Genomic DNA, 72,089 nt, shown 5'->3' on the forward strand with positions numbered 1-72,089 from the left:
TGCTATTATATTATCCATCTTAGATGTTTTATATGCATTTATATGCTATTTTATATGATTTTTGGGACTAACCTATTAACCTAGAGCCCAGTGCCAGTTTCTGTTTTTTTCTTGTTTTTGAGTTTTACAGAAAAGGAATACCAAACGGAGTCCAATTGACGTGCCAATTTTTGATGATTTTTTCTGGACCAAAAGAAGCCCCCGGAGTAAAAGAGTTGGGCCAGGAGAGTCCCAGGCTGCTCACGAGGGTGGGGGCGCGCCCACCCCCTGGGCATGGGCCCCTGCCTCGTGGACAACCCGGAGACCCCCCTGACGTGAGACCTACGCCAAAAAATCCTATAAATACTGAAACCTCCAGAAAATAACCTAGATCGGGAGTTCCGCCGCCGCAAGCCTCTGTAGCCACCAAAACCCAATCGGGGCCCTGTTCCGGCACCCTGCCGGAGGGGGGGATCAATCACCAATGGCCATCTTCATCATCCCGGCGCTCTCCATGACGAGGAGGGAGTAGTTCACCCTCGGGGCTGAGGGTATGTACCAGTAGCTATGTGTTTGATCTCTCTCTCTCTCTCTCGTGTTCTTGATTTGGCACGACCTTGATGTATCGCGAGCTTTGCTATTATAGTTGGATCTTATGATGTTTCTCCCCCTCTACTCTCTTGTAATGGATTGAGTTTTCCCTTTGAAGTTATCTTACCAGATTGAGTCTTTAAGGATTTGAGAACACTTGATGTATGTCTTGCATGTGCTTATCTGTGGTGAGAATGGGATATCACGTGATCACTTGATGTATGTTTTGGTGATCAACTTGCGGGTTCCGCCCATGAACCTATGCATAGGGGTTGGCACACGTTTTCGTCTTGACTCTCCGGTAGAAACTTTGGGGCACTCTTTGAAGTAGTTTGTGTTGGTTTGAATAGATGAATCTGAGATTGTGTGATGCATATCGTATAATCATACCCACGGATACTTGAGGTGACATTGGAGTATCTAGGTGACATTAGGGTTTTGGTTGATTTGTATCTTAAGGTGTTATTCTAGTATGAACTCTATAATAGATCGAACGGAAAGAATAGCTTCGTGTTATTTTACTACGGACTCTTGAATAGATCGATCAGAAAGGATAACTTTGAGGTGGTTTCGTACCCTACAATAATCTCTTCGTTTGTTCTCCTCTATTAGTGACTTTGGAGTGACTCTTTGTTGCATGTTGAGGGATAGTATATGATCCAATTATGTTATTATTGTTGAGAGAACTTGCACTAGTTAAAGTATGAACCCTAGGCCTTGTTTCCTAGCATTGTAATACCGTTTACGCTCACTTTTATCGCTTGCTACCTTGCTGTTTTTATATTTTCATATTACAAAAACCTATATCTACCATCCATATTGCACTTGTATCACCATCTCTTCGCCGAACTAGTGCACCTATACAATTTACCATTGTATTGGGTGTGTTGGGGACACAAGAGACTCTTTGTTATTTGGTTGCAGGGTTGCTTGAGAGAGACCATGTTCATCCTACACCTCCCACGGATTGATAAACCTTAGGTCATCCACTTGAGGGAAATTTGCTACTGTCCTACAAACCTCTGCACATGGAGGCCCAACAACATCTACAAGAAGAAGGTTGTGTAGTAGACATCAGGCGACGTCGACGCCCAGGATGACAAGCTCAAGATCACCACCACCAGGATCCTCCGCCTCACCCTTGCCGGGCTTACCTGGAGATGATTGGGGCGGATTTCCTCCGCCGCCGAATTGGTCCTCTGCACAAGGGGAGGCCAGCCTGGCTCTTCCAGAACGCGGTTGACATCATGAGGCTTCGCCCTGGCCTCAACCACAACTTCACGGTGATGGGGCACGCCCACTTCTGCCAGCTGATCTTTTAGCTCGACGTGAACCGTGAAGGCAGGGCCAAGAGGTCCGGCAAGGTTGCGAAGGCCGACGCGAAGGCCGGCAAGGTCGCCAAGGGGCCCTTGTTCGGGTTGCCGGCGGGGGTGGTCCCGCTGAGCAACAACTCGTGCCATACCGACATCATCGCCATGATGCCGGACTGCAACGCGCACGGTCACGTCCCGACTTGGGCCACGCCGCCGGAGGAGCAGGTGCAGGAGTTCTTCGACAACTTGGCGGAGGTGTATGTTCGCAATGAGCCGCTGCTCATCCAGGACACCACCCAGGCCGAGCTGGATTAAATCGCCGCCAGGGCGGCGGAGGTGGAGCTCGCCAGGCAGGCCGACAGTGCTGGCGGTGTGGAGGACGAGGCCGCAGCAGCCGCAGAGGAGAAGGAGCTCGCCCAGTGGGCGGAATCTGCTGGGGAGGTCAGCAGCGCCAGCACCGGGGCCCCTCTCATCGAGGACGTGCATGACGAGTCTTCGGAGGAGGAGGTCGAGGCCGTCGACCCTCCGGCCACGGGAAGGGGGCGAGTCCTGCAGCGGGCCACCTCTGGCGAGCCGGTCCGGCCCGGCAGGGCCGTACAGCCACAGCAAGCCTAGGAGATGTCCGCGCGCCAAATATGGGCCGCGGCGGCGAAGAAATTGGTGAAGGTCGCGGTGGCGAGGAAGAAAGCATCTGCCTCTTCTTCGTCTAAGCGCGCTCACACTCCACCTTCTTCCCCTCCTCCGGCAGACGTTGATGCGGAGGTCGTTTTTGACTTCGGGTCCCTCAGCCCAAGGAGGAAGAGGAAGGCGGTAGAGGAGGAGGTGGAGGACGAGTAAGTATCTCGTCCCTTTCAGTTATCTCCATCCCCTCAGTCCATGCCACTTATCTTGATTCGTTTTCGTCTTGGCAGGGATGTGGAGACGCTGGCCCAGAGGGTGAAAAGGGCCAGGTCCTCGGCAGGCGGCCAGCCCCCGATGAGTACTTCGAGGGTGCCATTGGTGGTGGTGAGCAGCCCGGACAGCAGCCCCCGGAGCAGCCCCCAGCATAAGTCCGCCACTTGCCCCTCGTCGACGTGTGTCGAGGGTATGATCCATTGGCGCTGACCTTGCCAAGATCGCCAGAGGGGGACAACAGGAGGAGAAGCCACGGAGGGCCACCCCCGACGCGCCACCCCCATCGACCACGCCGCCCCGAGGGGCGTCCCCGGCAAGGGCGCCGAGCACCGAACCCATGCACACGGAGGATGGGGAGGCAAACTTGGGTGCTGGAGGCTCCACCTCGGCGCCAGATGTTGGCGATGGAGGGGCTACTTCTTTCCAGCCCGGCACGGGTACGTCTCTGGCCTTCCGTCCCTGTCCTTTTTCTTCTTTTTGGATCTTGGTCTTGGCTTCACTTTACCCCCTTCTCGATATCCAGATCCTCCCTTGGAAGGCTAGGAAGACATAGACACCGTTACCGAGGATGTCACCAAGGCCGTCGAGGCGGAGGCCGAGAAGATCGCCGCCGATGAGGCCACCAAGGGCGCTGCTGTGGACGCTGCCAAGGGGCCTGCCGGGGAGCCCGGCAAGGCTACTGCCGAGGAGGCCGGCAAGGGGCCTGCCGGGGAGGCCGGCAAGTCCGCTGCCGAGGAGGAGGTGGTTGATGACCAGCCTTCCTCCTCCGCTGCCTCTAGCTCCGGCAGGTAGCTGAAGGTGGGCGACAACCTTTTCGTCCACCTTCCAGGGACGTCGAGCTCTAGGGCGCCCATCGAGGGAGAGGTGTTCGACGAGGAGGTGCTTGCCGCCGTCGGGCTCGAGGTGGTTGATGAGCCGAGCACCGGTGGCGACGGTTCGCAGGAGGAGCGGCTTCTCCAGGCCATGGGCGCTAGTTTTCGAAAGCTCCAGGCGCTCCACCACGCACGCCTGGACAAGGACAAGTCCAGGACGGCAACGGTGAACAAGGCGGAGGCGGATCTCAAGGGATGCGTCGCTGAGGCACGAACCTGGTTCCGCCAAGATTGTGAGGAGCTGAAGGCCGCCAAGGGCAAGCTGGCCAAGCGTGAGGTGGAGCTCACCATGCAGCGGGCCGACATCGAGTAGGCCCAGGAGACGGCGGAGAACTTGGCCGCTACGGCCGAGGCCGCTCGAACCCAGCATCAGGCCGCGCTGAACTCCCAGGAGGAGGACCTTGCCGCGCGTGAGGAGAAGCTTGATGCAACGCTCCGCGGCAAGGATGAGGAGGTGGAGAAGCTCATCGCGCAGCGGACCCGGGAGCTAGAGCAGAGGCACAAAGAGGCACTCGATGCCCAGGCTCTGTTTCATGCCGGCAGGGTGAAGGATCGGGAGGTGGAGCGGGATGAGTTGAAGGACCAGGCCTTGAAGCTGTCCAATGAGAAGGACACGCTTAACGGCGCTCTGACGGGGGCGCAGGGCGCAGCCGTCAGCAGGGCCGGGCAGCTTTCCGAGGCCAACAACTCCATTAAAGACCTCAAGCTGAAGCTGGAAGGTCTCGAGGGGATGTTTTCGGAGGCCCAGGCCCGGGAGGGGACCCTGGCCAAGGACCTGGAGGCCGAGAAGCAGCTGCGGAAGAACGAGACCGCTAGCAACAAAGACTTTGTGGAGGGTGAGAATCGCTGGATCGGGCGCCTCGAAGGTGTCGCCGGCAGGATCACCACGCAGCTGGCTACCATGGGGATGCCAAATGTGAGGTATACCCCGGAGCGCAACGTGTGCCCCAATGCCAAGCTAACCATCTTCTTCGAGGGTGTCCTTGGGGCCCTGGAGCAGTTCCACTCTAATCGGGCGGCCTCGCTGGCGGACGAGGCCCGGAGGCTTTGCGAGGGTGCCATGACCAAGGTCCTCACCAAGATGGCGTACTGGAACCCCGACCTTGACTTCAACGCCGCGCTGGACAGCTTGCCGGAGGGTGTGGACCTCGCGCTGCTCAAGGAGCGTATCAAGCCCGTCATCAGCCGTATCGGCGGAATCCAGAGGATAGAGGGCCAGCACCGGGATTAGGCACCCCGTCTCGCACTGCCGCTGCAGGTTCATGACCAAGACAATTTTTATCTTTAGTTAGAACCGCAACAACAATTGATGTAATATAACTCTGCAGGACTTTTGATATGATGCATGTTATCCTCCTGTTCGATCTTTCCTTTGTATGTTCACCCTACGTTAACCGGGTAGGCTTGCTGGCGCGTAAACCCAGGGCGGCACCTTGAGGACGGATCCCCAATGGCCTACCGGGTGTGCGTGCTGCCGAGCGAACCACCTTGCCGCTCTCAACGCAGCCGCTCGAACTGTCGAGCTTGACTCGAGTCAGAATCGAGAGCGTTGCCAATTGCGGAAGGCTACCCTGCCACTCTCGACGCGCCCGCTTGAGCTGTTGAGCGGACTCAAAACAGAACAAGGGCGTTACCAATTGCAGAAGGGCCCCTTTGCGTGCAGGCTTTCATACATAGGGCAGGACCTTCGAGGACAAAAACCTCATATATAAAAAGGAAATTGCTTAAAGTTTCACATGACTTAGCTTTTCTGTCGTCGCACGGGCGCCCACCGCATGCGCAGATGGTGCCGTCAAGCTCGGTCGTCTTCTTCCTTGGGACGAAGGCCGCCATGAAGCCGCTGCTTCGATCAGACCAGATTTTCACAACTGCGCCCCCCCTACCTGGCGCGCCAAAGATGTCGGTGGGAACGACACCTATGGGATCACTGGAATCCCTTCTACGGTCGACGGGCGCGAGGTCGTAAGAAGAGCAAGTCTGACAGGAAGCACACGGGTCGTTTACCCAGGTTAGGGCCGCGAGGATGCGTAAAACCCTAGTCCTGCTTTGGTGGATGTATTTGAGTGTTCTTGTGTTCTTGAGCTAGCTACGGGGTGCGACTTGCCCAAAAGAACCTGAATCCCCCTCCTGGTCGCCTTGGGCCTCCTTTTATAGGCAAAAGGGGTTGCCACAGTGGCACACAGGAGGTGGAAAGGTCTAGAGTGCGCGAGCTTATCGGACGGCATTACGGGACAAAGCGCATTAAATGCGCTACTTAGGTGTCCATTAGCTTTATCGGGGACGGGAACGAGGCCCGTCCCGTCCGTCGCCGCTTCGCCTCGCTTCGACACGCGCCTGGGCCAGCGATTGGCGCGGTGCCATGTAGGCAGGCAGGCAGCTGAGGTGGCGCGGTGGCAGGGCCTTCACGAAGATCTGCATGCCACCACGCAGGTGCTTGCTAAGTTGGTGTAGAGGCCGCCCGTCGCCATGCAGGTGCCTGCCCAGCTGGTTGAGCTAGCAGCTGCTTGGGGATGGCGGTGGAGTCTTGGCTGGCGTGGGCCTGGCAGTGGCTCCGCTGATGCCTTCGGCAAGGGTCTTGCTGGGGGCCCGGCAAGGGTCTTGCCGTGGCGTTGCAGTCGTCCCCGGCAAGGCGCTTGCCGGGGGTCTTGTGGATTTCCTCCGCCAGGATCCTGACGAGGGTCGCCGTCTTCTGGTCCTCATCTGATCTCACATGTGTATGATCTTGACGAAGATCTGCATGCCACCTCAGAGGCGCCTCCCGAACCTTGGTTCCAATGTAGTTGGTGGTGGCGTTTGGAACTCCTGGGCTCAAGGGTGGCGCGCTCTGTTGGTGTTGGGCAAGCTGCCCCGGCAAGGCTCTTGCCGGGGCCGCGGAGGTCACCCCGGCAAGGGTCTTGTCGGCGGAGTCCACCTCGCCCCTCTGCTCTTTGCGTCTCTGGTTTTGGCGTTGCTTTGGTTTCTCTCCGGCTTCCCTCCTCTGCCCTGCTAAGTGTGGCCGCGGCGCGTGGTTCTGACTGCCCGTGCACAAGTAAAGGGGTCAAAAGGAGAGCCCCTACTTTTGTACACCGACACAATGAAGGCTAATTTATTTCATCCAGACTAAAATGAGCATCGAGAAGTCCTAATGAAGACAGTGAAGGATGGACGGGCAGCCATCACAAGGGGTTGGCCTAGAGTCGTGCGCGCCTTGCGCATGGAGGAGGGCACAATATGGGCATTCCGCTTCACCTTCTCCAGCAACCAGAATGTCTTTCGCCTCTCTCTTTACAGTCTTTAGTACAACTATGGTTCATCATTCTTTACTTGGTGCTTCTGTAGTTCTTCAGTACATGTACCTGTGCATCGAATTATGGATTCGTGGTTGAACCTATGTTTGTAATAAACATGGTTGGATATGAAATAAGTGATTGCCTACTTTCAAATTCAAAACATGTGATTTTTAAATTAGGGATTAATTGGATTAATTAGGGATTACACTGCACACGGTTTGCGAAAGCGAAACGTCTGCGATATACGTGGAGATCAGAAAAGTTTCGAGGATCCACTACGTGTGCGATCAATCTCCACTGCACACACGACTTTCTCTTGAAAACTGTTTGCGTTAGGCCACCTTGCGCAAACGTTTACCACGTAAAAAGTGTGTGTGATGGACAGCCTTTGCCAAACAGTTTCTTCTACGCACCGTGTGTGATGCATTCAATAACGCAAACGGTAAAATTATTAATATCGTGTGCAATGGCAACGCTATCACAAACGATTTAACGGGAAAAATTGTGTGTGATGTACCTGTGAACAGAAACATTTTCCTTGGAGTGACTGTGTGGGATGTACATACGAATGGAAACGTTTAGCGAGGACTGACTATGTGGGATGTACTTGCGACTGGAAACAATTTTGCCGTATAATTGTATTTTTAGCTCTACTGTACGTATTGCCGTATTTGAGCGCTCGCCGGTCGCACACGAATTCATTTTGCCGAGCGTGTGTGCCAGGAGGGCATATCCCCGACAGTTTCTGGGTCGTGTGGGAAGGACCCCCCTATCGCCCACATTCACTTGGCGACGGTTCCAATGCCGTCGCGGAAAGGGGTTAAAAACCGTTTGTTTAGGACCGACGCGCACCAGTTGTGTCAAAAGAGGATCAAGGGAAAACCACTTTTACTTGTCCTTTCGGTACCTTTGCTTATAGATGTATGCCTTTTGGTTTATGTAATGCACCTGCTACCTTTCAAAGATGTATGACTGCTATATTCTCTGACTTTTGTGAAAAGATTGTTGAGGTGTTCATGGATGATTTCTCCGTTTACGGAACTTGTTTTGATGATTGCTTAAGCAACCTTGACCGATTTTTGCAGAGATGTGAAGAAACTAATCTTGTCTTGAATTGGGAGAAGTGCCACTTTATGGTTAATTAAGGTATTGTCTTGGGACATAAAATTTCTGAAAGAGGTATTGAAGTTGATAAAGCTAAAGTAGATGCTATTGAAAAGATGTGGTGTCCTAAAGATATCAAAGGTATAAGAAGTTTCCTTGGTCATGCTGGTTTCTATAGGAGGTTTATTAAAGATTTCTCTAAGATTTCTAGGCCTCTCACTAATCTCTTACAAAAAGATGTTCCTTTTGTTTTTCATGATGATTGTGTACAAGCATTTGAAATACTTAAGAAAGCCTTTATTTCTGCACCTATTATTCAGCCACCCGATTGAAATTTACCCTTTGAAATTATGTTGAACATGCTGCTATTAAATATCTTATGGAAAAGAAAGATGCTAAACCTAGACTTATTAGATGGGTTCTCTTGCTACAAGAATTTGATTTGCATATTATCGATCGAAAGGGAGCTGAGAACCCCAATGCAGGCAACTTGTCTAGGTTAGAGAATGTTATTGATGACCCACTGCCTATTAATGATAGCTTTCCTGATGAACAATTAAATGTCATAAATGCCTCTCATAATACTCTATGGTATGCTGATTATGCTAATTACATTGCTGCTAAATTTATACCACCTAGTTTCACATACCAGCAAAAGAAAAAGTTTTTCTATGATTTAAGACATTACTTTTGGGATGACCCACACCTTTATAAAGAAGGAGTAGATGGTGTTATTAGACGTTGTGTACCTGAGCATGAACAGGAATAGATCCTACGCAAGTGCATCTTCGAGTCTTATGGAGGACACCACGCTGGAGATAGAACTGCACATAAGGTATTGCAATCCGGTTTCTATTGGCCCACTCTCTTTAAAGATGCTCGTAAGTTTGTCTTGTGTTGGGATCAATGCCAGAGAATTGGTAATATTAGTAGACGTCAGGAAATGCCTATGAACTATTAACTTGTTATTGAACCATTTGATGTTTGGGCCTTTGATTATATGGGACCTTTTCCTTCTTCTAATGGGTATACACATATTTTAGTTGCTACTGATTACGTTACTAAGTGGGTAGAAGCTATTCCAACTAGTAGTGTTGATCATAACACTTCTATTAAGATGCTTAAAGAAGTTATTTTTCCGAGGTTTGGAGTCCCTAGATATTAAATGACAGATGGTGGTTCATATTTTATTCATGGTGATTTTCGTGAAATGCTTGCTAAGTATGATGTTAATCATAGAATTGCATCTCCTTATCATCCTCGGTCTAGTGGTCAAGTAGAATTGAGAAATAGAGAGATTAAATTAATTTTGCAAAAGACTGTTAATAGATCTAGAAAGAATTGGTCTAAGAAACTTGATGATGCATTATGGGCTTATAGAATTGCTTATAAGAACCCTATGGGTATGTCTCCGCATAAAATGGTTTATGGAAAAGCATGTCACATACCTCTTGAACTAGAACATAAGGCATATTCAGCTATTAAAGAGCTCAATTATGATTTCAAACTTGCTGGTGAGAAGATGTTATTTGACATTAGCTCACTTGATGAATGGAGAATGCCAAGTTGTTTAAAGAAAAAGTTAAAAGATGGCATGATAAAAGGATACAAAAGCGTGAGTTTAATGTAGGTTATCATGTTTTGCTATACAACTCTCGTTTAAGATTTTTTCCAGGAAAGCTTCTTTCTAAATGGGAAGGCCCTTACATCATCGAGGAGGTCTATCGCTCCGGTGCGATAAAAAATAACAATGCCGAAGGCAAAAATCCGAAGGTGGTAAATGGTCAAAGACTCAAACATTATATCTCTGGTACTCCCATAAATGTTGGGACCAATATAATTGATACCGTAACCCTGAAGGAGTACATAAGGGACACTTTATAGATGTTTCAAACTCCGAAAAGGAAGAGGTATGTGGTACGGTAAGTAAACCAAGTCCAAAACGTTTCCAATGATAAGTTTTCTCCGTTTTGGAATATTTAAAAAATAGGAAAATTAAAAGTAGTCTGAAAGATACACGAGGCCACCACAAGGGCGGAGGGGGCGCCCCCCCCCCCCCCCCCCCCCGTCCTTGTGGCCACCTCGTGTGCCTTCCGGACTCCGTTTTCTTGCACGATACTTCTTTTGGTCGGTAAAAATTCATTATATAATCTCCCAAAGGTTTTTACCACTGTACCACGCAAATATCTCATATTTTTTGTTTCGAGCTGTTTTCTGCCAGAGTTTTCAAGGCCAGGCATCATGTCGCCCCCTCCTCCAACAACGCGAACGGTGATGCTTGGTTGTTGCGGATGGAATTTCGGAGGGAGGATGCCGAGGGAGACATGGTGGATGAGGATGAAGGGGGTTCGCTTGAGGAACAACCTCCGGCAATGGAGAGGGTTACTCTAGCGGGCATCTCCGCTATTCCAAGTCCCCATCAAGCCATAGGAACGACAAACAACCATGAAGACCAAGAGGAGGGGAAGCCCTTACACAGGTTACATCGGAACAACTTTCATAATTTGGTTCATAATTACGGAGTGGAGAACACCCCTCGTACACATATACCCTCCAATTGGGACATATCCCGTCCCAGTGAAAGCAATGTAGGGAAGAGTTCTTGGGGGCCTGAAAATAAGCATCTTATGGAGGAAATTCCGAAGCATGCAAATATGTTGCAATGTGTGCTCCAAGAACTGCAAGTTCTGAAGGGTGCATCAATGAAGCTAACAGACTCATCAACAACTCCATTATCACCACCTCCGAAGAAAGAGATCTAAATACATGGTTATGGGAACTCCTTTTGGCAACTGCCAAGCTTGGGGGAGTGCCCTGGTATCGTATCACCATCACACCTTTATCTTTACCGCTTTTCTTAGTTTGATCCTTTTGGTTATATCATCTAGTAGAATAAAGTTTTAGTATGATCTAGCCTTGCGTTTTGCTTTATGTTCACTCTATGTAATCGAGTCCGCGAGATATATAATAAAGAGTAGTTTTGAGTTAAGGGCTTTGCTTTCTTGCTATGATCTTGAGGGAATTAAATAAAATAAAGAATAAAAAGAAATAAAAAGATCATATATTGATCTTATGGAGAGTAATGACTTCACATATATAAAGACAAAGCAGCACTGAAAATGGCTCCCCTTCTCCTCCCCCTCCCACCTGCTCTCCACCTACAATGGCGATCTCTAGTATAATCAACCATGGAAAGCTTACTGCATTAGGACTTTGCTCCGGGCTCAGCCCTTGCAGATCATGTGAGAAGGAAATTTGGGTCTACAGTTCATTTCTCCCCCTCAAGAGACACCAAAGAGTTCTTTTTGGTCGTTTCTTTCTCCTCGGCTTTGTTCCCTCTCTCTGTGGAATCAGTGGGTATTGCGTTGCAATATTGTCTTGGAGGGGGTTTCTTCTGGTTTCAAGGTGGTGCCGATCACTACACATTCTTTTCGTTTCTCGGTTGCCAATAACAAAGTGGGGCATTTCGTCTATGGTCTCAAAGACCGCATTTGGCCAAATTTTGTGTGTCACCTTCATCTGTTCAATGGCCGTTTTGCCAATGCTCTTTCTTTCGATCATCATTGGCATGTTGATATGGAGTTGGTTAAAATTGCGGATCGTCGCACCATAGTTCTCAATTCTTCACTCAAGTTTCTGGCTCCAAAGGGACAATTGGATCAATCATCATCGAGGGAGCTTAGTAAGTTTTGGCTTATTCAGCTGGACAACTGGATTTTTTCGAAAAAGAATGCCCATGAAGCTTATTCGTCATCGGATCATAGGCAACATTTCCCTATTCAATTTGTTTCAATTCCTACGGACAAAAATTTGGGCGTGGTTTCGGCACGAGGCACTAATCACATTGATTTAATGCACCATTACTTGTCGCATGCTCAATCTGAGGAAAATCAAGTCATTGAATGCCTTGCTTTGGGCGGTTTTGAATGACCTTTGAATTTTCCTTATGCCCCGCTGCCCCTGTGCTTTTTTAACTCGGCGTTCAAATATGCCCCTCCTCACGATATTTGGCCACCTCTGCTCAAGGTGCAACACAAGGCTGATTTAGCTCAAGCGCAATACTCGCAGCAGGAAATTGAGAATCTTGCCACTAATTGGGCTTCCTTATGTTCCAAATGTCTACAATGGGGGCACACCCGGATCAATTGCGAGGCGAGGCTAATTTGCATTAACTGCTCCGGTACTGATCACAAAGCCATTAACTGCCCCAAGCGTGCCACTGCTTCACAAATTAATGGGCAAGTTTCATCAATTAGCAATTCCACAATCAATCCAACCAGATCTTATGGAGCACCCATTTATGCTCACCAGCCTGCTCGTGCATCCAAACCATCCATCCGCTGTGCTGCTTGTGGCTTCTACGGACACGTGGCGAGCTCTTGCAGAAGGCTGAAATTTCAGAAGAAGTGGAGGTGGCTAGTCAAAGATTCACAGCCCCCCCTCATGCTACGTCTTCCACCTTGAAATCCCAAAAGTCCTCGCTCTGCCCTGTCCCGTCAACACTGCAGTCACTTCATCCCCCTCCCACCTCGACCATGGCCAACTACCCACTGAATCTCGTCCCCTTCCTCCCGCCAGGGTTCGCCGTCGAGCCCGGCCCGGCGGATCGGCTTGTGCATAGTGGCATGGTGGTTAGCCCCATTGCTCCTCTGAATCACGACTATCTGGACATCGCGGAATCCAACCACTATGTGCCTCTGCACCGCAGAGCTATCATCCGCAACCAGATCGTCGTGGCGCTCCATGAATTCCAGCTGTTCACCACAGAGGTCAGTGATCACCCGTTCGGGATTGGGATTTTTGGTTTTGCGGATTCGTTCATAAGGGATACGGCAGTGGCCACGCCTATTCAGTTAGAGGAGGAGGATTTGTTGATCTCGTTTGTCCCTCACAATGAGGCGCTCAACAGGCGTACTACCTCATTTGGCCTAGAAGTTTGGTTGATGTTCTTTGGCTTTCCGTATGATTATCAAACTGACTATTACATCACCAAAGCTCTAGGGGGCTACGGATATTTGGTTTCTTGGTATAATCCGCGGCAGGACGGTGGGTTTGTGCTGCTCAAAGCTTGAGTTATCCGCCTCCGTTTAATCCATAAGAGTTTCATCGTGTGGCAACTTGGAGGTGCTTGGGATTGCTGGACGGTGCAGGTCACCATCTTGCACAGCAACGACTGGAACGGGCTGTTACCCGAAGTGCTACCTGCGGGGGAGGAGCCCCACCTCCAGATGGAAATCCTCACACCCAGTTCGGACCTGAGCTCACTGCAGAACAGTTGTACTAGCAACTGGTTCATAACTGGTTGGTTTAGAATGGTGCGCCACCGGCGGGCAACAATGCTGGACACGGCGCAACTCAGGATGCCCAAGATAATGGAGGTTGGGGCCACTAGCAGGCCCCTCAACCTGTGCAGCTGCCTCCAATGCCCCCTCATCTAGTTACTATCAAGCCTGGCTGGTTTCTCAGGGTTTGAATGTCCAACATGGACTGGTGCCTGAAGATAATATCATCAACAACACTTTCCAGGCCTGGAATGACTCTATAACAGTTTCTGGCAACTCTAGCTCTACCCAGTCTGATTTGGGAATATTGCCCTCTATGGATGTTGCTATTTTGGATGATGCAGTGATCTTTGAATCTATGTCTGTCACAGTGGATGTTCACTCCCAGGGGATTCGATTTGGGCTATCTGCACATGGAGATGAGCTCCTGGACATACTTCTGAATGATCCTATACCTAGGCAGCATCTCAACAGTTTTATCATCCATGCTTTGTGCCCTGTCATTGCTGCATTTGGCCCATGGAGAGAGGGTTATGGTCTGAGGAATACTACTGCTGCTATTGATGTCAGAATTTCTCATATGCTGCAGGTCTACACTTCTCCCAAATGCAATCTGACAGTACCACCCTGCCCATTGTTTCATCTGTGGTCATTACTGAATCTACTGAAGGGACAAACACTGGTGAAACTGAGCTCGATTCTGCTTCCTTGCAACCTGACATGGTGGTTCCACCAACCCAAAATGCGACTCGTGCCAGACATGCCCGTGCAGTAGCTCCCATCTCTACCTCTGAAGTCAGGCGTAGCCAGTGCTCCAACAAGTTCAATGGCTTCAAAACCCATGCTCCCAAGGATACACGCGCGACCTCCTCCAAGGTAAAGCCTCGTATTATGCCCATGATTAGTTCCTCAAGCAATGTGCCTAGGATTGATGATGCAGTTCCTCCTCCAACCCCAATCCCCATACTGCAAGATATTGGTGTTAATAGTTGTGCCATTCCTAAAGATGAACTGACCTCTAAAGCCCTGCTTGCTACTCTTCGGCTACTAGTCCTTCTGTTGAAGTGCAAGGACAGGTGGCCTCTCCTTCCTTGGAGTAATTTCTGCTTCTGCCATGCCGCCAATGAGATGCTGGAATGTGCTATCTTGGAACAGCAGAGGTATCAACTCAAAGAAGAAGCAGTTGGCCCTTTATAATGCTATCATCGCCAGTGGTTGCACGGTTGTTTGCTTGCAGGAAACCAAAATGTTTGATGTTTCTTTTGCTTTCCTTAAAACCTGCTTCCCTCCACAATTCGATAGTCTTGCTTTTGTTCCTTCCCGTGGATCGTCTGGTGGCATTCTTACTGTGTGGAAAAGCGCTTTATTTGTGGGCACTGTTGTGTTTTCTGACGTCTTCGCGTTAGTCGTCAGTTTCGTCAGCACTCAATCCTCGCAGTCTTGGACGCTCGCTAATGTTTATGGCCCTTGTGCGGGAGATGATCGTATTGCGTTTACCTCCTGGCTTTATGATGTCCAGATTCCTAATGATCATAATTGGTTGTTGATTGGCGATTTCAATTATATGCGAGCTCCCGACAACCGTAACAAACCAGGGGGAACCTGAATAACATGATCACCTTTAATGACATTATTTGCAAGCAACAACTCATCGAGCTTCCGGTCCAAGGTAGATCCTATACGTGGAGTAACATGCAACTTGATCCCCTTCTTCAGCAAATTGACTGGTTTCTTACCTCCCTACATTGGACTAATACGTACCCAAAAACCCTAGTTAAACCCCTCGGCAAACCTATTTCAGATCATATACCCTGCGTGGTAACCATTGAAACCACAATCCCTCGTAGCAAGCTTTTCCGTTTTGAATCATATTGGATTCTTCATCCTGGGTTTATGGACGTGGTGCAACAAGTTTGGGACAAGCCAGTCTACAACAAAATGCTATAGCTATGCTTTGTCATAAGTTTAAAGCCCTCCGACATGCCTTAAAGATTTGGAGTAAACATTTTTCACGGCTATCTATTGCGATCACCAATTATAATGAGGTCCTTGCTGAGTTAGATGAATTGGAAAACAAGCAATGTCTTAGGACTCTTGAAACAAATTTCATTAACATCCTCAAAGCACATCTTATCAGGCTGCTCAAATACCAGAAGCTCTACTGGAAACAGCGTTGCACCATTCGTTGGATCAAGTTCGGGGATGAGAACACCAAGTTCTTTCAAGATATTGCCACAGAAAGATTTTGTAAGGACAACATTGCCTCATTCCACACTGATGATGATCAATTGGTTAATGATCACCCTGGTAAAGAAGCACTCTTACACTCCACATACAAAACCAGATTGGGGACCACTGTGCGGTGTGATATGAAGTTTGACTTACCTTCTATAATCCAGCGCACAAGCAACCTTGATCTTCTCACTGAGCCATTCACTCCGGAAGAAATTGATGGATTTGTCAAGGAAATGCCACCTGATCGTGCCCCTGGACCTGATGGTTTCAGTGGAGCTTTTCTCAAAGCCTGTTGGCCGATTATCAAGCATGATTTCTACTCTCTTTGCTCGCAATTCTATGAAGGGAATCTTGACATCACCAGCATCAATGATGGTCTCATTACCCTGATCCCCAAAGTAAACTCGCCTGAATCAGTCAATGACTACAGACCAATCACCCTGGTTAATTGCTGTCAGAAACTGCTGACGAAGCTACTAGCCAATCGACTACAACGCATCATATTACAGCTGGTGCACCGTAAGCAATACGGCTTCCTCAAGAGGAGAACCATTTAGGACTGCCTTGCATGGGCTTACCACTATATTCATCAATGCCATGCTTCTTGTCGGGAGATCATTCTTCTCAAGTTCGACTTCGCCAAAGCATTCGATACAGTTGCGCATGATCCCATGATTAATATCATGCGTCACATGGGCTTTAACGATCGTTGGATTTCCTGGATTAATTGCCTCTTCTCTTCTGGCCTATCATCTGTTCTCCTTAATGGCGTGCCTGGCCGACAATTTCCAAGCAGATGCGGGGTTAGGCAAGGGGACCCGCTTTCGCTGCTAATCTTTGTCCTCGCAGCGAATTTACTTCAGGCAGCAATTTATGACACTTTTCGACATGGAGGACTTGACCTCCCATTTCCTTGCATTGGACAGACTGATTATCCGGTCCTTCAATACACTGACGACACACTCATTGTCCTATGCTTCCTCCATTGGTCTCAAGATTAATTTCGACAAATCCACGATGATCCCGATCAATCTTGACGTGACCGCCACGACCAATCTTGCTAGTCTTTGGGTGTGCAGTTGGCTCGATGCCGTTAACTTACCTTCGCCTCCTGCTGGGCACTACCCGACCCTCGATCCAAGAGTTTATGCCTCTGGTTTGCAGATTGGAAAGGCAACTTACAACCACCATCGCAATGATGTCATACGGTGGCACGCTCTCTTGGTTGAATGCCTCGGTCACGTCTCTCCTGGTGTTTGCCATGTGCACACTCAAATTCCCACCCAAGCTCATCGAGATCCTTGATAAGATTAGATGTAGATGCCTCTGGACCAAGAAAACTGAACAGGGTGACAAATGTAACTCCTTGGCTGCTTGGGATATGGTCTGTAGACCCAAGAAAAAAAGGAGGTTTAGGGGTGATTAACTTGAAAATCCACAATGGGGCCTTGTTATTAAAATTATTACACAAGTTCTTTAACAGATAAGATGTGCGTTGGGTTAATCTTATCTAGGAGAATCATTTTGTTGGCAAGATTCCACTCGTTGTTGATCCGGTTGGTTCGTTTTGGTGGAAAGAATATCCTAAAGCTAACTCCCATTTATCGAGGAATCTCTCGAGTTCACCTGGTTGATGGAACATCAACCCTCTTTCGGAAAGATGTTTTGGAGGGAGTAGATTTTGCAGATCTCGCACCCTCGTGCTTTCTCGTTTGCCATGCAAGAGGATCGGTCTGTAGTAGATGCAATGGCCACTACAGACCTGCATGAAACCTTTCACCTTCCCATCTCACCCCAGGCTCTTGTTGAGATCCATGATATTCAGTCACAACCAACGTGGATTTCTCCATCGACATCACTGCATGATGGTTGGCACTATTCTTGGGGATCCACGCTTTACATACCAAAGGACTATTACAACAACTACTTTAGAGATGGGGAGATGCATCCTGCATGCGATCAACTTTGGAAGTCCAAGTGCACTATGAAAATCAAAGTGTTTCGTTGGCTCTTGTTTCATGACAGGCTCAACACGCGCAACATGCTGAAGAGGAGACACTATAATATTGGAAACAACTTCAACTACATCCTCTGCGGCCAACACATTAACGAGATAGTGGACCACATGATCTTTACCTGTCCTTTTAGTCAGAGCTGTTGGGCTAGGCTACACATTGACCGGCGGCCTTTCAATGCCGCCTCACTCTCCTTCAAGCCACAAAATACACGTGGCCGAACCCCTTCTTCTATGAAACATTCTTGACTGCGGCTTGGAGCATATGGAAGGGGAGAAACAACAAACACTTCAGAGCACTGGCTCCGAGTGTGGACTCTTGGCTCAAACGCTTCAAAGAAGATCTGATTTTACTCCAACATAGGGTTAAGGCAGCACATAGAGCTGCTCTGATCACTTATGTACCTCTATTGTATAGCCTTCTCTCTAATTCTAGCTTAGTTGTGCAACCACACCATGTGTGTGGTTTTTGCAAAAAAGATGTAAAGTAGCTGATATGTCTATGTAAACCTCCCATTTATATAGATATACAGTAGGGGTTTTCCCCCTACTGTCATTTTGTCAAAAAATGACTTTGCATATAAATAGTATGATGAATAAAAGTTGTGGAAAGTTGACAAACTTAGTTTTGGTCATTGTTGCAATTAATAGGAAGTAATAAAGAAATAGAGGCTTCAAATATAAATATACTATCTTGGACATATTTTGTAATTGTGAGCACTCATTACAATATGACATGCTAAAAAGTTGATGTTGGACAAGGAAGACAACATAATGGGTTATGTTTTCTTATATCCAAATAGAAGTTATATTGTTTTGGATCATCCAACATGTTGAGCTTGCCTTTCCCTCTCATGATAGCCAAAGTCTTTGCACCAAGTAGAGGTACTACTTGTGCTTCCAAACATTCCTAAACCCAGTTTTGCCATGAGAGTCCACCATACCTACCTATGGGTTGAGTAAGATCCTTCAAGGAAGTTGTCATCGGTGCAAGCAATAAAAATTGCTTTCTAAAATATGTATGACCTATCAGTGTGAAGAAAATAAGCTTTATATGAACTTGTGATATGGAAGAAATAAAAGCGACGGACTGCATAATAAAGGTCCTTATCACAAGCGGCAATATAAAGTGATGTTCTATTGCACTGATTTTGTACATGCAACCATAAAAGCGCATGACAACCTCTGCTCCCTCTGTGAAGGGACTATATTTTACTTTTATCTTCTACCCTCATACAAGAGTCATGGTGATCGTCACCTTTCCTTTTTATACTTTTTACTTTGGCAAGCTCTATGTGTTGGAGAGATCCGGATATATATACCCACTAGGATGTAGGTTTTCATAAAGTAGTATTGTTAACATTACCCTTGAGGTAAAAGGTTGGGAGGCGAAACTATAAGCCCCTATATTTCTCTGTGTCCGATTGAAACTTTGAACCCATAAGTATCGCATGAGTGTTAGCTATTGTGAAAGATTATATGATATTTGAGTATGTGGACTTGCTAAAAAGCTCTTGAATTGAATCTTTCTGATGTTATGGTAAATTGCAATTGCCTCAATGACTGAGATCATAGTTTGTTAGTTTTCAATAAAGTTTCTAATTCATACTTTACCTTGTGAACGAATTGTTACTTTAGCATAAGAAATTATATGGCATTATATGTTGTTGTTCTGAAGATAATCATGATGCCCTCATGTCTGTATTTTATTTTATCGACACCTCTACCTCTAAACATGTGGACATATTTATCGATATCGGCTTTCGCTTGAGGACAAGCGATGTCTAAGCTTGGGGGAGTTGATACGTCCATTTGCATCATTCTTTTATATTGTTATTTATTGCATTATGGGTTGTTATTACACAATATATCACAATACTTATGCCTATTCTCTCTTATTTTATAAGGTTTACATGAAGAGGGAGAATGCCGGCAGCTGGAATTCTGGACTGGAAAAGGAGCAAATATTAGAGACCTATTCTGCACAACTCCGAAACTCCTGAATCTTCACGGAGCATGTTTTTGAAATATATAAAAAATATTGGGCGAAGAAAGTACCAGAGGGGGGCCACCAGCCGACCACAAGGGTGGAGGGAACGCCCTACCCCCTGGGGGCGCCCCCGACCTTGTGGACCCCATGGCAGGCCTCCGGTGCCCATCTTTGGCTGTATGGTGTGTTCTGACCTGGAAAAACTAAGAAGAAAACTTTCAGGACGAAGCGCCGCCGTCTCGAGGCGGAACTTGGGCAGAACCAATCTTGGGCTCCGGCTGAGGTGTTCTGCTGGGGGAACATCCCTCTGCGAGGGGGAAATCGTCACCATCGATCCTCTCATCGAGAGGGGATCAATCTCCATCAACATCTTCACCAGCACCATCTCCTCTCAAACCCTAGTCATCTCTTGTATTCGATCTTGGTCCCAAAACCTCAGATTGGTACCTGTGGGTTGCTAGTAGTGTTGATTACTCCTTGTAGTTGATGCTAGCTGGTTTATCCGGTGGAAGATTGTATTTTCAGATCCTTAATGATAATTAATACTCCTATGATCTTGATCATTAATATGTTTTATGAGTAGTTACGTTTGTTCCTAAGGACATGGGCGAAGTCTTGTTATAAGTAATCATGTGAATTTGGTATTCGTTCAATATTTTGATGAGATGTATGTTGTCTCTCCTCTAGTGGTGTTATGTGAACGTCGACTACATGACACTTCACCATTATTTGGGCCTAGGGGAAGCATTGGGAAGTAATAAGTAGATGATGGGTTACAAGAGTGACAGAAGCTTAAACCCTAGTTTATGCGTTGCTTCGTAAGGGGCTGATTTGGATCCATATGTTTCATGCTATGGTTAGGTTTGCCTTAATACTTTTTTCGTAGTTGCGGATGCTTGCGAGAGGGGTTAATCATAAGTGGGAGGCTTGTCCAAGGAAGGGCAGCACCCAAGCACCAGTCCACCCACATATCAAATTATCAAAGTAACGAACGCGAATCATATGAGCATGATCAAAACTAACTTGACAACAATTCCCATGTGTCCTCGGGAGCGCTTTGCTTTATATAAGAGTTTGTCCAGGCTTGTCCTTTGCTACAAAAAGGATTGGGCCACCTTGCTGCACCTTAGTTACTTTATTTACTTGTTACCCATTATGATTTACCTTATCACCAAACTATCTGTTACCGATAATTTTAGTGCTTGCAGAGAATACCTTGCTATAAACCACTTGTCATTTCCTTTTGCTCCTCTCTCGGTTCGACACTGTCACTTATCGAAAGGACTACGATAGATCCATTATACTTGTGGGTCATCAGGCAGCACACGACGCGTCTTGAACCTCGCTCAGTGCGGGGACTTTACGGTTTCTGAGGCAGGTGCCACACTAACGTTGTGAATTGGGTATTCAAATATTAGACAACACCTCCATACATATGTTCGGGACAGATGCATGCGATGGTTGTCTTCGGACACTCTCCCTTTTGTGCTTACCGGCGGCAAGCCCATGCATGGGCCCGGATGGATGTCCATCACTTCGACCAACAACGAGAGAGGTTACCAAGGTAGATTCTTCTTGGTTCATTTTACTGTAGGTCATGGTGAGATGATTCCAGACCAAAGTTTAATTTAAGCGCACGTGTATACATGCATGAATTAATAATCCTTCTCACAGGATCGAAGGGGGCGTGGGGGATATAATACGTACGTTTTGTGAACCCTCGCTCGGTATGGGGACTTTTCGGTTCCAAATTAACATGTGTCACATCAAAGTTGTGCATTGGGTGTGTTTCGGCCACATGCATGTGGTTGTTTGTCTTCAGACACTCCCTCGCGTATTCATCGGCGGAAGCCCATTCATGGGTACGCGTGGACTGTAACGCCCACGATGCGGCTATATCTCCCACGTGTCGAGGCACGACTTGGAGGCATAACCGCATAGTGGTTTTGTCGCAAGAAGGGTCATCTTCACACAATCCCATGCAATGAACAAGAATGGGATAAAGAGTTGGCTTACAATCGCCACTTCACTCAATACATAAATTAAACATGCATCATTCAGAGTACACACAAGGTCCGACTACGGAACCAAAATAAAAGAAGACAACCCCAAATGCTAGATCCCCGATCGTCCCAACCGGGCTCCACTACTGATCATCAGGAAACGAAACATAGTAATGACCAAGGTCCTCGTCAAACTCCCACTTGAGTTCGGTAGCATCACTGCACTGGTATCCTCGGCACCTGCAACTGTTTTGGTAGAATCTGTGAGTCACGAGGACTCATCAATCTCACGCCGGCGAGATCAAGACTATTTAAGCTTATGGGTAGGAAAGGGGTAATGTGGTGGAGCTGCAGCAAGCACTAAGCATATATGGTGGCTAACATACGCAAAATGAGAGCGAGAAGAGAAGGAACGCACAGTCGAGAAGCTAGAAATGACCAAGAAGTGATCCTGAAGCTACTCACGTTCAAGCATAACTCAAGACCGTGTTCACTTCCCGGACTCCGCCGAAAAGAGACCATCACGGCTACACACGCGGTTGATGTATTTTACTTAAGTCAAGTGTCAAGTTCTCTACAACCAGACATTAACAAATTCCCATCTGCCACATAACCGCGGGCACGGCTCTTGAATGTTTATACACTGCAGGGGTGTCCCAACTTAGCCCATCACAAGCTCTCATGGTCAAGAAGGATATTCCTTCTCCCGGGAAGACCCGATCAGGCTCGGAATCCCGGTTACAAGACGTTTCGACAATGGTAAAACAAGACCACCCGACTGTGCCAACAAGTCCCGATAGGAGCTGCACATATCTCGTTCTCAGGGCACACCGGATGAGACATCCTATGAGTAAAACCAAGCCTCAAGTTTCCCCGAGGTGGCCCCTCAGTCTACTCGGTTCGGACCAACACTCAGAGGAGCACTGGCAAAAACCCAAGGGAAAAGGCTTAGGTAGGCAAATGTAAAACCAAGGTTGGGCCATGCTGGAGGAGTTTTATTCAAAGCGAACTGTCAAGGGGGTCCCATAAATCCCCAACCGCGTAAGGAACGCAAAATCAAGGAACATAACACCGGTATGACGGAAACTAGGGCGGCAAGAGTGGAACAAAACACCAGGCATAAGGCCGAGCCTTCCACCCTTTACCAAGTATATAGATGCATTAATTAAATAAGAGATATTGTGATATCCCAGAATATCGATGTTTCAACATGGAACCAACTTCATCTTCACCTGCAACTAGCAACGCTATAAGAAGGGCTGAGCAAAATTGGTAACTTAGCCAAACAACGGTTTGCTAGGAAAGGATGGTTAGTGGCTTGACATGGCAATATGGGAGGCCTGATATAGCAAGTGGTAGGTAGCACGGCATAGCAATAGAGCGAACAACTAGCAAGCAAAGATAGAAGTGATTTTGAGGGTATAGTCATCTTGCCTGAAATCCCGCTAGGAAGAAGAGCAAGCATGAAGAAGACAAACGGACGTAGTCGAACGAATCCTCACAATCGCAACATAACCGGAACTATCAAGAAGAAGCAACACCGGAAATAAGCAAACAACATGGTAAACACACAAGCATAAATATGGCATGATGCACAAACAAGTATGATGCATGTCCGCTTTGAAGAGGCATGGCATGGCAAAGTGCAACAAACAACACTACAAGTTAAGTGGAGCTCGATATGCAACGAGTTGCATATTGACGAAACACCACATGACTTATTTAGTTCTCTCCCGTTTATGTACTCAACAATATTAAATGTTGGTCAACGTGGCAAGAGGTGGGGCATAAGTAAAATAACTATTTAGGCAAGTTTAAATGATGCCGGAAATAACAAACAACAATTCCGGAAAATCCTCATATGCATATTTCGAATTTGCTAATGTTCTGCCCTAAACACAATTTTAATGTTGTTAAACAGCAAAATAAAGTGCACCATGGTAATCTATGCATTTTTCTACCCCATTTACATATAAAGTTTATTAAATTCCGAGTTACGGTTAATTAGTTATGAAATAAATCATTTTAACATGGCATTATGCAAAATAAACACAAACAACATGTTAAACATTTTAAAGATAGATGAAAGTAGCAGATTATGAAACTAGATGAAAAACTAAGCATTTTGCATATATAAGTTGTTTTAATCCGATGCATGGTTTGTGAGATTTTAAATGCATGAACATGAGGGTTTTTCAGCAAATCTGTCATCTCTGGAAAATTAGACAAATTCGCAGGACTTGAAAAAAGCAGGAACTGGGCCGCATCTCGGGCGGACTAGGCTCAGGACTGTGGGTGGCTCACCATGGGCCAAACCCAGATCAATGGAGAGGCCAAGGCAGGCCGGCCTGGCGGGCGAGCGGGTGAAGAGGCCGACTTGGGGTCGCGGTCGATGCAGTGGGACACGGTCAACGCACGCGGGCGAGCGCTCGTCCTGGACGACGCAGAGGAAGCAGTTTGGCGGCGCCGGGCTTGAGGAGGCCGAGGTCAACGAGCGAAGGGAGTTAGGCCTGCGCGGCTGCGTCCGGGTCGTTGACTCGACCAGATCGAGCGAGGACCAGCAACCGGCGAAGAGGGACTTGGCGCTGGGGTCGTCCAACGCAAGAGGCAGAGGGTGAGCAGGAGAGTCCGGTGTTGGGCGCTTGGGGAGGTCGATCCGGGCCGGATCCGGTCGCCTCCGAGGCTTGGGCGCACCGGAGCTTCGAGCTGGAGGCGGCGGACGGCATCCATGGTAATGGCGGCTCCCTGTTGCAGCGGTACAGAGAGAAAGAGAGACGCGTGAGAGAGAGAAGTCGGGAGAGAGAGAAGAGAAGAGGGGAACGGGCATGCGCAGCTCACCGTGGTTCTTACCATGCACGCGAGGCATGACGGACGGAGCGACTCCAGCGGCGCTCGAACGAGGAGGCAGAAGCGGGGCGGTGCTCCAGTGGCTCAGGGACAGGAGCAGCGGCGGCATCCGGATGGGCTCAGCAGCTGGACGCGGGGAGGAGGCGATGGAGAGGACAGGGAGGCGCTGGATCGAGCGAGGTGGAGGGCGAGGGGATCTGGAGGCTGTAGGTGGCAAGCGATGGTTGGGGAGGGATGGATACCAAGGGGGATTTGGTGAGTGGGTGGCGGCGGCTGATCCGAGGAGGGGGAAGGGTGTAGATGGCGGCGGTAGGGGGGACAAATGTCCTAGGATTTAGGGTTTGGTCTAAAAATGGATGAGGAGGTCTATATATATGAAAGAGTGGAGTTTGGATCATCCGATCGAAATCAGACGGTCGAGATAAAATGCTAGGAGAGTTCAACAAAGAAAACATAGATGTTTTATAGATGTTTGGGGATGATCCGGACCCAACGGTAACGATAGTCCGGTTTGGATTCGGGGAAGTTTCGAACACGGGCAAGGGGTCGATGCACTATGCAAAGAGACTCTGGTTTAGGCAAGAGGGAAATCGAAGAACAAGGTTGGTCTCGAAACGGTTAACGGAAGCAAGGGGGGACGCGGCAACTACGAGGGGATGCAAGTTTTAAAACATGACAGCAACGGAGTGCCGATGCAATGCGAATGATGCGATGATGAAATGCAACAAGCAAATAAAACACACGACGACAACGAAAAACATGGAAGGCTTCTGGCGCACCGGTCTTGGGGCGTCACAACACTCCTCCACTTACAAGAGATCTTGTCCCGAGATCTAGGGATGGCACCGGAGAGAAACAGAAGAGGAAGAGGTAAAACAAAGTTACTTCTTTGACAAACGAGTGAAACCAAAGAACCTTGAAAGGTCGCAAAGCTTGAAGAAATGACACGACGGAGGTGAACAAAATTTAAAACACTCCGTTCAGCAAGAGGAACAAGGAACATTGCGAGAACCTTGTAGGTTGAAGGACATGAAACAAGAGCTTAACGGACCAAAAAGAATATGAAAGCACACCGGTAGAAAAAAAGAAGCAAGGAACAAGAATGACATAATTTGGATAGCACTCCGGTAGAAAACAGAAGGAAAACTTGATAAGATGGAAAGAACTTGAAAAGAGAACACCACACTCCGGTTAAATGGATTAGCAAGGAAAAGAACATGATCTTGGCAAAACAAGATGATGAGTCGAAGAGAGTAACATCACAATACCTCCGAAACGAAAGAATGGAAGTTAGATGGTTGGAAGAAAAGAACGGAGAAGATAATGACAACTTTAATCGCAGTTGAATTTGGAAAGCATACTTGCAAGAAGGTTAGAGCGGAATTGTTGGAAAACCAAAAACGAAAGGATATGATCCTCGTGGGCTTATGGAGACATCTCAAAACTTGAGGTGAAATTCTGCCACTAACGAAAACAATTGATTGCTTGAGATCAATGAAGAGATGAAAACTTCTTCCACCAAGAGGATAGGAGAAAACTTGGATCATTGATAAGCACCATAATAGCAACATTCCTTAGGGAATGCTTTAGGTGAAACATGACACAAGATAACTCCAACGAAGAGATTGGTGGATTAAAAATATCTCATTCTTGACAACATGTGGATCATGAAACATGAACTCAAATTGTCAAGAATGACATAACACCACCTCAAATGATAAGGTAGAACAAATTGTACTTCAGAATGCAAGATGAATAATACTTGGACTCCACAAAACAAAACATGTGTTGAACACCATGTTTATTTTAGAGTATAGCTTGGCGGATCTTCACTCCAAGAGAAATCTTGACGAACAATTGAAGATTGAAAGGAATCCTTGACGAACAGTCATGTAGAGCCTCCATGAAGAACTCCGTTAATAAAAGAATGATAGAAAGAAAGAGAAGATGACAACACAAGGTGAAGCCTTGCAATGATTTAGATGGAGCTTTGAAATGATATAACCGAGAAAACTTGGAACTCCGGAAAGAAAGATGAACAAATGAAATCAAGAATTTTGATGAACCTCTGGAATAAGGAATTGAATTTACTCGATGAAACAAGAATAAGAATTACATTATGCTCATCCTTCACCAATTAAATTGATGACAAGCAATGGATTTGGCATACTACTTATTCTCGTAGAAAGGATTAAGATAGATACGGCGCAAACTTGGGAAGGTCTTCAACGAACCACCGGTAGGGTTGGAAAGAACGAATGAATCTATATGATAACGAAGGAAGAGAACTCTTGAACGAACCACCGTAAGAATTGAAAATAAACGAAGAAAAGATAAAGAAACACCAGGAAGAGTTATAAAAAGAACAAAGATACTTCAGAGAATTTAGATACATGAGAACGAAGAGATCACGAACTGATTAGTGGATATTTGAATGATGCACCGGTAAGATTTGGAGAATGAGATCTGAAAGCTGAGAATGAATAATACTGAGATGATGGGCTCCGGAGAATCAGAATGAAAAGACTCCTGAATTGCTCCGAATGGGTGAAAAGAATTCTCGCAATCGAAAACAATTATGAGAGGATGGCATCAAGCTAGAACCATGAATCTTCAAGAGAATGGACAAGATTTAAGGGAAACTCTTCTTCGGTCTTCAAAATCCGAGAATGACGACGAGAAACCACCATGAATTGTTGAGATACTCCGGGATGAAAATTAGAAAAGTTGAACCAACGATGAAAAGAATTTGAAAGTGATCTTGGAGAAGGAATATGACTGATGATACTTCATTCTTATGTCAAACTTCGAAAATAATTTGGGAATAGCCCCGGGAAAATTAGAAGAGTCAGGTAAGATCCTGGGAAAAGACATGTGGGTTAGGGCCCACTCAAAAGATACACTGTTGAATGATTAAAAGAAAGATTTCGCCGGTTGAATTAAATGGCTCAAAAGAGATAACAACCTCGAGATAGCTTGAACGGATTGGGAATGGAAATGCGAATCTTCGGAGATATCTTCAGCACTCCAGATAACATGAATAGCAAGAGGTGGATGATTAAGAGATGCACCGACATGAGACAACATTTGAAACGAGGAAAAGAATACGATCAACACTGAAATCTTGACTTGAGTCCACCGGAGAAGAAAAGAACAAAGAATAATAGACTTGAAGCTTCCTTAGCATCTTCATGAGAATCACCAGGTAAGAACATGGAGGAAAAGAATGAAGAGACTTCACATCAATAAAAAGGATACTTGATTAAGAAATCTGAGTCCTTGAAGAAAAGGGTGGGAGGGTGGGAAAACAAAGGCAACTTGGGTCGGATGAAATGAACACCGTTGAGAAAAAGCTTAGAATTGATCTTGCGAATGTTGGAATGATCAGATTTACTTGGAGAGAAGCACACCAGTTGGAAAGGATTGAAAAGACAACCTTGATGAACAAGAAGGATTAGCTCCACATAGAAATATGAGAACACCGCTTAGAATAAGGTATGCAATCAACACTTGGCATTGAAGCAACTCGAATACCACAAAACAAAACAAGAACAAAGGATTTGGATTGCAGAATAAGCCGGAAACAAACATATGATAGATCCCATATCCTATCATGTGTGTGTTGGAAAGATATCCTACGAAATACTTGAATTACCACTTATAAACTCCCAAAACTTTCTGGTTATGCAATCTGGTGTTGGGGATACAGGGGACGCAATATATCTCACCCAAACTAACAATCCCTAGATCCAGCTGTATCCATCCGTCAACACATAACCAAGAAAACTCCGGAAATCATGTACCTCAACCTTCGAAAAGCATCTGTTATACGAGTTATGGAAATAATCCTGAACTCCCGCCCCAGTACTGGGTGGCGTCGAGGTGATCTCACCAACAAATGCATAAAAGAGATTTTCGATGTCGGCGAAACTCAGGTATTCCAGAACTGCAACGATAAAATTGTGACAACAACACCTCGGAGCTCAACTCCCCGGGACACTGCGACAACCCCTAAATGTCAGGAGGCACCCAGAACAATGTTCTCGTCACAAAACAATCGAAAAGATTCCAAGATACCCGCGTGATCCTAAAAAAAATTAGTGAAATTTGAGGAGAGGAAAGTCAAAACTTCTACGTCAGGGGGCCTCACCGGAGCGACGAAGGGACTGAGGAGTAAAAAGAATCCTACTCTCCGATATATATAATCCTAAGAGTCAAACATTTTTTTCTAGACTAAAAATGTCAGCGATTCGATCAAGCAGGGGGCTCCTAAGTCAGGGATGGCTCTGATTACCAACTTGTAACGCCCACGATGCGGCTATATCTCCCACGTGTCGAGGCACGACTTGGAGGCATAACTGCATGGTGGTTTTGTCGCAAGAAGGGTCATCTTCACACAATCCCATGTAATGAACAAGAATGGGATAAAGAGTTGGCTTACAATCGCCACTTCACACAATACATAAATAAATCATACATCAATCAGAGTACACACATAGGCCCGACTACGGAACCAAAAGAAAAGAAGACAACCCAACTGCTAGATCCCTGATCGTCCCAACTGGGCTCCACTACTGATCAACAAGAAAAGAAACAACACAACGAACAAGATCTTCATCGAGCTCCCACTTGAGCTCGGTTGCGTCACCTGCACTGGTATCATCGGCACCTGCAACTTTTTTGGAACTATCTGTGAGTCACAAGCACTCAGCAATCTCACACCCGCGAGATCAAGACTATTTAAGCTTATAGGAAAGGATGGGGTAGTGAGGTGGAGCTGCAGCAAGCACTAGCATATATGGTGGCTAACATACGCAAATGAGAGCGAGAAGAGAAGCAACGGAACGGTCGTGAACTAGCACTGATCAAGAAGTGATCCTGAACTCCTACTTACATCAAACATAACCCAGAAACCGTGTTCACTTCCCGGACTCCGCCGAGAAGAGACCATCACGGCTACACATGCGGTTGATGCGTTTTAATTAAGGTCAAGTGTCAAGTTCTCTACAACCGGATATTAACAAATTCCCATCTGCCTCATAACCGCGGGCACGGCTCTCGAAAGTTATTACCTGCAGGGGTGTCCCAACTTAGCCCATTATAAGCTCTCACGGTCAACGAAGGATATTCCTTCTCCCGGGAAGACCCGATCAGTCTCAGAATCCCGGTTTACAAGACATTCAGAGTACACACAAGGTCCGACTATGGAACCAAAATAAAAGAAGACAACCCCAAATGCTAGATCCCCGATCGTCCCAATTGGGCTCCACTACTGATCATCAGGAAACGAAACATAGTAACGACCAAGGTCCTCGTCAAACTCCCACTTGAGTTCGGTAGTATCACTGCACTGGTATCCTCGGCACCTGCAACTGTTTTGGTAGAATCTGTGAGTCACGAGGACTCAGCAATCTCACGCCCGCGAGATCAAGACTATTTAAGCTTATGGGTAGGAAAGGGGTAATGTGGTGGAGCTGCAGCAAGCACTAAGCATATATGGTGGCTAACATACGCAAATGAGAGCGAGAAGAGAAGCAACGCACGGTCGAGAAGCTAGAAATGATCAAGAAGTGATCCTGAAGCTACTTACCTTCACGCATAACTCAAGACCGTGTTCACTTCCCGGACTCCGCCGAAAAGAGACCATCACGGCTACACACGCAGTTGATGTATTTTAATTAAGTCAAGTGTCAAGTTCTCTACAACCGGACATTAACAAATTCCCATCTGCCACATAACCGCGGGCACGGCTCTCGAAAGTTTATACCCTGCAGGGGTGTCCCAACTTAGCCCATCACAAGCTCTCACGGTCAACGAAGGATATTCCTTCTCCCGGGATGACCCAATCAGGCTCGGAATCCCGGTTACAAGACGTTTCGACAATGGTAAAACAAGACCAGCAAGACCACCCGACTGTGCCGACATATCCCGATAGGAGCTGCACATATCTCGTTCTCAGGATGAGACATCCTACGAGTAAAACCAAGCGCAAGTTTCCCCTAGGTGGCCCCGCAGTCTACTCGGTTCAGACCAACACTCAGAGGAGCACTGGCCCGGGGGGTTAAATAAAGATGACCCACGGGCTCGCGAAAACCCAAGGGAAAAGGCTTAGGTAGGCAAATGTAAAACCAAGGTTGGGCCTTGCTGGAGGACTTTTATTCAAAGCGAACTGTCAAGGGGGTCCCATAATCCCCAACCGCGTAAGGAACGCAAAATCAAGGAACATAACACCGATATGACGGAAACTAGGGCGGCAAGAGTGGAACAAAACACCAGGCATAAGGCCGAGCCTTCCACCCTTTACCAAGTATATAGATGCATTAATTAAATAAGAGATATTCTGATATCCCAAAATATCCATGTTTCAACATGGAACCAACTTCATCTTCACCTGCAACTAGCAACGCTATAAGAAGGGCTGAGCAAAAGCGGTAACTTAGCCAAACAACGGCTTGACATGGCAATATGGGAGGCATGATATAGCAAGTGGTAGGTAGCACGACATAGCAATAGAGCGAACAACTAGAAAGCAAAGATAGAAGTGATTTCGAGGGTATGGTCATCTTGCCTGAAATCCTGCTAGGAAGAAGAGCAAGCATGAAGAAGACAAACGGACGTAGTCGAACGAATCCTCACAATCGCATCATAACCGGAACTATCAAGAAGAAGCAACACCGGAAATAAGCAAACAACATGGTAAACACACAAGCATAAATATGGCATGATGCCCAAACAAGTATGATGCATGTCCGCTTTAGAGAGGCATGGCATGGCAAAGTGCAACAAACAACACTACAAGTTAAGTGGAGCTCAATATGCAACGAGTTGCATATTGACGAAACACCACATGACTTATTTAGTTCTCTCCCGTTTATGTACTCAACAATATTAAATTTTGGTCAACATGGCAAGAGGTGAGGCATAAGTAAACTAACTATTTAGGCAAGTTTAAACGAGGCCGGAAATAACAGACAACAATTCCGGAAAATCCTCATATGCATATTTCAAATTTGCTACTGTTCTGCCCTAAACACAATTTTAATGTTGTTAAACAGCAAAATAAAGTGCACCATGGTAATCTATGCATTTTTCTACCCCATTTACATATAAAGTTTATTAAATTCCGAGTTACGGGTAATTAGTTATGAAATAAATCATTTTAACATGGCATTATGCAAAATAAACACAAACAGCATGTTTAACATTTTTGAGATAGATGAAAGTAGCAGATTATGAAACTAGATGAAAAACTAAGCATTTTGCATATATAAGTTGTTTTAATCCGATGCATGGTTTGTGAGATTTTAAATGCATGAACATGAGGATTTTTCTGCAATTCTGTCATCTCTGGAAAATTAGACAAATTCGCACGACTGGAAAAAACAGGAACTGGGCCGCATCTCGGGCGGACTGGGCTCAGGACTATGGGTGGCTCACCATGGGCCAAACCCAGATCGATGGAGAGGCCAAGGCAGGCCGGCCTGGCGGGCGAGCGGGTGAAGAGGTCGGCTTGGGGTCGCGGTCGATGCAGCGGGACACGGTCAACGCACGCGGGCGAGCGCTTGTCCTGGACGAAGCAGAGGAAGCAGTTTGGTGGCGCCGGGCTTGAGGAGGCCGAGGTCAACGAGCGAAGGGAGTTAGGCCTGCGCGGCTGCGTCCGGGTCGATGACTCGACCAGATCGAGCGAGGACCAGCAACCGGCGAAGAGGGACTTGGCGCTGGGGTCGTCCAACGCAGGAAGCAGAGGGTGAGTAGGAGAGCCCGGTGTTGGGGGCTTGGGGAGGTCGATCCGGGCCGGATCCGGTCGCCTCCGAGGCTTGGGCGCATGGGAGCTTCGAGCTGGAGGCGGCGGACGACATCCATGGCCATGGCGGCTCCCTGTTGCAGCGGTATAGAGAGAAAGAAAGACGCGCGAGAGAGAGAAGTCGGGAGAGAGAGAAGAGAAGAGGGGAACGGGCATGCGCAGCTCACCGTGGTTCTTACCATGCACGCGAGGCATGACGGACGGAGCGACTCCAGCGGCGCTCGAACGAGGAGGCAGAAGCGGGGCAGTGCTCCAGTGGCTCAGGGACAGGAGCAGCGGCGGCATCCGGATGGGCTCAGTGGCTGGACGCGGGGAGGAGGCGATGGAGAGGACAGGGAGGCGCTGGATCGAGCGAGGTGGAGGGCGAGGGGATCTGGAGGCTGTAGGTGGCGAGCGATGGTTGGGGAGAGATGGATCCCGAGGGGGATTTGGTGAGTGGGTGGCGGCGGCTGATCGGAGGAGGGGGAAAGGTGTAGGTGGCGGCGGTAGGGGGGACAAATGTCCTTGGATTTAGGGTTTGGTCTAAAAATGGACAAGGAGGTCTATATATATGAAAGAGTGGAGTTTGGATCATCCGATCGAAATCAGACGGTCGAGACAAAGTGCTAGGAGAGTTCAAGAAAGAAAACAGAGATGTTTTATAGATGTTTGGGGATGATCCGGACCCAACGGTAACAGAGATGTTTTATAGGTGTCCCCGGCAAGGGTCTTGCCGGGGGTCTTGTGAGCATCCCCGACAAGGATCTTGTCGGGGGTTTCCGTCTTCTGGTTCTCATCTAGTATTGTATGTTCTTGGTCTTCACAAAGATTTGCATGCCACCATGCAGGCGCCTCCCGAGCCTTGGTTCCAATGTTGTCGATGGTGTCGGGACTCTTAGGTTCAAGGGTGGCGGCTCCGCTGGTGTTGGGCAAATTGCCCCGGCAAGGCCCTTGCCGGGGCTACATAAGCTGCCCCGGCAAGGTTCCTGCCGGGGAGAGCTCACCTTGTCCCTTCGCTCCTCGCGCCTCTGTCTTGGCGTTGCTCTGGTAGTCTTGTGTCTTTGCTTCCTCTTCTGCTCCGCCAAGCGCGACCGCAACCGTGTGGCTGCAACTGCCCGCGCACAAGTAAAGGGGTACAAAAAGGACCCCTAGTTTTGTACACCGATAGGAGCCCCTAGGCTTAGGGCACATATAAGCGCGAAGCTTTATTAGGCCAGGCCCAAAACGGTGCGCGGGTACATGTGGCAGAGTTTTACCGCAGTAACTCCCTCGCCAGTTGCGCTTCCCCACGACCTGCGTTGAATGTGTGACATGGGGGCCGTGGTTGGGCGGTTGCTGCAAGCTTGCGTCACATCATGGTAAATTGTAAAGAGGCGGCCCACGCCTTCCCCCTAAAAAAAGGAAAAACCGCAGGCGCACTGCTCATTTACCCCCTGTGCCTTCCCCAATCTACAAACTGTCACTCCCTTCTTCTTCCTCAAGCTCTTGCCTTTGCTCGTCGCCACCGCGCCCTTACTGCCCTTAATCCTCCATCCCCTCTCAGTCGGCATGGCGCCCAAGACAGGCAAAGGCAAGGGGGAGGCCAAGGATGTCGGGGAGAATGAGGCGCCGGAGAGCGAGTTGGCGGCGCTGCGAGCAACACGCCTACTTCCCCTTGACGGTCGATGTGGTCCAGCTCAGGGACTACTTCAAGCCCCCGTGGGGGAGGGAGACGACGGGGCACCCCGCCACGCGCATCGTCCCTGCCGATTGTGCCAAGGCCGGCCCAAATCGGTACCGCTTCTTCGTTGACTACTTCCCTTGCGGGCTCTGCCCCCTTCCTCTGATTTCTTCAACGACGTCATGCACACCAACGACTTCCATCTTCTAGATCTTACACTGAATGACGTGGAGTGCATGGCCTTCTTCGCCCATCTCTGCGAGGGCTTCGCCGGAGTACTCCCCAGCACGGCGCTCTTCAGCTACTACTTCTACCCTCGCATCCAGCCAGGGGGCACCATCTCCGGCTGCATCACCTGGATCCCGAGGTCTCAGGAGAAGGGCACATACCCGGAGGGCGCACAGAAGGAGAGGTGGGACGAGTGGCGGAGCCGGTGGTGCTGGATTGAGGAGGAGGATCCATGGGAGTTCTGCCGGGTTTGCCAGAGTCTGCCGGTCCGCCGCAAGGACTGGAGCGACCCCGACGCCAACGACAAGAAGCTCTCGGTCGCCACCACCAGGATCAACCGACTCACCGTGGCCGGGATCACACTACTGCAGGATGGTCCAAACGCGACACTATGATCAGAGACCCTTCAATGAAACTATGTGCGATGCCATAATCGCAAACGGTGGTGTAAAAAACCGTCAAAAAAGGTGCAAAACGTTTGCGATGACAGATGCATCAAACACGGTTCAGAATTTAGTTGCTTGTGCGATGCAGGGCATACGATTCAGCTCAATGAACTGTTTGTGATGAGGAGGCACAAAAGAAACGGGCAGCCAGATGAAGGCGTGTGCGATATACAACATATGGTTCACTGGGATGAACTGTGTGTGATTAGGCAACACAATGGAAACGGTTCAACTTAACAAGATGTGTGTGATACGCGGCAAACAGGTCCGTAATCTGAAATGTGTGCGAAGACCAATAATAGCACAGACGATTGTTGCTAATAAGCCGTGTGAATTGCTTTGTCTATAGTAGAATAACATGTATATATATATAACTGAAATAAATATCCAATTACATAAGTGACTATACAGATCATTCGCACACACCTCAATAAACAATTGCATGCATTGTAAAGTAGGAGAAACGATCGTCTAGTCATCTACTTCTTGTGACGCTCCCACCACTGCTATGTGGCTCGATCCCTCGTCTGGGTCAGGAAGAAGACAGTTCCTCATGTCAATGATCCGCCTGTACATCTCGTAGCTTGTGTATGCGTCCATGGCCGCGTACTTGACATGTTGTTCATCCAGTCTCTTATGCCACACACTATGCCAGGCGTTCTTGTCCTTATTGCTCTGTTGCTTCATCTTCGCGTAGTAGGGTTCGATGATGGCCGAGGCGAGGTCAACTAGGGAGTTCAGTTTGCTTTTGTCGGTGCCCCATACCTTGTAGTGGTGCTGGATGTTGAGAAGATTCGGGCATTTCAAGTCTGAAACCTTGAGCGCTTTTAGATTGTTGGTGGTGTCCACCGTAGCGAAACTGTAGTCGGAGCTCTTGATAAACCTGGAGAAACGCTCGCAAGGCCTTGTGGCAAGGTGGAAGTGGTAGATGAGGACGTCATGTCGCACGCACAAATGGGCGATGACAACCTTCTGATCATGCCCGCCACGACCGATGGTGGACTCGAGGTCGAAGCCGACCACTCGGTACTTGTCCTCGGCAAGGAACTGCTCCATAGTTTGGATGGAGCTCTCCACCAAGACCGGATCATTCGTGTACACCACCGAGAGGGCCTTCCCCCTCACGTGGGTGTCCACTAAGTGATGCGCGGTGAACTGCCCGCCGTTTTCGTCGTCGGCCGCTGGGAGCGCCATTGGAGCCACGGGGAGCGCCATTGGAACCGTTGGATGTCCTCTCCATATGTGTCCTCGTGGGTGTGCTTATTATGACATGTGAGATGAGAGATGAAGGTAAATGGCCGCAGGAATAAAAGGGGCCTGAGCGGCCTGGATTCTCGGCGCGTCCGCATGGCAGTTTTTGCAGCGGGTAACTTCATCGTCGTGCCGCGCCCGGCGCAACCGCTTGCACACAAACGTGCGTGATCCTGCACCGGCCCAAAACACTGGCAGCGCGCGTGGAGGTACGAGGGTAGAGCAGCCGGAGGGACGCGAGAGCAGAGCGCGCGCGGCGGGACGCGAGCAGAGCACGCCACGGCCGCCTGAACCGCAAGCAACCACACGCATGGAGCAGTTGAACACGCAGCAAATGGTCGCCTACAAGCTGGCCGACAGTTCCCTCGCTGCACAGAGAGCGGCCGTGTGGTACCACCTCCGTCTAGTCTATAGTCTCCATTATATTATGTGCCATACTTTGCCCTCAAATTTAACCAACAAAATGTTAATGCATGTTCTAAAAATTATATAATTGGAAACTATATTCAAATACAAATCCAACTATTTAGTCTTTGGTGACATGCATTCGTATTTTATTAGTTAAATCATACTTATAAACCAGGATGGTGGTATAGTAGGTAATTAAATTGCGAACGTTTTTTTATTAACCGTATGTGTATGTAGCCTATCGTCCTCCTCTCGCACATCTTGTCACCCCGCTACCGCAGACGGCTTACAGCGCAAGCTTGTGCAGCACGCAGGGGCGTTCTTTTTGCCAAACGGTGGCGCCAATGAATCGTCTGTGAGCCCGTTCCCGTGCAACCTCGCAGGTTCCTGCGCAAGCTTCCTGCCCGACTCGATGAAATCCCCCAAAATCCCAATGCTTACCGGCCTGCTATAAAAACCCTCATGGCAGGTGAGTCCTGCGTCACATTTTCCCCTCCATCCCTGTAGCTTATCTCGTCTGCTTCGCCCACATTCGCCAATGGCACCGGTCCATCGTCGTCGCTCAACCACTCTGTCGTCATCAGAGGATAGCTCCAGCTGGGAGGCTACACTACGGTAGCGGTGCAGTCCCCGACGTAGTGTAGTGCGCGTGGCGTCCCTTTTGGGTGTGTGTGGAACACCCACCACACGCTCCGCCGCCGGTACCCGTCGGCAGCTGTTGCCGGCCGCCGTTGCTGCCACACCACCATCGAAAGCCAGGGCCATCGCCCGCTCCGCCGCCGCGGCCCGAAGGTGGGAGATGGCCGTCGTGGCCGCCACCCCACTGCCAGCCACTGTGGCCATCACCCGCTCCGCCACCGCGGCCCGAAGGCCGGAGGTGGTGGTCGTGGCCGACACCGCTTCGTCGGACGCCGTGGCCGCCAGCCCACCGTCGACCGCCGGGGTCATCACCCGCTCCGCCACCGCCGCCCGAAGGCGGGAGGCGGAGGTGGATGCCCGCACGTGCGACAGCGACCTTGCGTGCTACACCGAGGTCCTGCAGGAGGAGGAGGAGCTCCTCGTCGAGCACGCAAAGAGCCTTACCGCCGCAGTGGCAGCGGCACATGCCGCCTCAAAGACGAGGAATCAAGAGATCTACAAGGAGAACCACCGCTTCGAGAGGGGTCGTCTGGAGCGGCAGAGGGCGTTCGAGGCGAGCGTCGCTGAAGATGCATTAGCGGCAGGCAGCGCATTGCGGTTGCCCAGCTCGTCAGTAGGCTCCTCCTCCTCCGCCTCTTAGCGTGCTCGGTAGAGGAGAGGCAGCCGGAAGTAGTACAAAGCCCCTCCGTAGTAGTAGTAGTATTTAGGGGCTATTTTGTTCAGTACATCTGACTATAGATGTGGTGGTACTGTACAACATACTTAAAATTAGGTATTATATATAGTTGAACTAGCTATTTCAGTATGTGGTTGGCAACAATTGGGGAAAAGTTTGGTCGGTTCAGCTATCGAGTTGAACTGTTTGTATAAATTAAGAACGACTCCTTAGTGATCCAAAATTATATACTGCTAGTGATTTTTAGCTTCATATTTTGACAAATCACAGTGTTACAAGGATTGACAAATCTTACCAAATTGTTTGTACGTGGTTCCACACGGGTCATCCAAAACAACCGTTTGCGTTGAAGGGATGCAGAAATCATGTGCTGCTCTCACTTTGCATATGAGTGTTCTATCTAAAACGTTTGCAATCAAGAGCTGCAGAAATCCTTCTCGGCGCATTTTCTCTTGGCTTCCTAGGGAAGCTGCCGGTTTGCGTACGGGTGTTCTAACTAAAACATTTGCGATGAGTGTTTCATATTTAAAAATCAAATTAAACTACGGCTTGGGCGCCATTAATGGAGAGGATGCGAGCAAGTCGGGCGGCCATGGAAGTCAAATGGCTCGCTTCCCAGTGAGCCTGCGCAACGTACAGCTTGCACGCTTCCCGGTGAGCCTGCGCACTCAAGGACAGCTTCCACGCCTCTCGGTCAGGAAGGTGCTCACACGCCTCCCGTTCAGTCAAGGTCAAGAAGCTGTCCGCACGGCACCTCCTACAGCCATTAAAACCAAGACAAATGGCGTCACGTGAATGGTTAACAGAATTTTGGATTTACTAGAATTTAAAAACCAGGCATCTCAATGTTTTGCTGTGTTTGAAATTCATTCCCATTTCTTGCATGGGACCTAAGCATGCACCCAAGGACACATATTTGATTTTTCAACCAATTTATATGTACTGTAGCATGTGCATGTAGTTCAAATTTGAATTATGCACATAAAATACATTTAAAACTCAGTTAATGCATAAAAATGTCCTAACGAACCCCGAAAAATCACAAAAAATCACACAACACTCCAATTGTTCTATCTTGACACGAGAGAGAAATTTGAAAGGAGTAAGAGGCAATGGATATTGTTTCATCCAGAAAGGTGGGACGTTCCATACCGAAAACCATCATGCTTGTTGTGAGAAGCTCCGGTTTGTGAGAAGCATATACCCAAACCTGCCCCAAATTGGACAAAATCTGTACCACGGCATGTCGATGCCGCTCCATGATAGCATGCCAAGTGTCATGAATTTCAGACAAGTTTTGGATTTACTAGAATTTAAAAACCAGGCATCTCAATGTTTTGCCAGCAATCAACGGCGCCCCGGTGTTTGAAATTCATTCCCATTTCTTGCATGGGACCTAAGCATGCACCCAAGGACACATATTTGATTTTTCAACCAATTTATATGCACTGGAGCATGTGCATGTTGTTCTAATTTGAATTATGCACATAAAATGCATTGAAAACTCAGTTAATGCATAAAAATGTCCAAATGAACCCCGAAAAATAACAAAAAATCACACAACACTCCTCTTGTTCTATGTTGACACGAGAAAAAAATTGAAAGCAATAAGAGGCAACGGATATCATTTCGTCCCCAAAGGTGGGACGTTCCCTACCGAAAACCATCATGCTTGTTGTGAGAAGCTCCGGTTTGTGAGAAGCATATACCCAAACCTGCCCCAAATGGGACAAAATTTGTACCACGGCATGTTGATGCCGCTCCATGATAGCATGCCAAGTTTCATGAATTTCAGACAAATTTTGAATTAACTAGAATTTAAAAACCAGACATCTCAATATTTTGCCGGCAATCAACAGTGCCCCGGTGTTTGATGTTCATCCCATTTCTTGCATGGGACCTAAGCATGCACCCAAGGACATATATTTGTTTTTTCAACCAATTTATATGCACTGGAGCATGTGCATGTTGTTCTAATTTGAATTATGCACATAAAATGCATTGAAAACTCAGTTAATGCGTAAAAATGTCCTAACGAACCCCGAAAAATCACAAAAAATCACACAACACTCCTGTTGTTCTATGTTGACACGAGAAAAAAATTTGAAAGCAATAGGAGGCAATGGATATCGTTTCGTCCCAAAACCTGGGACGTTCCCTACCGAAAACCATCATGCTTGTTGTGAGAAGCTGCGGTTTGTGAGAAGCATATACCCAAACCTGCCCCAAATGGGACAAAATTTGTACCACGACATGTTGATGCCGCTCCATGATAGCATCCCAAGTTTCATAAATTTCAGACGAGTTTTGGATTTACTAGAATTTAAAAACCAGGCATCTCAATGTTTTGCCGGCAATCAACGGTGCCCCGTTGTTTGAAGTTCATTCCCATTTCTTGCATGGGACCTAAGCATGCACCCGAGGACACATATTTGATTTTTCGACCAATTTATATGCACTGGAGCATATGCATGTAGTTCAAATTTGAATTATGCACATAAAATGCATTGAAAACTCAGTTAATGCATAAAAATGTCCAAACGAACCCCGAAAAATCACAAAAAATCATAGAACACTCCTATTGTTCTATGTTGACACAAGAAAAAAATTTGAAAGGAATAAGAGGCAATGGATATCGTTTCGTCCCCAAAGGTGGGATGTTCCCTATCGAAAACCATCATACTTGTTATGGGAAGCTCCGGTTTGTGAGAAGCATATACCCAAACCTGCCCCAAATGGGACAAAATTTGTACCACGGCATGTTGATGCCGCTCCATGATAGCATGCCAAGTTTCATGAATTTCAGACAAGTTTTGGATTTACTAGAATTTAAAATCCAGGCATCTCAATGTTTTGCCGGCAATCAACGGTGCCCCGGTGTTTGAAATTCATTACCATTTCTTGCATGCGACCTAAGCATGCACCCAAGGACACCGATTTGATTTTTCAACCAATTTATATGCACTTGAGCATGTGCATGTAGTTCAAATCTGAATTATGCACATAAAATGCATTGAAAACTCAGTTAATGCATAAAAATGTCGAAACGAACCCCGAAAAATCACAAAAAATCACACAACACTCCTGTTGTTCTATGTTAACACGAGAAAAAAAATTGAAAGCAATAAGAGGCAATGGATATCGTTTCGTCCCCAAACATGGGACGTTCCCTACCGAAAACCATCATGCTTGTTGTGAGAAGCTCCGGTTTGTGAGAAGCATATACCCAAACCTGCCCCAAATGGGACAAAATTTGTACCACGGCATGTTGATGCCGCTCCATGATAGCATGCCAAGTTCCATGAATTTCAGACGAGTTTTGGATTTACTAGGATTTAAAAACCAGGCATCTCAATGTTTTGCCGGCAATCAACGGTGCCCCGGTGTTTGAAGTTCATTCCCATTTCTTGCATGGGACCTAAGCATGCACCCAAGGACACATATTTGATTTTTCAACCAATTTATATGCACTGGAGTATGTGCATGTAGTTCAAATTTGAATTATGCACATAAAATGCATTGAAAACTCAGTTAATGCATAAAAATGTCCAAACGAACCCCGAAAAATCACAAAAAATCACACAACACTCCTGTTGTTCTATGTTGACACAAGAAAAAATTTTGAAAGGAATAAGAGGCAATGGATATCGTTTTGTCCCCAAAGGTGGCACGTTCCCTACCGAAAACCATCATGCTTGTTGTGAGAAGCTCCGGTTTGTGAGAAGCATATACCCAAACCTGCCCCAAATGGGACAAAATTTGTACCATGGCATGTTGATGCCGCTCCATGATAGCATGCCAAGTTTCATGAATTTCAGACCAGTTTTGAATTTACTTGAATTTAAAAACCAGGCATCTCAATATTTTGCCGGCAATGGACGGTGCCCCGGTGTTTGAAATCCATTCCCATTTCTTGCATGGTACCTAAGCATGCACCCAAGGACACCGATTTGTTTTTTCAACCAATTTATATGCACTGGAGCATGTTCATGTAGTTCTAATTTGAATTATGCACATAAAATGCATTGAAAACTCAGTTAATGCATAAAAATGTCCAAACGAACCCCGAAAAATCACAAAAAATCACACAACACTCCTGTTGTTCTATGTTGACACGAGAAAAAAATTGAAAGCAATAAGAGGCAATGGATATCGTTTCGTCCCCAAACGTGGGACGTTCCCTACCGAAAACCATCATGCTTGTTGTGAGAAGCTCCGGTTTGTGAGAAGCATATACCCAAACCTGCCCCAAATGGGACAAAATTTGCACCACGGCGTGTTGATACCGCTCCATGATAGCATGCCCAGTTTCATGAATTTCAGATGAGTTTTGGATTTACTAGAATTTAAAAACCAGGCATCTCAATGTTTTGCCGGCAATCAATGGTGCCCCGGTGTTTGGAATTCATTCTCATTTCTTGCATGGGACCTAAGCATGCACCCAAGGTCATAGATTTGATTTTTTAACCAATTTATATGCACTGGAGCATGTGGATGTAGTTCAAATTTGAATTGTTCACCTGAAATGGCTAGAAAACCAATTTAATGTATAAAATGGTCAAACGAACCCTGAATAATTCCATTTCTTTTACGACACACATATAGGTGCATGTTCACTCCAGATAAAAGGTCTAGCAATTCAAACACCATCCATTGCCGCTGTGACCTCATTATGTAATTCAAATCAAGATGAAAAATCAATTAGATCGCACAAAGTTTATTATCAGCAACCGTGTGAGATGTAGTACAAAATATCTTGGAGCACCGTCAGTGTATAGTACGCCTATGGCTTACGCGAGAAGTTGAGTCGGCTACAGTCCACAGCCGGCGTCTTAAACACACTAGCTCGCTCCCCAAATATCATTTCATTGTTCAATCGTCGCCGGTGAAAGATGGGCGCGTGGACCCGCGTCGTGAGGGCAACTTTGGTGGCCCACTCCGGCGAGAGCGCGGCCGCAGCCGCCATGCGCGTGCTAACAAGGTGCATGAGCGAGGCCGCAATTTGCGACCGGGCGGCAAAGTCATCCCAAACGGCAGCTGTTGCTTCTCAGGTGGCGGCAGCAACATCTGCCTCGGGGATGGCAACAGGCGACAGCAGCACAGCAGCTGTCCATTCCGCAGCGGCGGCCTTAGCCCTGATGGAGGCCGCCCACGACCATGTCGAGGCCGCCCACACCCAGCTCCTGGCAGCCACCGCACATATCGAATGAAGCTTCTCTGATAACAGTCTGCAACCCACGGCCGAAGAGCTGGCAATCGCCGAGAGCGTTCGAGCAGCCGTCCGTTCTTCCGCCGCATACCTTGCAAGGAGGGAGCCCGTCCAAGCCCAGATCGCGTCCGCCCACGCCTAGCTCGTGGCAGCCTTTTCCAAAGAGATGGCAGACGCGGATGGCGAGATGATTGCCGAGTATGGTGCGATGGATGCCATGGAGCCCCTTCCCCAGGAGACTGTCGGGCGCGAGCTGGACATGGAGGCGGCGGCGGAGATCGACGAGCACCAGTCGTAGTAGTACTCTATGTTTTGTTTAATTAAGAGCGCTGGTCTTTAATTTGTTAGAGTAATGTTTAGGTCAGCTAGCTCTGTTTAATTGTTGAACTTGCTCGATTAAGAAGTGTGGGTGTGTTGTAGTCTCCTTTGTGTACCCAAATTATGCAATGACGTGGATGACCACTGTAACCATGGAAATTCGAACCAAAACTTTTGACGTTCAAACTCATCACACACGGGTTAAGCTATCCGAATCATTTGTGATGTCCACATATAGTACACAGTTCTGAATAAGGGACCGTGTCTCATGACACTTTGCACGCCAGTTTTTTGGCTGAAGCGATTCCAAATTTTTGGCTTACGTGGAAATATCTACCTCCCCAACCCTCCCCCTTACCAAAAGCCACATTCCCCTCTTTCCGCCTTCCTTTCCAAGTTGAAACCTTCACTCCTTGCTTGCAGCGCCGCCGCCTCCTCGCCGGCGACCCTCCTTCACGCTGCTCGGCCTCCTCTATCCAGGCATGTAATCCACACCCGACCCCCATCCTCCTCCTCCTTCCACACCCCACATGCCCCGACCGCCAGCGCGAGCGCAACACCTTCCACCCAAATCACCGACCCCATCACCAAATAAGCGCCGGCCTAAGCCATGGTGCACGCAGTATAGCTAGGACCTCAAGGAGCATTTGGCAGCGGAGAAGCAAATCGCGGCCACACGCGCGGATGAGGTCGCAATGGCTGCCATTCGTGCCGACCCCCAGATCTTGGAGGAGCACCTTGCCAATTGCTAGCTACGCCGGTTAAGCATGCTCGGTTTACCCGTTGCGTGTGCTGCTCCTACCTTTCCTTCACAAAATCTAGTGAATTGTGCTATCTAATTTCACCATGCAATCTATTGCTCTAGTGTATATGTTCTATATGTCGTGCAGTGTGGTGCTCACTTATTAACTGTTTTGTTAATTAGTTGTCGTCTTCAGTTAACTGTTTGGTTCAATTCTGCAAATGAGATGTTCTATTCTTTAGGCTTCAATTTTGTATTGTCTTCCATGTGACAAATAAATCGAATTTATCTTTACAAAATTGTGGGTGCATTCTATTATTGTATACCATGTGAGGAATAAATTGAATTTGGCTGTAGTAAATACATGAGAAACAAATACAATTGCTACAATTGGCTGTAGTTAACTGTTTGGTTAACTCTCTGATCTTCTATTAGGAGTATGTTATATTGTGCAATGTGGTGCTCAGTTAATGTTTGGTTCATTTGTTGTGGTGCTTAGTTAACTGCTTAGTTCAATGTTATATTGTGCAATGTGGTGCTCATTTAATGTTTGGCTCATTTGTTGTGGTATTTAGTTAACTGCTTGATTCAATTCTGCAATGCGATGTCCAATTGTCGTGGGTAGAATTTTGTATTGTTGTGCATGTGAGGGATAAATCGAATTTGGCTGCACTTAATACATGAGAAACATATACAAGTGCTATATTTCCTAGTTCTTAATCATGCTTGGTTTGGGTAAATGGGTTTTCCGTGTGGCTTCAATTAATCTGATGAATCTGCAATGTGCTTATTTTTTCATCAACATATTCTACTGATAGCATGCGAACCCTTACTTAAACTGATGACTAACTATCTTATATGTGTTGCAGGGAAACAATGGAAAACACTGAGGTTTACAATCGAGGTTAGCACGTGCATGGTCCATTGTCTAATAGCACATTATTGTGCAATTGCGGGAACCATTCTAATATTTTGGTTTTTAACAATTTGGTCTTGCACATGTAGGTCCTGCTGTCATAGGTTTTGACCCACTGTTCGACCCTTTTTGCATATGGGGAAATGAGTTGTCCATGAATATCAATCAAATCAAGAAACTCAGAAAGATTGTTAGGATAAAGAAATTAGCGACAAAAAACAACAAGATCTTTGTCTGCACAATGAACAAGACATCATTTCACTACAAGATGGTACTAACTATTATACCTTGCCTTTTTTTATTCCTTTGCCCCATTTCCAATATAGAGAAGATATTTATGCACATCCTTGTTTTTCGGCCTTTCCAAAGTAGTTCACTGATGATTACCTCTCAAAGCACCTCTATGGTCAGGAGGCGAGGAAGGTTTTCATACAACACCCACGGTTCAATATTGAAGTGTTCCTGAAGAGGTCGAAGGACGGACAGTCAATCATCCACAGGCACTGGCCTAAAGTTGCAAAGACCTTCAACATGAATGAAGGCTTAATATTCCCCTTCCACTTCAGCAGTTTTCCAAATAAGATGCATCTGTCTATATACCGTCTATGATGCTAATTTCGAAAGGTTCTACATGTTGCATGTGGAACTTGCTGTTGGTGAAGTTGTGTAATGGGGTAGCTGAGTGCTGAAGCTATATCATGTTGTACTCTGATGTATTTCAATTATGAACTTCTGCTTCCTTAATATGGAAATGAAATATATTGTGTGCTTAATATGAATGTCAATTAGATTAATAAATGGATTATTAATAATAGGGCAATTAGCCTACTAATTGGGTTTTGATATTGCAAACGGTTGTTGAAAAAATACTGTGGGCGATGACCTCAGGCAACGCACACAGTTTCTAGGAATAAACCGTGTTGGATCAATTGACAATCACACACGACTTTCTCTTGAAAACTGTTTGCGTTAGGCCACCTTGCGCAAACGTTACCACATAAAACTGTGTGTCATCGACAGCCTTTGCCACACAGTTTTTTCTACGGACCGTGTGTGCTACATTCAATAACGCAAACGATTTAACGGGAAAAATTGTGTGCGATGTACCTGTGAACGGAAACATTTTCCTTGGAGCGACTGTGTGGGATGTGCATACGGACGGAAACGTTTAGCGAGGATTGACTGTGTGGGATGTACTTGCGACTGGAAACAATTTTGCCATATAATTGTATTTTTTATCTGTACTGTACATATTTCCGTATTTGAGCGCTCACCGGTCGCACACGACCTCATTTTGCCGAACGTGTGTGCCAGGAGGGCATACCCCCGACGGTTTCTGGGTCGTGTGGGAAGGACCCCCTATCTCCCACACTCACATGGAGAAGGTTCCAGATGCCTTCGCGGACAGGGGTTTTAAACCGTTTGTTTAGGACCGACGCGCACCAGTGTCACCCTCGAAATGATTGGGGCTGATTTCATCCACCGCTGGATTGCCCCACTGCATAACAAGGGGAGGCCTGCCTGGGACTACAGGAATGCGGCCGACGTCATGAGGCTCCGCCCTGGCCTGAAGCACAACTTCACGGTGATGGGGCATGCTCACTTATGCTAGAGGCTCTTCTAGCTCAAGGTGAGTGACGACGGCATGGATGAGAGGACCGGCAGAGCCGAGAAGGCCGGCATGGCCATCAAGGCGTCTCTGTTTGGGTTGCCGGCGGGTGTGGTCCCGTTGAGAAACAACTCTCGCCAGACCGCCATCATTTCCATGATGCCGGACTTCAACACACATGGCCTCGATCCGCTCTGGATCGAGCCGGAAACGGAGGAGGTGCAGGCGTTCTTTGACAACTTGTCAGAGAATTATGTCAATGACGAGCCGCTGCTCATCCGCGACACCACCAAGGAGGAGCTGGACTACAACACCACCAAGGCGGCGGATGCGGCGCTTGCCAAGGAGGCTGGCAGCACCAGCACCGTGGAGGACGAGGCCGGCGTGGCCGCGGAGGAGAAAGAGCTCACCGGATGGGCGGAGTCTGCTGAGGAGGCCAGCAGCGTCGGTGCCGCGGCCCCCCTCGTTGAAGTCATGGTCGAGGAGTCGGCCGAAGAAGAGGCCGAGGCTGTCGACCCCTAGGGGCCACAAGGAAGAGGCGCGTCCTGCGGCAGGCCCGCTCCGCGCGAGCCGGTCCGGCCCGGCAGGGCCATGCAGCGGCAACAGGCCCAGGAGCAGTCTGTGCGCCAGACAAGAGCCGCGGCGACGAAGGCCTCGGCAGCAAAGAAGGCGGTGAAAACCGCGGTAGGAAGAAAAAGGCGGCGCCGGACCCCATCCCCTTATCCTCCTCCTTCGGATGGCACCTGAGAGGTTAATTTTGACCTCGGGTCCTTCGGCCCGAAGAGGAAGAGGAGGCTAGTGAAAGAGGAGTTGGAGGACGAGTAAGCACTTCGCCCTCCATCATCTCCTGACTCCACGCCTGTGCTATCCTCCATTAACTTGATGTTATCCTCATAGGGACACGGAGACGTTGGCCTAGAGGGTGGCGAAGAGGGCCAGGGCCTCGATGGGCGACAAGCCCCCGGCAAGCACTTCGCGCATGCCGGAGTTGGTGGTGATTAGCCCGGATGGCAGTCCCCGGTCCAGCCCCCGCCTCAGCCCCCAGCGTGAGTTCACTACTCACTTCCCGTCGGTGTGTGTTGGGGCACGATCCCTTGGTGCTGATCTTGCCGGGTTCGCAGGAGGAGAGCGGCAGCAGGAGGAGCCGCTGAGGGCCACCCCCAACATGCCGCCCCCATCAACCACGCCGCCCAGAGGGGCGTCCCCGATGAGGGCACCAAGCACTGAGCCCACGCGCACGGCGGAGGAGGAGGTGAACTTCGGTGGTAGTGGCTCAAATCCCGGCAACGAACGTTGGTGGGGAGGGAAACACTTCTTCCCAGCTTGGCGCGGGTACGTGGCCTGCCTCCTGTCCCTGTCTTTTCTTCTTCTTCTTCCCATCTCATTCTCCTCCTTGGTATCCAGACCATCCCTCGGAGGACCAGGAGGATATTGATACCGTCATCGAGGAGGTCGCCAAGGACGCCGAGGCCGAGGCCGACAAGATTGCTGCCGAGGAGGCCGGCAAGACCGCCGCTGAAGAGGCCAGCAAGGCCGCTGCCGAAGAGGCCGGCAAGGGGCCTACCAGGGAGGCCGGCAAGGGGCCTACCGGGGAGGCCGGCAAGGGGCCTGCCGGGGAGGCCAGCAAGGGGCCTGCCGAGGAGGGGGTGGCTAACGACCAACTTCCTCCCCTTCAGCCCCTGGGCCGGGCAAGTGCTTGAAGGTGGGCGACGACCTGTTCGTCCATCTCCCAGGGACGGCGAGCACCAGGGCGCTAACCGAGTGGGAGGTGTTCGACGACGAGGCACTCGCCACCGCCGGGCTTCAGGTTGTTGATGAACCGAGTATCGGTGGTGGAGGTTCCCAAGAGGAGCACCTTCTCCGGGCCATGAGCGTCAACTTCCAAAAGCTCCTGGCGCTCCACCGTGCCCGCCTAGACAAGGCGAAATCCAGGATGGCGGCAGCAGACAAGGCGGAGGCGGATCTTGAGGAGCGCGTCGCTCAGACGCAGGCCTGGTTCTGCGAGGCTCAGGAAGAACTGAAGGCTGCCCAGGGTGAGCTGGCTGATCACAAACGGTAGTTCATCCTGGAGCAGGCTGATGTCGAGAAGGCCCAGGAGGTGGCGAAGGAACATGCCGCCAAGGACGAGGCCGCTCGGCAACAACACGAGCCTCTGCTGAACTCCCAGGATGAGGAGCTTGCCGCCCGTGAGGAGGCGCTCGCCGCCACACTTCGTGGCAAGGAAGAGGAGGTTGAGAAGCTCGTCGCGCAACGGACCCAGGAGCTGGAGCAGAGGCACAAGGAGGTGCTAGATGCTCAGGCCCTAGTCCAGGCCGACAAGGTGAAGGAGCTAGAGCTGGAGCGGGAGGAGCTGAAGAAGAGAGTCTCGGCAATGATAGAGGAGAGGGTCGCGGCCAACCGCACTCTAGCGGATGCGTAGGTTGCCATTGCCGACAAGGCCAAGCCGCTCTCTAAGGCCAACGACTCCATCAACGATCTGAAGTTGAAGCTGTGCGGCTTGGAGGGGAAGCTTTCGGAGACCGGGGCTCGTGAGGAGACCCTGAACAAGGCCCTGGAGGACGAGAAGCAGCTGCGGAGGGATGGTGTCACCGAGTACGAGGAGTACACAAAGGGCGTAAACCTCTGGATGAGCCGCCTCATCGACGTCGCCGACAAGATCACCACGAAGCTGGCTGCCATGGGGATGCCGAATGTCAGGTACTCCCAGGAACCGAACGTGAGCCCCAACGCCAGGCTGACCCTGTTCTTCGAGGGCGTCCTCGATGCCCTAGAGCCGTTCCGTTCCAACCGGGCGACCTCTCTGGCCAATGAGGCCCGGAAGCTCTGCCGGGGCGCCCTGACCAAGGTCCTCACCAAGGTGGCGTACTGGAACCCCAACGTCAACTTTGCCGACGCGCTGGAGAGCTTGCCGGAGGATGTGGACCTTGCGGCGCTCGAAGAGTGTATCGAGCCCATCATCAGCCACGTCGATGGAGTCAGGAGGGTGGAGGGCCAGCGCCGAGACTAGGCACCTTGTTTCTCATTGCCGCTGCGAGTTCATGACCAAGACGATTTTATCTTAAGTTAGAACCGTAGCAACAATTGATGTAATATAACTCTGCAGCACTTTAAGATGAAACATGCTATCTTCATGTATTGATCTTTCTTTGTACGTATGCACCCTACGCCCAGTAGGATAGGTTCGCTGGCGCGTAAACCCATGCTATGGCGCCTTGAGGACGGATCCTTAGCAGCCTGCCGGGGGGCGCTTGCTGTCGGACAGACCACCTTGCCGTTGTCAGCGTGGCCGCTTAAACTGTTGAGCGGACTCAGAACAGAGCAAGGGCGTTGCTAATAGCGGGCAGCCCACCATGCCGTCCTCAGCGCGGCCGCTTGAACTGTTGAGCGGACTTGAAACAGAACAAGGGCATTCCCAATAGCGGAAGGTCCCATTGCGTGTAGGTTTTCCATACAAAGAGCAAGATCTTTCAAGGAGAATAACCTTATATTAAGAAGAATTGCTCAAAGTTGTGCGTGACTTAGCTTTTTGCGGCCACGCAGATGGTCGTTGCAGCCGCGGACGACACTAGAGTGCGGCTGACTGACGTCGCCTTCTCTTCTTGACCCATCGCGACGAGGAAGTCGGCAAGTTGACTCCAAAACCGGATTTTCACAGCTTGCGCCCCCTACCTGGCACGCCAAAGATGTCGGTGGAAACGACACCTATGGGATCACGGGGAATCCCTTCTATGGTTGGCAGGCGTGAGGCTGAGGAAAGAGAGGGTTTAGAAGATCAACACAGGGGATTTATCTAGGTTCGGGCCGCCAGTCGTGCGTAATACCCTACTCCTGCTGGTTTGTGTTTATCTGGTGTTTTTGGACTAGCTACAAAGCATGCAGGGTCCAAAAAGTCTGAATCCCCCTCCAGTATGCCTCGGGCCTCCGTTTATAGCCAAAGGGGGTCGCCACAGTGGCACACAGGAGGTGGAAAGTTTGTACTTTATGCAAGTCTATCGCATGGCATCCTAGGACAAACACATTTAATGCGCTGCCGATGTGCCCTCTCACTTTATCGGGGACGGCAAGGAAACTCGTCCCGTCCGTCGCCGCTTCGCCTTGCTCCGACGTGCGTCTAGGCTGACTAGGTGTGCAATGCCACGCTGGCTGGCTGGCTGCTGAGTTGGTGCGGTGGCAGAGTCTTCATGAAGACCTGCGTGCCACCATGCAGGTGCTTGCCTTGTTGACGGGTTGACTGCTGTGTTGGAACGGTGGTGGAGCCTTGGCAGGTGTGGGCCTGGCTGCGGCCCCACAGATGTCCTCGACTAGGGTCTTGCCGGGGCCCCGGCAAGAGCCTTGCCGAGGTCTCGCAGGTGTCCCCGGCAAGGGTCTTGCCCGGGGTCTTGTGAGCATCCCCGGCAAGGATCTTGCCGGGGGTTTCCGTCTTCTGGTTCTCATCTAGTCTTGTATGTTCTTCGTCTTCACAAAGATCTGCATGCCACCATGCAGGCGCCTCCTGAGCCTTGGTTCCAATGTTGTCGATGGTGTCGGAAGTTTTAGGCTCAAGGGTGACGGTTCCGCTGGTGTTGGGCAAGGTTCCCCGGCAAGGCCCTTGCCGGGGCTACGTAAGCTGCCCCGGCAAGGCTCCTGCCGGGGAGAGCTCACCTTGTCCCTTCGCTCCTCGCGCCTCTGTCTTGGCGTTGCTCTGGAAGTCGTGTGTCTTTGCTTCCTCTTCTGCCCCGCCAAGCATGGCCGCAAGCGTGTGGCTGCGAATGCCCGCGCACAAGTAAAGGGGTACAAAAAGAACCCCTACTTTTCTACACCGACAAGGTATTCAAACATCACACATCACTTCCATACATATGTTTGGGCCACATCCAAGCGGTGGTTGTCTTCGGGCACTCCACCGTGTGGTTATCAGCTGCAAGCCCATCGTCTATAGGGCCGCGTGGATGTGCGCCACTTTGAGCGGCAATGAGAGAGGTTGCCAAGGTGGATTATTCTTGGTCCGTGTTACAGTGGTCTTGATGAGATGCCCTCCCACCTACTTGATGTGTGTGTGGGGGCGAGCACTACTTTGTACATCATGAACCTCCGTGGGTCGGGGATGTCTGAGTTGCGAGGACCATTTCCCGCATTTTTTTGCCAAATTTGTAAATAGCAGATGAGTCGCACGGAGCAATTGTCTGTGACTATGGACGCAACAGACATGGTTCCCTCAGACTACCCATGTGCCACGCTCATGCCCCTATCACTCACATCAGCACAGTAGATTGGGCTCCATGAGGCTTCTCTTGCAATCTCAAAAATATCTACCCACCTAGAGGGTTTTTCTGTTTGATAGCACAATATTATTATGTTTCGATCGTGTGGGATGTTTTTTGCTCCCGCTCCCGCATGCTTCCCTCGCAATCTCAAAAATATCTACCCACCTGGAGGGTTTTTATGCTTGATAGCATACGATTATTATGTTTGGACCATGTGCGATGTCGGTTACTCCCGCTCTGCTACAATCCCTTGATCCAAGTTTTTAGTAGCCCCGGCATTTTACTCCCGCCTGCATCCGTCGCAGTCTCAAAAATATCTGCCCACCTGGCAAGTTTTTCTATTTGATAGCACAAGATTATTATGTTTGAGCCATGCGCGATCTTTGTTGCTCCCGCTCCACTTCAATCCCTTCACACTGGTGCGCGTCAGTCCTAAACAAACAGTATAAAACCCCTTTCCGCGAAGGCATTTGGAATCGTCGCCAAGTGAGTATGGGCGATAGGGAGTTCCTTCCCACACGACCTAGAAACAGTCGGGGATATGCCCTCCTGGTACACATGCTCGGCAAAATGAGGTCGTGTGCAACAGGCGAGGGCTCAAATATGGAAATACGTACAGTAGAGCTAAAAATTACAATTATACGGTGAAATTGTTCCAGTCGCAAGTACATCCCACACAGTTAGTCCCCGCTAAACGTTTCCGTTCGTATGGACATTTTTATGCATTAACTGAGTTTTCAATGCATTTATGTGCACAATTCAAATTTGAACTACATGCACATGCGCCAGTGCATATAAATTGGTTAAAAATCAAACCTGTGTCCTTGGGTGTGTGCTTAGGTCCCATGAATTTCAAACACCAGGGCACCGTTGATTGCCGGCAAAACATTGAGATGCCTGGTTTTTAAATCCTAGTAAATCCAAAATTCTTCTGAAATGAAACTTGGCATGCTATCATGGAGGGGCATCAACATGCTGTGGTATTTTTCTTGTCCATTTTGAGGGAAGGCGCACTCGAATAATGATAGCCAACAAAGGCATTTTGAGAGAAGGCACACTTAATGCATTTATGTGCATAATTCAAATTTGAACTCAAACTGTGTGCATTCTGTTAACCATTCACGTGAAGCCATGTGTCTTGGTTTTAATGGCTGTAGGAGGTGTCTTGCGGATAGCTGCTTGACCTTGACTGAATGGGAGGCGTGCGAGCGCGCGCATGCTGACCGAGAGGCATGCAAGTTGTCCTCAAATGCGCAGGCTCATCGGGAAGCATGCGAGCTGTACGCTGCGCAGGCTCACTGGGAAGCGAGCCCTTTGACTTCCATGGCCACCCGCCTTGCTTGCATCCTCTCCGTTAATGGTGCCCAAGCCGCAGTTTAATTCGCTTTTTAAATATAAAACACCCATCGCAAACGTTTTAGTTAGAACACCCGTGTGCAAACCGACAGCTTCCCCAGGAAGCCAAGAAAAAATGTGCCGAGCAGGATTTCTGCAGCTCTTGATCACAAACGTTTTAGATAGAACACCCATATGCAAAGTGAGAGCATCGCAGGATTTGTGCATCCCTTCAACGCAAACGCTTGTTTTGGATGACCCGTGTGCAACCACATACAAACAATTTGGTAAGATTTGCATCTATCATATTGGGTATGTTGCCATTTATGAAACTGGAAAGATTTACATTTGTTGATCTAGTAACGTTGCCATTTGTTAATCCTTGTAACACTGCAATTTGTCAAAATATGTAGCTAGAAATCACTAGCACTATCTAATTTTTTCAACTAAAATTCAGTAATTAAGCATAGATTTCATTCATAGATTAAGCAGTCATTCTTAATTTATACAAACAGTTCAACTCGACAGCTGAACCGACCAAACTTTTCCCCAATTGTTGCCAACCACGTACTGAAATAGCTAGTTCAACTATATATACTAGCTAATTTTAAGTACGTTGTACAGTTCCACCACATCTATTGTCAGATGAACTGAACAAAATAGCCCCTAAATAGTACTACTACTACGGAGGGGCTTTGTACTACTTCCGGCTGCCTCTCCTCTGCCGTGCGCACTCAGTAAGAGGCGGAGGAGGAGGAGCCTACCGACGAGCTGGGCAACCGCAATACGGTGCATGCCGCTGTTGCAGCTTCATCGACTCTCACCTCGAACGCCCTTTGCCGCTCCAAACGACCCCTCTCGAAGCGGTGGTTCTACTTGTAGATCTCCTTATTCCTCGCCTCTGAGGCGGCGTGTTCTGCGGCAACGGCGGCGGTAAGGCTCTTTGCCTGCTCGACGAGGCGCTCCTCCTCCTCCTGCAGGAACTCGGCATAGCGCGCAAGGTCGCAGACGCACGTGCGGGCATCCACCTCCGCCTCCCGCCTTCGGGCGGTGGTGGCGGAGCGGGTGCTCACCACAGCGGTCGACGGTGGGCTGGCGGCCACGGCGGCCGACGATGGGGTGGCGGCCACAACCACCACCTCCCCCCTTCGGGGCGCGGTGGCAGAGCGGGTGATGGCCACAATGGCCGGTAGTGGGGTGGCGGCCACGGCGGCCGACGATGGGGTGGCGGCCACAACCACCACCTCCCCCCTTCGGGGCGCGGTGGCAGAGCGGGTGATGGCCACAATGGCCGGCAGTGGGGTGGCGGCCACGACGGCCACCTCCCGCCTTCAGGCCGCGGCGGAAGAGCTGGCGATGGCCCTGGCTTTCGACGATGGTGTGCCAGCAACGGCGGCGAGCAACAGCTGCCGACGGGCAGCGGTGGCGGAGCGTGTGGTGGGTGTTCCGCGCACACCCAACAGGGACGCCACGTGCACTACACAACGACGGGGACTGCGCCGCCGCCGCGGTGGAGCCTCCCAGCTGGAGCTGTCCTCTGATGACGGCGGAGTGGCTGAGCGACAACGACGGACCGGTGCCATTGGCGATTGTGGGAGAAGCAGACGAGATAAGCTACAGGGAGGGAGGGGAAAATACGACGCAGGAGTCGCCGGCCGTGAGGGTTTTTATAGCAGGCCGGTAAGCATTGGGATTTTGGGGGATTCCGCCGAGTCAGGTAGGAAGCTTGCGCGGGAACCTGCGAGGTTGCGCGGGAACGGGCTCACCGATGATTCATTGGCGCCATCGTTTGGCCAAAACAACACCCCCGCGCGCTGCGCAAGCTTGCGCTGTAAGCCGTTTGCAGCAGCGGGGTGACAAGACGTGCGAGAGAAGGACGAAAGGCCACGTACACATATGGTTAATAAAAAAAGTTTGCGATTTAATTACCTACTATACCACCGTCGTGGTTTATAAGTATGACTTAACTAATAAAATTCGAATGCATGTCACCAAAGATTATATAGTTGGATTTGTATTTGAACAAAGTTTCCAATTATATAATTTTTAAAACATGCATTAAAATTTTGTTGGTTAAATTTGAGGGCAAAGTATGGCACAGAATATAAAGGAGGCTATAGACTAGAAGGAGGTGGTAGCACACTGCCACTCTCTACGCAGCCAGAAAACTATCGGCCGGCTTGTAGGCGACCATTTCCTGCGTGTTCAACTGCTCTATGCGTGTGGTTGCTTGCGGTTCAGGCGGCCGCGGCGCGCTCTTCTCGCGTCCTGCCGCGCGCTCTGCTCTCGCGTCCCATCGGGTGCTCTGCCCTCGTCCCTCCACGCGCGCTGCCAGTGTTTGGGGCCGGCGCACGATCAAACACGTTCGTTCGCAAGCGGTTGCGCCGGGCGCGGCGCGACGATGCAGTTACCCGCTGCAAAAACTGCCATGCGGACGCGCCGAGAATCCACGTGGCCCGGCCCCCTTTTATTCCCTCGGCCATTTACCTTCATCTCTCATCTCACACGACACAATAAGCACACCCACGAGGACACATACAGAGAGGACATCCAACGGTTCCAGTGGCGCTCCCCGTGGCTCCAATGGCACTCCCAGCGGCCGACAACGACAACGGCAGGCAGTTCACCACGCATCACACAGTGGACACCCACGTGAGGGGGAAGGCCCTCTCAATGGTGTACACGAATTATCCGGTCTCGGTGGAGAGTTCCATCCAAACTATGGAGCAGTTCCTTGCCGAGGACAATTACCGAGTGGTCGGCTTCGACCTCGAGTACACCATCGGTCGTGCCGGGCATGTTCAGAAGGTTGCCGTCATCCAGTTGTGCGGGCGACATGATGTCCTCGTCTACCACTACCACCTTGCCACAAGGCCTTGCGAGCGTTTCTCCAGGTTTATCAACAGCTCCGACTACAGTTTCGCTACGGTGGACACCACCAATGATCTAAAAGCGCTCAAGGTTTCGGACTTGAAATGCCCGAATCTTGTCAACATCCAGCACCACTACAAGGTCTGGTGCAGCGACAAAAAGAAACTGAACTCCCTGGTTAACCTCGCCTCGGCCATCATCGACCCCTACTATGCGAAGATGAAGGAAGAGAGCAATAAGGACAAGAACGCCTGGTAGAGTGTGTGGCATCAAAGACTGGATGAACAAGCTACGAGATGTACAGGCGGATCGTTGACATGAGGAATTGTCTTCTTCCTGACCCAGACGAGGGATCGAGCCACATAGCAGTGGCGGGAGCATCACAAGAAGTAGATGACTAGACGATCGTTTCTCCTACTTTAGAATGCATGCAATTGTTTATTGAGGTGTGTGCGAATGATCTGTATAGTCACTTATGTAATTGGATGTTTATTTCAGTTATATATATACATACATGTTATTCTACTGTAGACAGAGCAATTCACACGGCTTATTAGCAGCAATCGTCTATGTTATTATTGGTCTTCGCACACATTTCTGATTATGGACCTGTTTGTCGCGTATCACACACATCTTGTTCAGTTGAACCGTTTCCATTGTGTTTCCTAATCACACACAGTTCATCCCAGTGAACCGTATGCTGTATATCGCACACGCCTTCATCTGGTTGCCCATTTCTTTTGTTCCTCCTCATCCCAAACAGTTAATTGAGCTAAACCGTATGCCCTGCATCGCACACGCAACTAAATTCTGAACCGTGTTTGATGCATCTGTCATCGCAAACGTTTTGCCCCTTTTTTGACGGTTATTTTACACCACCGTTTGCGATTATGGCATCGCACACAGTTTCATCGAAGGGTCTCTGATCGTAGTGTCGTTTTTGGCCCATCCTGCAGTAGTGTCATCCAAATTTTCAGTAGCCTCGACATTTTACTCCCACCTAGTAAAAAATTTAGTAGCCACGACGTTTCCTCAAACACCACCTTGGCTCCCCTCCACCTACACACCCCAAAACCTCTCCTCTCTCACACACACCACCCCTCCCTCACTCGAAACTCTAGTTAGGTCGCCACGCCCACCGCCGCCGCCGCGCCGCCACCATCATCAACCTCTACCGGTCTACCCGTGCAGGTTAACCAGCGATCTCCATACCCTCTCCGCCCTGAGTTTCTTGGATGACGCCGGCGAAACACCCCCTTTCCTACAAATCCCCATCCCCTTCCCCCTCCCCCACTCTAGAGCGTCGCAGCCTAGGCCCGGCTACGCTTCCCGGGGAGCTCGAGGAGCGGATGGCCCAAAAGAGGTTTATCGCGGCCTCTTCGCCCGACGTCGGCAAGGTGGCTGCCGAGGAAGCTGACGACGATGACTGGCCGGAGGCTCTCAATCGGCAGTCTAGAGTATCCTGGTATGTGATAACCGACAAGTATGGGGCATCGCAACAGTTTTCGAGGGTAGAGTATTCAACTCAAATTTATTGATTCGACACAAGGGGAGCCAAAGAATTTTCTCAAGTATTAGCAGCTGAGTTGTCAATTCAACCACACTTGAAAGACTTAATATCTGCAGCAAAGTATTTAGTAGAAAAGTAGTATGGAAGTAACGGTAACGGTGGCAAAAGTAATAGTAGCAGTTTTGTAGCAATTGTAATAGTGGCAACGGCAAAGTAACGTAGCAAAGATCAATATGTGAAAAGCTCGTAGCCAATGGATCAATGATGGATAATTATGTCGGATGGCATTCATCATGCAACAGTTATAACCTAGGGTGACACATAACTAGCTCCAATTCGTCAATATAATGTAGGCATGTATTCCATATATAGTCATACGTGCTTATGGAAAAGAACTTGCATGAAATATTTTGTCCTACCCTCCCGTGGCAGTGGGGTCCTAATGGAAACTAAGGGATACTGAGGCCTCCTTTTAATAGAGAACCGGACAAAAGCATTAACACTTAGTGAATACATGAACTCCTCAAACTATGGTAATCACCGGAAAGAATCCCAATTATTGTCACCTTGGGCTATGCGGATCATAACTCATAATAGGTGTCTACAACTTGCAAGATAGGATCAAGAACACACACATATTGATGAAAACATAATAGGTCCAGATCTGAATCATGGCACTCTGGCCCTAGTGACAAGCATTAAGCATAGCAAAGTCATAGCAACATCAATCTCAGAACATAGTGGATACTAGGGATCAAACCCTAACAAAACTAACTCAATTACATGATAAATCTCATCCAACCTATCACCGTCCAGCAAGCCTATGATGGAGTTACTCACGCACGGCGGTGAGCATCATGAAATTGGTGATGGAGGAAGGTTGATGATGAAGATGGCGACGGATTCCCCTCTACGGAGCCCCGAACGGACTCCAGATTTGCCCTCCTAATGTAGAACAGGAGGTGGTGGCGGCTCTATATGGTAAAACGCGATGAATCCTTCTCTCTGATTTTTTTCTCTCCTCGAAATTGAATATATGGAGTTGGAGATGAGGTCGGTGGAGGTCTAGGGGACCCACAAGGCAGGGGGCGCGCCCTCGGGGGGGGGGGTGCCCTCCACCCTTGTGGACAGCCGGTGGGTCCCCTCTGGTTGATTCTTTCGCCAATATTTTTTATTTATTCCAAAAATATTCTCCGTAAAGTTTTAGGTCATTCAGAGAGCTTTTATTTCTGCACAAAAATAACACCAAGGTAATTCTGCTGAAAATAGCGTAAGTCCGGGTTAGTTCCATTCAAGTCATGCAAATTAGTGTCCAAAACAAGGGCAAAAGAGTTTGGAAAAGTAGATGCGATGGAGACGTATCAAATCCCCCAAGCTTAACCCATTTCTTGTCCTCAAGCAATTTAGTTGACAAACTGAAATTGATAAAGAAAAACTTTTACAAACTCTGTTTGATCTTGTTGTTGCAAATATGTAAATCCAGCATTCAAATTTTCAGCAAAGATTATGAACTAACAATATTCACAATAACATTTAGGTCTCACATTTACTCATATCAATGGCCTAATCAACTAGCGAGTAATAATAATAAATCTCACATGACAACAGTTTTTCAAAACAGTCATGATATGATATAACAAGATGGTATCTCACTAGCCTTTTCTGAGACGGCAAAACATAAATGCAGAGCACCCCTGAAGATCAAGGACTGACTAGACAATGTAATTCATGGTAAAAGAGATCCAGTCACAGTCATACTCAATATATATTAATAACAACACATACAAATGAAGGTGGGGCTCTCTAATTGGTGCTTTTTATAAGAGGATGATGACTCAACAATAAAAGTAAATAGATAGGCCCTTCGCAGAGGGAAGCAGGGATTTGCAGAGGTGCCAGAGCTCGATCTTTTGAAACAAAGATAAATAATATTTTGAGCGGTATGCTTTCATTGTCAACATAACAACCAAGTGATCTCGGTATCTTCCATACTAGATACATTATAGTCGGTTCCCAAATAGAATGGTAAATTTTTTACTCCCCCTCCACCAACAAGCACATTCCACGGTTGGTCCGAAACAACGGGTACCGTCCATACAAACAACAGGCCTGGGGGAGTTTTGTTTGAAGTTATATTTTGATTTGATTTGAGCATGGAACTGGGCATCCCGAATACCAGCCACTTTCTCGTGAATGACAAGTGAAACAACACTCACCGTGAGAATAACCCACCTAGCATGGAAGATACTGACAGCCCCCAGTCGCTACATGAGCGATTTAGGGATACAAAACATATTATTATTTGAAGATTTAGAGTTTGGCACTTGCAAATTTACTTGGAACAGCAGGTAAATACCGCATATAGATAGGTATGGTGGACTCATATGGAACAATTTTGTGTTTATGGAAGTGGATGCACAAGCAGTATTCCCGCTTAGTACAAGTGAAGGCTAGCAAGAGATTGAGGAGCGACCAACTACAGAGCAACAACAGTCATAAACATGCATTGAGATTAACCAACATTGAGTGCAAGCATGAGTAGGATATAAAACACCATGAACATAAATATCGTGGAGGCTATGTTGAATTTGTTTCAACTACATGCGTGAACATGTGCCAAGTAAAGCCACTCGAATCATACAAAGGAGGATACCATTCTATCATACTACATCACAACCATTTTGAAAGCATGTTGGCACGCAAGGTAAACCATTATAAACTCCTAGCTAATTAAGCATGGCATGAGTAACTATAATCTCTAATTGTCATTGCAAACATGTTTCATTCATAATGGGTTGAATCAAGAACGATGAACTAATCATATTTACAAAAACAAAATAGGTTGAGTTCATACCAGCTTTTCCTCATCTCAATCATTTCATCAAATATCGTCATTATTGCCTTTCACTTGCACGACCGAACGGTGTGGCTAATAATAATAGTGCACGTGCATTGGACTAAGCTGGAATCTGCAAACATTTATTCACTACTGCAGGATGCTGCTAACGCGATACTACGATCTGAGACCCTTTGACGAAACTGTGTGCAATTCATTAATCACCAACGGGGATGTAAAAAAACCATCAAAAAAGTTGCAAAACATTTGCGATGGCGGAGCCATCAAACATGGTTCAGATTTTATTTGCGTGTGCGATTCAGGCCACACGGTTAACTCGTTTGAACTGTTTGCGATGAGGCAGAACAACAGAAACGGGCAGCCATATCAATGTGTGTGCGATATACGGCATATAGTTCGCTCCGATGAATCGTTTGCTATTCGGGAGTGCAACATAAACGGTTAGTCAGATCAAGGTGTGTGTGATACAGGGCATACGGTTCACTCGGACGAACTGTTTTCGATTAGCGAACGCAACAGAAACAGTTCAACTTAACAAGATGTGTGTGATACATGGAAAACAGCCAACTCGGATGAACTGTTTGCGACGAGAAATTACAACACAGACGGTTAATACAGTTAGTTCATGTGCAATTCTGTGTGTACAAATTTTTTTGAAAAATGCAAACTAGTTTCTTGTGGTGGCTAGGAGTATCGCACATGATGCGTCTGCGAGTACTCGTGTGCGATGATTAGTAAGTTACACATGCATTTCCTTATGTTAACACTTGTGTGATAAATAACACGTGGCACCGGATATGATATTCGGGTTGTGTGTGTGCTCCACTTAGTCTTCCCGCGCTCCAGCAAATGCTTCCCGCACTCCACATGGATGAATTGTAAAATCCACTCCTATTCCCTCACTGGTATCCCGCCACCAGCTAACAGCTCACTGCATATAACCCAGGCGGCAACGCACCGCCGCGACACTCTGCGAAGATCTAGTCCTCACCCATCTACCATTAGTTATTCCAAGCATGCCAGGCAACGACCAAAGCTTCAACGTCGATGCCTACCTGTGTTACATCTTCGGTGAGGAGAATAAGTCGGAGCAGGTCGGGGAGCAAGAGCTTCATTGGCCGGTGCAGGCACCATTGCCCATCGGCAGCGATATTGGCGTCATAGTCCTTGGGAGCACAATCGACATATTGTAGAGGAGGCGTGATGAGCAGTTTGCCATCCACATGCAAAAGATCCAGAGCTACTCAGTGGCATGATCGACGACCCACCCGAAGAGCCGGCGTCACCAGTGCTCATCGAGAGCCTGATGCCCCACAAGGAATGGGCAGAGGACCTCTACGATTCAGTCAAGACAAAGGCAGCCTATGGCTTCATCATTCTCGCGGCAGCCGTGTCAACCTCGATCCCGATGATGTGGTGGCCAGGCTTGAGCGCATCCTTCGCGGAATTGACGTCCCCGATGAAGTAGAACATCGCCAACGTGATATCTTGAGGATGCAGGTGATCGACGGAATTTGCTACGTGGCAAGTGATACGTCTCCATCGTATCTACTTTTCCAAACACTTTTGCCCTTGTTTTGGACTCTAACTTGCATGATTTGAATGGAACTAACCCGGACTGACGCTGTTTTCAGCAGACTTTCCAAGGTGTTATTTATGTGCAGAAACAAAAGTTCTCGGAATGACCTGAAACTCCACGGAACATCTATTTGGAAAATAAGAAAAATACTGGAAGAAAAATCCACGTCAGGGGGCCCACACCCTGCCCACGAGGGTGGGGACGCGCCTGCCCCCTAGGGCGCGCCCCTACCTCGTGGGCCCCCTAACACTCCACCGACCTCAACTCCAACTCCATATAATCACTTTCGGGGAGAAAACAATCAGAGAGAAGGATTCATCGCGTTTTACGATACGGAGCCGCCGCCAATCCCGAAAACCTCTCGGGAGGGCTGATCTGGAGTCCGTTCAGGGCTCCGGAGAGGGGGATTCGTCGCCGTCGTCATCATCAACCATCCTCCATCACCAATTTCATGATGCTCATCGCCGTGCGTGAGTAATTCCATCTTAGGCTTGCTGGACGGTGATGGGTTGGATGAGATCTATCATGTCATCGAGTTAGTTTTGTTAGGGTTTGATCCCTAGTATCCACTATGTTCTGAGATGGATGTTGCTATGACTTTGCTATGCTTAATGCTTGTCACTAGGGCCCGAGTGCCATGATTTCAGATCTGAACATATTATGTGTTCATGAATATATGTGAGTTCTTGATCCTATCTTGCAAGTCTATAGTCACCTACTATGCGTTATGATCTGGCAGCCCCGAAGTGACAATAATCGGGACCACTCCTGGTGATGACCATAGTTTGAGGAGTTCATGTATTCACTATGTGCTAATTCTTTGTTCCGGTACTCTATTAAAAGGAGGCCTTAATATCCCTTAGTTTCCATTAGGACCCCGCTGCCACGGGAGGGTAGGACAAAAGATGTCATGCAAGTTCTTTTCCATAAGCACGTATGACTATATTCGGAATAGATGCCTATATTACATTGATGAATTGGAGCTAGTTCTGTGTCACCCTATGTTATGATTGTTACATGATGAACCGCATCCGGCATAATTCTCCATCACCGATCCAATGCCTACGAGCATTTCACATACTATTCTCCGCTTATTTACTTTTCTGTTGCTACTGTTACAATCACTACAAAACCCAAAAATATTACTTTTGCTACCGTTACTGTTACTTCCATACTACTTTGCTACTAAATACTTTGCTGCAGATACTAAGTTATCCAGGTGTGGTTGAATTGAAAGCTCAACTGCTAATACTTGAGAATATTCTTTGGCTCCCCTTGTGTCGAATCAATAAATTTGGGTTGAATACTCTACCCTCGAAAACTGTTGCGATCCCCTATACTTGTGGGTTATCAAGACTATTTTATGGCGCCGTTGCCGGGGAGCATAGCTCTATTCTTTGAGTCACTTGGGATTTATATCTGCTGGTCACTATGAAGAACTTAAAAGACGCTAAGACAACAATTTATCCTTCAACTACGAGGGGAGGTAAGGAACTGCCATCTAGCTTTGCACTCGATTCACCTTCTGTTTTAACTAAGCTTGCGACAGCTAAACCTACTTCTGCTATTCGTTCTGATATGTCGCATGTTATTGATGATGCCACTTCTGCTATGCATGATACTTATGATGAAACTACTTCTATGCTTGATACTACTGTGCCACTTAGTGAATTTCTTGATGAACAAATTGCAGGGTTAGAGAGAAAGAAATTATTGAAACTGATTATATTGATGAAAGTGATGATGAAGACTTGCCTGTTATTCCTGAGGGTTATGTTTTTGAAAAAGAAGCTGCTTTAGCTATTTTAGCTTGCAAGGATAGATATGAACTCAAGAGGTTACTAGCTAAATGGAAGCAGCAATCTCTTAATGCTAGAATGAAACTTGACCCTGCTTTTGCTACTTCACCTATCTGTGTTACTGATAAGGATTATGAATTCTCTGTTGATCCTGATATAATTACTTTGGTTGAATCTGATCCTTTTCATGGCTATGAATCTGAAACTGTTGTGGCACATCTTACTAAATTAAATGATATAGACACCCTGCTCACTAATGATGAGAAATCTCGCTACCTTTATATCCTTAAAATATTTCCGTTCTCATTAAAGGGTGATGCTAAGATATGGTTTAATTCTCTTGATCCTGGTTGTGTGCGTAGTCCCCAGGATATGATTTATTACTTCTCTGCTAAATATTTCCCTGCTCATAAGAAACAAGCTGCTTTGATGGATATATATAATTTTGTGCAAATTGAAGAAGAGAGTCTCCCACAAGCTTGGGGGAGGCTTCTCAAGTTACTTAATGCTTTGCCTGATCATCCCCTCAAGAAAAATGAAATACTTGATATCTTTTATAATGGACTAACCGATGCTTCCAGAGATTACCTGGATAGTTGTGCTGGTTCTGTTTTCAGGGAAAGAACACCGGATGAAGCTGAAATTCTATTGAATAATATGTTGACAAATGAAAATAATTGGACACTTCCTGAGCCAGTTCCTAAGCCTATTCCTAAACCAACTCTGAAGAAAAGAGGTGTCCTATTTCTCAGTCCTGAAGATATGCAAGAGGCAAAGAAATCTATGAAAGAAAAAGGTATTAAAGCTGAAGATGTTAATAATTTACCTCCTATTGAAGAAAAACATGGTCTTAATCCATTACCTATTGAAGAACCTCATGGTCTTGATAACCCGACACAGGTAGTAAAGGTAAATTCTCTCTATAGATATGATAAAGCTGAAATCCCTCCTACTAAAATTGCTAGCCAATGCTTGGATGAGTTTAATAACTTTATGGTTAAGTAAGAGGATTTCAATGCTTATTTTGGTAGACAATTAAAACAAATGCTTATATGATTGAGCACTTGGGTGATTATATGGCTAATGTTAAAGGTGAACTTAAACTCATTAGTAAACATGCTTCTATGGTTACCACTCAAGTAGAACAAATACTTAAGGCTCAAAATGATTTGCTCAATGAAATGAATAGTAAGAAAAATGATTATGTTGTTAGAGTGGCTACTCGAACTGGTAAAATGACTCAGGAACCTTTGTATCCTGATGGCCACCCTAAGAGAATTGAGCAAGATTCTCAGAGAAATAATATTGATGCACCTAGTCCTTCTAAAAAGAAGAAAAAGAAAAATGATAGGACTTTGCATGCTTCTAGTGAACCTATTGCTGAACCACCTGAGAATCCAAATGATATATCTATTTCTGATGCTGAAACACAATCTGGTAATGATCATGAACCTAGTGAAAATGTTAATGATGATGTTCATGATGATGCTCAACCTAGTAATGATAATGATGTAGAAATTGAATGTGCTGTTGATCTTGATAACCCACAATCAAAGAATCAACGTTATGATAAGAGAGACTTTGTTGCTAGGAAACATGGTAAAGAAAGAGAACCTTGGGTTCAGAAACCCATGCCTTTTCCTCCCAAACCATCCAAGAAAAAGGATGATGAGGATTTTGAGCGCTTTGCTGCAATGATTAGACCTATCTTTTTGCGTATGCGATTGACTGATATGCTCAAAATGAATCCTTATGCTAAGTACATGAAAGATATTGTTACAAATAAAAGAAAGATACCGGAAGCTGAGATTTCCACCATGCTTGCTAATTATACTTTTAAGGGTGGAATACCTAAGAAACTTGGAGATCCAGGAGTACCAACTATACCATGCTCCATTAAAAGAAACTATGTTAAAACTGCTTTATGTGATCTTGGAGCCGGTGTTAGTGTTATGCCTCTCTCTTTATATCGTAGACTTGAATTGGATAAGTTGACACCTACGGAAATATCTTTGCAAATGGCTGATAAATCAACTGCTATACCTGTCGGTATTTGTGAGGATGTGCCTGTTGTTGTTGCAAACATTACTATTTTAATGGACTTTGTTATTCTTGATATTCCTGAGGACGATAGTATGTCTATTATTCTTGGAAGACCCTTTTTGAATACTGCAGGGGCTGTTATTGATTGCAAAAAAGGCAATGTCACTTTTCATGTTAATGGTAATGAGCATACGGTACACTTTCCGAGGAAACAACCTCAAGTTCATAGTATCAATTCTATTGGAAAAATTCCATCGATTATTTTTGGGGGTTTTGAATTTCCTCTTCCTACTGTCAAGAAGAAATGTGATATTCTTATTATAGGGGATGTGCATATCCCCGTTGAGGTAACATAGTGTTATTCGAAATTTCTCCGGTTCCATGTTATTCGGAATGAGTTTGTTAACAAGACTTGATCAACCTTGTTAGTGGATTCCTTTTGATGAGCATGAGATGGATGAAACTAGAAGGCACAACCTTCTATACCCTCTTTCTACTTTCTGTTATTTAGTTGAAATTAAGTAAAAATAGTATTTTTCTGTCTGTTTTCTGATTTATCCGTGCAATATAAAAATACCTCGAAAATAAAAGTTCTCCAAATGCCCTGAAAATGGAATATGATTTTTTCTGGAATATTTGAGAATATCTGGCACTAAGAACACAGCAGGAGGGGCAAGCACCTGGCCACGAGGGTGGAGGGCGCGCCCCCTGCCTCGTGGGCCCATGGTGGCTCCCCTCCACTTATTCCTGCACCCACACACTTCTTCTTCCTCCCACAAACACCAATATCCAGCTCAAGCACGAGTTCTAGCTCATTTGCTGTGATTTTCGATCTCCTTGCTCAAAGCACCTCTCACAAAACTGCTTGGGGGGATTGTTCCTTGGTATGTGACTCCTCCATTGGTCCAATTAGTTTTTGTTCTAGTGCTTTATTCATTGCAAATTTGTGCTGCCTAGGTGACCATCTTCTTGAGCTTGCATGTCAAATTTATATGGTTCCAAGTAGTTCTAATGCATGATATAGGCTCTAGGCACTTGTAGGAGTGGTTGCTATCAATTTTGTTGAGTTTGGTTTACTTTTATTTGAAGTTACTAAAAATTTCAGAAATTTTTCAGAGGAAGAAATATGCTTAGGAAAATGTTCCAAGGTGGTTCTTCAAGGAAGCAAGGACCCAGGCTTGCAATGCGTGATGCTGACGATGAGCCACCAAGGGACGCTCCAGTGCGGCCTTGTGAATGGCCTTCAGAGAACTTTATGGATCGAGCGGGAATCAAGGAAGAATTTAACGTATATTTGCATAACGCTGATCTTGTGAGCTTTGAGGCAGACAAATGCCGCTAGTACCACTATCTCACTAGTTCCTTTGTGAGGAGGTTTGAATTTTCATCTTCACGTAATTCTCCAACTGTCCTGTTTGATCTTTATGAAAAATCTTATGCTATGGACTTAGAGGATTTTACCACTGCTTGCAAACTTCCACAACGGGGTAGTGCTAGTGAACCTCGCAAATCTGAATTTAGAAATTTTCTTGCTAGTATAACTGTGGGGGAATCTAGAGATATAGCACAAGCTACCATAGGGAGCATTCATTTTCCTGCTATACATTATTTTGCTCTCTGCATCGGTAGGTGCATAAATGGTAAAGATGAAGCATGTCAATCTGTGTCCCTGACCTTAGTATTCTTAGAAGTGCTGTGTTAGGAGACAAATCTTATAATTTGGGAGCCATTATTGCACATAGGTTGCATCATAATAGATTTAATGGAGATTTCTTTGGTGGAATTTATGCAACCTGCTTAGCTGATTTTCTTGGTGTGGACGTTCGTGAGGATGATATTGAGTTTCCTCCTACTTATTTAGACTATAATTCTATGGTCCACCACCAGTTTGTCGAGAGGAATGAATCACCTCTCTGGTATCGCTTAATCTTTGACAGACGTCGTGTTGTCCGTATTACTCTCCCTGCTCCTGCCTTCTTTGATTATCAGGCAAAAGGAAGATATGTTATTACCAGAGAGGAGGCAGATGAGTACGAGAGGAGGGCGGAGGCAGCTCGCCGCCATGCTGCAGCTTAGGAGGCGATAGCCGCTGCATCTCAGTACGACCCCGGGTACAACTACGGATATCCGCCAGGCCATCCATGGCAATGAACCAACTTAGGCCAAAAGCCTAAGCTTGGGGGAGTACGTATTTCCCACCGACATTACATTTATGTTCACACACACTCATTGCTAGATGTCGGTGCTCATACTCTTTCACTGTAATATCCGTGCTAGTTTATTTTGTTTTTCTTGCTTTCTTCTTGTGTGTTTGATAAATCTTAAGAAAAACCTAAATTTTTTAGTAATAGCCTCTAGCTAGTTTACTTTCTTGCTGTAGTAGTAGTAGTAATTAAAAGAAAACCCAAAAAGATTTCATGTTCTTCTTTTTGCTTGTTGGGAGCTTTCCCGTGTAAATAGTTTTATTTCTTTTCTTTTCTTTGGGGGTCGATAGGGCAAGACCATGATTAAATTGTTGAAGTGGCTCTTATATGCATTATTGTTGATTTAACCAAGAGCCCATATTGCCTTTCCTTCTCCTGTTTATTGAATGCTCGCAGATTCCAGCTTAGTCCAATGCACGTGCACTCTTATTATTATTCACTTCATTCGGTCGTGCAAGTGAAAGGGAATTATGACGATATATGATGGACTGACTGAGATGAGAAAAGCTGGTATGAACTCGACCTCTCTTGTTTTTATAAATATGATGAGTTCATCATTCCTGATTCAGCCTATTATGAATAAACATGTTTGTAATGACAATTAGAGATCATTTGCTTGTGCCATGCTTGATTAGCTATGAGTTATAATGGTTTACCTTGCGTGCCAAATGCTATTAAAATGGTTGTGATGTGGTATAGTGGGGTGGTATCCTCCTTTGAATGATTTAAGTGACTCTACTTGGCACATGTTCACACATGTAGTTGAAACAAATCAACATAGCCTTCACGATATTTATGTTCATGGTGGATTATATCCTACTCATGCTTGCATCCAATGTTTATTAATTTTAATGCATGTTCATGACTGTTGTCGCTCTCTAGTTGGTCGCTTCCCATTCTTTTGCTAGCCTTCACTTGTACTAAGCGGGAATACTGCTTGTGCATCCAATCCCTTAAACCCCAAAGTTATTCCATATGAGTCCACTATACCTTCCTATATGCGGTATCTACCTGCCGTCCCAAGTAAATTTGTATGTGCCAAACTCTAAACCTTCAAATGAAATTCTGTTTTGTATGCTCGAATAGCTCATGTATCAACTAGGGCTGTCCGTATCTTCCATGCTAGGCGGGTTATTCTCAAGAGGAGTGGACTCCGCTCCTCACTCACGAGAAAATAGCTGGTCACCGGGATGCCCAGTCCCATGCTTTATGCAAACTAAATCAAAATAATTGCAAACAAAACTCCCCCTAGGACTGTTGCTTGTTGGAGGCACTCGTAGTTTCGAGCAAGCCATGGATTGATGCTTGTTGGTGGAGGGGGAGTATAAACTTCACCATTCTGTTTGGGAACCGCCTATAATGTGTGTAGCATGGAAGATATCGCCATCTTTTGGTTGTTATGTTGACAATGAAAGTATGCCGCTCAAAATATTATTTATCTCTATTTCAAATCCCTGCTTCCCTCTGCGAAGGGCCTATCTATTTACTTTTATGTTGAGTCATCACCCTCTTATTAAAAAGCACTAGCTGGAGAGCGCAGCTGTCATTTGCATCCATTACTATTAATTTATATTGGGTATGACTATGACTGGATCTCTTTTACCATGAATTACAATGTCTAGTCAGTCCTTGATCTTTAAAGGTGCTCTGCATTTATATTTTGCGGTCTCAGAAAGGGCTAGCGAGATAACATCTTATTATATCATATCATGATTGTTTTGAGAAAGTGTTGTCATCCGAGATTTATTATTATGGCTCGCTAGTTGATTATGCTATTGATATGAGTAAACATGAGACCTAAGAGTTATTGCAAATGTGGTTAGTCATAATCTTTGCTGAAAACTTGAATGCTGGCTTTACATATTTACAATAACAAGAGCAAATAGAGTTTGTAAAAGTTTTCTTTCTCACTTTCATTTTGTCAACTGAATTGCTTGAGGACAAGCAAAAGTTTAAGCTTGGGGGAGTTGATACGTCTCCGTCGTATCTACTTTTCCAAACACTTTTGCCCTTGTTTTGGACTCTAACTTGCATGATTTGAATGGAACTAACCCGGACTGACGCTGTTTTCAGCAGACTTTCCATGGTGTTATTTATGTGCAGAAACAAAAGTTCTCAAAATGACCTGAACCTCCACGGAACAACTATTTGGAAAATAAGAAAAATACTGGAAGAAAATTCCACGTCAGGGGGCCCACACCCTGCCCACGAGGGTAGGGGGCGCGCCCCCCTACCTCGTGGGCCCCCTGACGCTCCAGCGACCTCAACTCCAACTCCATATATTCACTTTCGGGGAGAAAAAAATCAGAGAGAAGGATTCATCGCGTTTTACGATACAGAGCTGCCGCCAAGCCCTAAAACCTCTCGGGAGGGCTGATCTAGAGTCCGTTCGGGGCTCTAGAGAGGGGTATTCGTCGCCGTCGTCATCGTGAACCATCCTCCATCACCAATTTCATGATGCTCACCACCATGCGTGAGTAATTCCATCGTAGGCTTGCTGGACGGTGATGGGTTGGATGAGATCTATCATGTAATCGAGTTAGTTTTGTTATGGTTTGATCCCTAGTATCCACTATGTTCTGAGATTGATGTTGCTATGGCTTTGCTATGCTTAATGCTTGTCACTAGGGCCCGAGTGCCATGATTTCAGATCTGAACCTATTATGTTTTCATGAATATATGTGAGTTCTTGATCCTATCTTGCAAGTCTATAGTCACCTACGATGCGTTATGATCCGGCAGCCCCGAAGTGACAATAATCGGGACCACTCCAGGTGATGACCATAGTTTGAGGAGTTCATGTATTCACTATGTGCTAATGGTTTGTTCCGGTACTCTATTAAAAGGAGGCCTTAATATCCCTTAGTTTCCATTAGGACCCCGCTGCCACGGGAGGGTAGGACAAAAGATGTCATGCAAGTTTTTTTCCATAAGCACGTATGACTATATTCGGAATACATGCCTACATTACATTGATGAATTGGAGCTAGTTCTGTGTCACCCTATGTTATGATTGTTACATGATGAACCGCATCCGGCATAATCCTCCGTCACCGATCCAATGCCTACGAGCTTTTCACATACTGTTCTCCGCTTATTTACTTTTCCGTTGCTACTGTTACAATCACTACAAAACCCAAAAATATTACTTTTGCTATCGTTACCGTTACTTCCATACTACTTTGCTACTAAATACTTTGTTGCAGATACTAAGTTATCCAGGTGTGGTTGAATTGACAACTCAACTGCTAATACTTGAGAATATTCTTTGGCTCCCCTTGTGTCGAATCATTAAATTTGGGTTGGATACCCTACCCTCGAAAACTGTTGCGATCCCCTATACTTGTGGGTTATAAGCAAGAGAGATGGAAATGGAGCGGTTCCATAGAGTTGTCATGCGCGCGATTGCACGTTGTCAAGCTCTTCTAGAAGATGCCCAGCAGCCCCAAGAGCCTCCCAGCGGAAGCAGCTCTATAGGCGGAGGCGGGTCGGGAAACTCGGAGTGAACGGACGCAAGGCTGCTACGCTGATCATGGAGTCCGAGAAAACCATCGTCGGAAGGCCGCCAGCTCAGCCTTTTAGCTTATATTTTATTATAATTGTATGCATATGTAGGTCGTCAGTGTGCTGGGTCTTGCCGCATTTGGCATTTTAAATTATCCTGAATATGTAAGACAGTTATTAATAATTATTAACAGTTGCCATTGTAACTTTGCCTCAACGGCAAGCAGACCACGCGCAGGGATGCCAGAGCGGAGCGCGCCGCAGCCGCCTCAACGGCGAGCAACCACGTGGTCAACCTTCTGCCATCAATAAATTTTGACCTTGTTTCTCGTCACATTGCTTATTACAACGCAATAAGTAATTGCAAATCTGTTCACACCTATCAAACTAATATGTGTTCCCACTTAGCACCGGTCTATAAAAACTACCCACTCGGAAATTACTTCACAGTTCTTCTCCTCATCACCCACAAAACTGGTTTTTTCTGTCAAGTCATTCCGTGATGACTGGTAGGAGGAGTTTAGGGTGGACATATAACCAGGCAGCAAAGACCAAGGCCGCGGAAGCACTAGAGAGGTCCCGCTGCGAAACCGCAGCTGCAACAGAGATGTCCTGGCGTGCCGCGGAGCCCTCGAACAAGCTCTCACGGGCACGCGAGGGCTCTCACAAGTGCATTCACGGCGTCGGCCATCGTGACAAGCCGGTGTTCCTAAATTCCTTCGCCAGCGACGACGACATTCTCGCTGGCGTCACTACACAGGAGGAGCTGGTCGATGGCTTGAAGAAGCTGCTCAAGATCAGCGATGCCTCGGTTGACAAGGCGACCGGCCTTGTCGAGCAACTCATGGATGACAACGCGAAGCTCC

This window comes from Aegilops tauschii, chromosome 6 (assembly GCF_002575655.3).
Source record: "Aegilops tauschii subsp. strangulata cultivar AL8/78 chromosome 6, Aet v6.0, whole genome shotgun sequence".
In the NCBI taxonomy this organism is placed as follows: domain Eukaryota; kingdom Viridiplantae; phylum Streptophyta; class Magnoliopsida; order Poales; family Poaceae; genus Aegilops; species Aegilops tauschii.